The 72089-nt window shown below is 42.5% G+C and overlaps 1 protein-coding gene and 1 long non-coding RNA gene across 3 annotated transcripts; one reads left to right on the top strand and one right to left on the bottom strand.

Moving 5' to 3' along the window:
* Positions 1–3192: 3192 nt before the first annotated feature.
* On the bottom strand, positions 3193–48704 carry LOC100695682 (heterogeneous nuclear ribonucleoprotein L-like). 2 transcript variants are annotated; one of them, XM_005457619.4, is made up of 13 exons: positions 48113–48704; positions 22736–22854; positions 15453–15690; positions 14799–14884; positions 14344–14440; positions 14181–14253; positions 10057–10116; positions 9693–9928; positions 6225–6346; positions 5395–5593; positions 4716–4773; positions 4474–4572; positions 3193–3498 (listed from the first exon to the last, which is right to left on the bottom strand). In XM_005457619.4, exons 1-13 carry the CDS (start codon positions 48284–48286, stop codon positions 3443–3445), a joined length of 1617 nt encoding a protein of 538 aa, XP_005457676.1. In that variant the 5' UTR covers positions 48287–48704; the 3' UTR covers positions 3193–3442. The 2 variants fall into 2 exon arrangements, with proteins under 2 accessions (XP_005457676.1, XP_005457677.1); XM_005457620.4 differs by lacking the exon at positions 22736–22854 and having other exon boundaries at positions 48113–48230.
* Positions 48705–57490: 8786 nt separating this feature from the next.
* LOC112847202 (uncharacterized) lies at positions 57491–58735 on the top strand. The gene is made up of 3 exons (XR_003220617.1): positions 57491–57566; positions 57668–57727; positions 57807–58735. It is a non-coding gene; the product is annotated as an uncharacterized LOC112847202 (long non-coding RNA).
* The last annotated feature ends 13354 nt before the right edge of the window (positions 58736–72089 follow it).

Genomic DNA, 72089 nt, shown 5'->3' on the forward strand with positions numbered 1-72089 from the left:
GCGTCCTTCTCCCACATGCTTCTAGTCCTGTTCCAGTCCAACCTTGGTGGTGCTGTTTTCATATTGTTCCCCACTGAGAGTACACCTTGGTACGATCATTGTTCCATCACACTTGGGACTTGGTACCCAATCTCTGGTGGGGGTGATGATATTTTCCCCCTGACCTTTAGTTCTGGCTGCTCCTTGCTGTAACATTTGTTTTGTACCCCATCAATCTCTAGCCGTGAGAGCAGTTCCTTCTTCTAAATGTTGAAACACTGAGGTACTAGTTGTTTCGCCATCAATCTGGATGTGTCAAAGATTCCATCGGGCCCTCATCCTATTCATGTAACCCTTCCGCCAGAAACACTGAGCTACTAGTTGTTTCGCCGTCAACCTGTAGGTGTCATAGATTCCATCGGGCCCTCATCCTATTCATGTAACCCCTTCCGCCGGGGTTACTTGCGTAGCAGCTTCCAACAGCATGTTCAACAATATGATACAGCAGAAAGCAAAAATATTCAGTTCAACCACTAAGGGTTTACAAAATGCGTGTAAAAAAAAAAGAAAAAAAAAGCACACTGTATGCAAATTAAAAAACAAAAAACAAAACAAAGAACAAAAAGACAAAAGAATAGAAAAAGACAGAAAAAATATTTTTAAAAAACTAGAAAATTAAGTTGAACAATATTACATAGATATATAGAAAGGAGAATTATAGGAAAATACTGGACAATAGCAAACACAATATTAAGGGAATATGGGTTATGTTGAACATTATTATTAAAAATATTTCTGCACAACAAAGTTATCCTCAGTATTCTATTGATAATGGCATCATAAAGGACAATCCTGCTGATGTAGTCAAGAGCTTCAACAATTATTTTGTAAATGCTGGACCAAATCTGGCAGAAAGAATTACAGAGCCACTTTTGACTCTATCCAAAGCCCGACTGATAGGAATCCTAACTCAATGTTCCTTACAGCATGGGAGGAATAAGAAATAACTCCTGTCATAAATAAGTGTAAATACAAATCAAAAATACTAAAATTCACTTATCTAGTTCATTTTCACACTGCACAAGTTGAATTGAAAGCCTTTATTGTCATTATACATAGTATAACGAGATTTAAAACAGGTCTATAAAATTATGTTTAAAGCAATAACCAACCTACTTTCAGACAATATTCTAATACTGTTTTCTAAAAGGGATGGGAAAATACAATTCGAGGAGGGAAATAAATGTAAAACATCCCTTTATCTGTACGGTTTTAAAAAGTTGTTGCATCTTGTATTTTGAGTAGACCTGTGGAAAAGACTGAGTAAAAAGCTGAAGCAAAATCCCAGTATGACTGTTTAAAAAGAGGTACAAAAATATGTTTTTCACAAAGGACAGGGAGTATGTAGGCTTGGACCTGGTGTTGTCACCCACTATTCACACAGTGTGTGTGTGTGTGTATATAAACTTATGTGTGTACACATGTATGTATATATGAGCATGCATGTATAAATATCTGTAAATATATTTATAAAGTATATTGGGATTATAAAACCATGTAACAAATTGGAAGGATTTATGAAAGGATAGGGCATAAACAGGGAGAAAAAGGGATGATTATTAGTAGAAATATTAGTGGGATTAAATAAGCTTATGCTTCTTCCTAGTCCTTTTTCAACATGTTATTTATTGTGATTATCTTGTTTTCATCATGTTTTGTTTTGATTATGTTGTTCGTTGCTGTTATATTATTTTTAACATGTACAAAAAAAATCTGACATTTGGCTAAGTGGTAAAGTTAGCTTAATCCAGACATGTATCAAAAAATGATGTATGTATTTACATTGTGGGTTAGGTTTTTGTAAAAACTTTGTCCATTGATCTTTAAATCTTCTGCCTGCTTTGGTGTCTTTGGTTTCAAACTATGCAGAAACACAGAAACAAAATAAAAATTCACATTCAAAGCATTTTTAATGATTCTGTCTTTCTGGTTGATTTCTGTTAGTTAACATGTTTTGTTAACTCTGTTGCTATTCAGCATCCTTTCATAACACAAATACATCACAGCAAAAATATTGTTTTATTACGACAAATTATTTTGGTTTAAGCAGTGTAATTAAAGTTTGATTCAAAAAGCTTGGAAGACAGCATTAGACAACATTATCCAGGGAAAAGAAGGTATGCTATATAATCCAACAACTAAAAGTGTGAGCAGTACTCATCAACAACCATAAAGTGCATAAAGGTTCCTGGGGTTAATGTTTTACTTAGAGTGAACATAACACACAGTACTTTACAGCTGTTACACCCAGCACCTTCTTTACAAAATGTTATTTAAATTTTGATGATGGGAAGAGTAAAAACAACATCAGGGCGCTCAGAGTAATAGTAAAAGCAGACGTTTGTTTTTTTAAACTGACTTAAATTTTTAGTTGAAGTTGCTGTTTAGCTTTAAAGAACTGCCAAATGAGTTCAGCAGTGGTTTAGTGGTTTTAGAACAAACTGTAAGTTTGTTGAGGCAAAAGTTTGATGCAGGTGGGCTTTAATAATGATGTAAGCTCTCTATATTTTCTCTTTAATTACACAAATAAAATACAGTTGTTTTCATCATTTGTCTTTGGACTGAACACAGAACTAAGCACAAATGTTTCTAATTGCTTCCCATTAGATTTTTTCCAGTGTACTCCATTTTAAGCCCCTGTAAGGAATTTAACTTCTGCTCCTCACATACAAGGTCTTAAATAATCAGGCCCCATCTTATCTTAATGACCTTGTAGTACCATATCACCCCATTAGAGCACTTTGCTCTCGCACTGCAGGCCTACTTGTTGTTCCTAGAGTATTTAAAAGTAGAATGGGAGGCAGAGCCTTCAGTTTTCAGGCCCCTCTTCTGTGGAACCAGCTTCCAGTTTGGATTTGGGAGACAGACACTATCTCTACTTTTAAGATTAGGCTTAAAACTTTACTTTTTGCTAAAGCATAAAGTTAGGGCTGGATCAGGTGACCCTGAATCCTCCCTTAGTTATGCTGCCAAAGGCTAAGGCTGTTGGGGGCCTCCCATGATCCACAGCATGTCTTTATCCTGTCTTCCTTCTCTCACCCCAACCGGTCACAGCAGATGGCCCTCTCTCAGCCTGGTTCTGCCGGAGGTTTTTTCCTGTTAAAAGGGAGTTTTTCCTTCCTGCTGTCACCAAAGTGCTTGCTCATAGGGGGTCATTTGATTGTTGGGTTTTTCTCTGTATGTATTATTGTAGGGTCTACCTTACAATATAAAGCGCCTTGAGGCGACTGTTGTTGTGATTTGGCGCTATATAAATAAAATTGAATTGAATTGAATTAATTCAAACACTTAAATTACACTGAAACTATGAGATGAAATATTAACAAATGTTAACAAAAAGTAGAATTGTTTCAAGGAACAAATAAACTCTTTTCCAGTTTGTCCTGGCCATCTTGTTTCTGGGTCACAGATGGGAGGAAGTGGAGAAGCAGAGCTTCAGGGTGAAAGGGCTGGAGCTATCTGCAGGTTGGAGAAAAGATTTTGACTTTATTGTGAAAGACCACTCCTGACAGTCAGTTTAACATCACAAACATATGAGAAACTTTGTATTGTCCTGAAGTTTGAATAATGTTTATCTGTTTGATGGCGTTCTATTCTCTTTACTTTACCCAACCTATGTAAAGCCTCATATCTAATAGTGAACACAAGCTGTTGCTTATCCAATCTCATATGAGAGGCTGCATTCTGCACTGATCATGCTGAAAGAAAGGAGAACTGAACAAAACATTATAACTCATGTTAGAATGATTACGACCTTGAAACCCATTCATCTTGTCTGTTAACTTCATTCTCATTCTAGGTAACTAGTCTTAATTTGTCTTATCTATTTTTTCTAGCTTGAAGAGAAAATAATTAATTCTGTTTGTAATTATTCTATTTCAGTAATCCTTACTGCATGACTTTATTTTATTTATTTTATATATTTTATATCATATCTATCTATCTATCTATCTATCTATATACGTATATATGTATATATGTATATACATATATATATATATATATATATATATATGTTATATTTTACTATAATAAGCTGTGTCTTGTCTTCCTCTTTCCCCTTGTCCTCTGTCACACTCTGTGACACTGTGACACTGACAGTGTGTTTTTCCTAGTAACCCTAGCAATCTTCCTAGTGGTTATAGTTTTCAGTTTACCCTTTTGGATTTATGTTTCGTTTGGATTATTGGTTCCAGCCAATAAACATTCTGCTTTAAGTCCGACTCAGTTATCCTCTGCATGTCTTGGACCCTCTTCCACACTGAAGCAATATCAGAACGTGTCTTTAGTAAGTGGTTTCACAGGGACTGCCAGCAACCTTCAGCAAATACTTCAAAAGTGGGAAAATATTCTCTAGACCTGTGACTGAGGCCTTCAGAGAAGCTGCTGCTGTTAGCAGTTCTGATACAGGCCGATAATCATTTGAATACTTACTGGGTATTCGGATCTGGTGATGGTTGAGGACTATCAGAGCCTCCACAGCTTCAGTTTTACTGTCAAACTCCAACAGACCAGACAGAGTCTTTGAGCTGGCTGCTTAGAGGAAGAGGAAGATGGGGAGAAAAGACAGAAATGTTTATAACAACAAAAACCCCAGAAACATGTACACACTGAATGATATCTCCTGATACCTGGACCTGAGCAGTTATTATCGCTCTTTAATTGGTTAAACTCACGTTTGGCATCAAAAACCTTGAACTTAGAGAATGCTGAAATGTTGTATTCAGTACAGAGCTGTAGGCAAGAAAGATAGAAAAGCATTTTTAAAAGCAATTTCTGCATTTTCTTTTGTTAATATAAACACAAACTAAAACTTGACAAAAAGTGTTGGTTGTCAATGTGTCACTGCTAAAAGTACGTTGGTGATCTTAAGACCACAGGCAAAACTGAGTAACTTGAAGATTAAATCTCCCTGAACAAGGTTATAATGATGGTATACAAGGTTTATTGACATCTTAAAATGTCAAGATGTACCCTGTGTAAAAACGAAAAATTTAGAAAGTTTAATTTACTGTTTATTTTATATATCTATATATAGTCAAGTCCTCATCTATATACTGTATATATAGTAACAAGTCATCCATCTATTTATTCCATAATAATTATTTGTTGTCTCTTCTGTTACGTACACTGAGCAGAAAGAAAATACCTGGAGCCCATTTCCTTCTATGTGTGAATAAAAATGCTTCTAAACCAACAACCAACATACCACTCATTATCTTTAAATGATCCCTTCAAAGCTCAAGGCGTGCCACAGTGGAGCGCACTTGTCTACTTAGAAAGCTCACTTGGAGTGGACATTAAGTCTAGCATTTCTCCATTGAAATAATAAGTCTCATGCAGGTGTGGCCTTACCTTCTGCAACTGGTGTTGATTGAGGTTTGGTGGGGCATTGTAGAAGTGCAGCACAGTGGCGGGTGGCTGGATGATGTTCCTGGTGCTCTGTGCACTGCTGAAGCGGTTGTTCCTTGTTAGACTAAAGTCCTGGTAGCTGCAGGTGCCGTCACCCAGCTCAAAGACCTGACTGGGAATCACAGCCTGTTGCTTGGACACACTGAGACGGGTCAGATAAAGGGATGTTTGATAGACAAAGTATTGTAAGGACATGTTATCAGTGTGAGCCAAAATCCTATGCTTCAGTCTGCTTTTTAAGGCTTTTTCTACTTTCTGTACAGTATGATGTCATGGAGGGGGGATACCTCACCAATCAGAAGAGAGCTGGCTTAACATTAAAAAAGTGAACTCAAGTGGCTTGTTTCAAGTAACAGATAAAATAGATCTCCTTTAAGTTAAGGCAGAAAGTCACTGACTGAAGTAATGAAAAAAATACAATGCAGTATTTCTACAAATTTGCAAAGGCTGGAACAGCTCAACTTATTTTATAAAAAAATAGAGACTAACTGCTGTTATTTATGTAAAATACAAGTCACAACTTGTAGGAATTTTCAGTCCTTGGAGAGTTCTTGGATATCAGGTCTTAAAAAAAAATGTGTTCCTTTCCTTTGTTTAAACATGCACGTCTCCTCAGTTTTGACCTATGATCATGACATAAATATCACTACAGCCAGTGTCAGCGTCATGTACTTTTAGCTAGCAGTCAAGATATTTTATTATAGACTACATCAGACTCTCTACCACAAACCCTAAGTGTCTTCAAGTCTGAAGCATGCATATTTAGTGCTTACCAAACATTGAATTTCTTGCCAAATACTTTGATACCATTTAGGTGAGTCACAGCTCGGTCCACAGCATACTCATCACCCATCTCTACCAATGCTGTGCCTGGAATGCTTTTCATGAACTTCACCTGCAAACACAAAAGATATTTTCTTTAGCTAAAGAGCTACCATTTTGCAGCATCCTAGTTGCTGATAACTGCAGTATTTATTTATTTATTTTGCATGGGTGTCACCATTCCCTTAACCCTGCCCCTACTCTCCCTACTGCAATTTTTTAAATCATTAATATTGAGACTAAACTATATTCACTTGCTCCGAATATAAAAAGCCATGGGTCACAGGAGGGATGAGATGTTGATTAGTGCAGGCTTGAAATCGGTGCCGTTATGCGTCTCAACCAATAACCACCTTTATGGTGGGCCTAATACTGCTGCAGCACTCATATGAACTGAAACAGAAAAAAACTGGTGGGACAGAAAAATGTAGAAAGGTACAGATCTTTTGCATGAACTTTTTCATTTTTAAACTGTTCCAGGTGGCAGTGTTGATAGAACTAAAGTTATTTGTAAGCGCTTCAAAGCTGAGTTTTCTTAACACCGGAGTACTTCATGTACTTCAAGTATCACTTAAATGCATTACATGCTATTGATGCCCAAATCACCCACCCAAACAAACAGTGGATGCAGCTTGAAGGAGAAGTATAGTGAACTGGATAGCTACAAACTGCAGGCTAATTAGAGTTGTTGAAGACTTCGGTGTAAGAAATCAGTACTTCAACTTTTACTTGAGTAGTTTTTAACAGTAGTATTTGCATTTCTACTAAAGTACAGAATGTCTGTACTTTTGCCAACTCTGCAGAAGACCTTTTAAGATAGAAGCTACTCGCTTTTCTTTAAATGGCACGTCATTTGATCATTTTTTAAAAACGTAGTCCATTTCCATATTAACTGCCTTACTAATTCATACATTTACAGAGCATTACTCCTCCTTATATAGATCAGGGCTCTAGACTAACTTTTTGCCACGGTTGCACTGGTGCGCCTAACTTTTTTTCTTAGGCGCACCAGCACACAAGTTAGGCTCACCCAAATTTTTCATCCGCATCGCTTAACACTGCAGTTTTACATGTGCACTTTTTGGGGGGAAAATTGCTGTCTATACAGACATTATTGATTTGTAAATGATTAACTAACAATCTTGTGCTTGTGCTTAAAGTGCTTTGGCACTCTTTAGTAATATTGTAGACAATGCTAAACTTAATCATCACATCATATAATCTGAAAAGTATTCTGCAATTTTGCATAATTTTAAAAAGTAAGTTCTTCAGTATTGAACAGCAGAAATTAGGCTTTCTTGTCGATGACATTTAAGTAAAAACAAAAACACAGCGGCCGACAGCGCTGTAAACAACGGTAGACTGGTGGGTAATAAGTGAATGAATAACGCAGAAAACAGAGATTTGAGATGGGAAACATGTTCTTGAAGTACACAGAGAGAGAGAGAGAGAGAGAGAGAGAGAGAGAGCTGCGCATGAAGTGTGATTTTATCGTGGTGTAAGAAAAACAGCAAAAGTAAGAGTGAATTAATGATGACATTTATCAAATGTGAAGTGTAGTTTGGATCTTCTTTTGCTGGTGGTTGAGTGAATTTTGGTTGGAGAGAGATAAAACCTGCAGATCAGAATCTAGCGCAAAAAGACGTAAACACAAAGCGCGGACCCGCCGACGCATCAGAATCTGTGAGCTGTCGGCTTTCAGCCCCAACGGCGTGTCTGTGTACGGGCCGTCGGGTGAGAAAGCCGAGAAAGAGAAAGCTGATTCTGATGCGTCGGGTCCGCGCTCTGTGTTTATGTCTTTGTGTGGAATCCGTTTACCTGCTCTCATTTGCTGTTGGTTTAAATAGTTTTTAGAGCTTTAACCTGAGATTCTGGTGTTTCTGGCAAAATCCATTTATATTTAAAAGTCGATTTAGGATTTAATGAATCGATATCGCTTTATTCAAGCTACTCACCTCTCTCTATCAGCCTGCACTTTCAACTGGACCACGGCCAATCAGAGAGGTCCCACTCCTGACTATCTCTGATTGGGACACACGATAGGGGCATGATGTGTGTCAGTTGTTGACCACATGGAGACTTTCAGAGTTGCGGAGACTTTTTTTTTTTTTTTACTGGAACAGCTGGTCGCAAAAGGATTTTCTTTACTCGCACCATTGAAAAATTTGGTCGCACTCTAGAGCCCTACAGATATTATTATGACTATGATGATAAATATGATTGTAATTATAAACAGCAATGATGCAGTTGCAGTGATAGCTGTACATAGTGATACCAGCTAGAGCAGTACATGGTGTAACAGTAATAGATGGATAAACATCTGTGCATTTATAAATGACATACTAAGGAGGTGTAAAGAAATATATACCTGACGACTTAAGGACTTTCTAATACCGTACTAATGCTTAATAATGTGGCATTTTTATAAAGTGCCACCAGTACAATAAATGAACTTTATAGACAGCTAATCTGTGGCTATAAAAAATTTGAATGCATACCTTATTTCTCAGTACACCATCTGGAGGAACACCTCTTTAATTAATTAATTAATTAATACATGCATGGTTAAGGCATAAATGAGAAGTTAATACAGATTCATGATGATCCATGAGATTTTGCTTGCTTGTTTTTTCTTTTTTTATTAAGACAAGTTCGAACTGGCCCTGTGCTCACTGCCTGGCACTGTGGAACCCAACTTGCATTTGATCTCTACAGGCTAGGCAAAGGCACCCTGACTATCCATAGGTACTGGAATGAAATCCTTCACCCACTGTTGGACCCTACTCTGAAGTATAGGTCGTAGGTTCCTCTTGGTTCACAACAATGCCTGCTCTCATATGGCCAGAGTAAACAGGGAGTTCCTAAAGGATGAAGAAACTGTTACCATTGACTGGCCCAAACCCTAACGTTACCAAAATCCAACCTGGACACCTCTGGGGCATTATGTTTTGGTCCATTTGACACCCCCAGGTTGCACCTCAGACTGTTCAGAAGTTCACTGATGTCCTAGTCCAGATGTGGGAGGAGATTCCCCAGGACAACATCCATCGTCTCCTTAGGAGAATGCCCCAAGCACATGGGGGTCATACAAACTACTGAGTGCCATTTTTAGTTGCTGCAAAATGGACTAGTGTGCTGCATATTTTTTCACATTTTCATTCTGTAAGGTGGTAATTTTCATTTCCATCCATCGATGTGGCATCTTTTTGTTCTCCAGTATAGCTATCCAGAATTATTTTTTTTCCATTGAGATCTGATGTTTTCCTTTTTTGAGCAGTATAAAAATAATCTAAATCATACATACCTAGAACAGAAGTTATGATTAGGATTTATTAAAAGAAAATTATACAAAGTATTGTACAATATATGTATTTTCATATCAACGTGACCTCTAAAAGTCAGAGAGGACCCTCACACACCTTCTCGACATTTCCGTAGAGACAGAAGAGGTTGAAAATACGGCTGCAGTTCATCTTAACAGGATGGAGACCGCTCACCATGGTGACAGAGCTAGTAATGCTCTTGCCAAGGAAAGAGGAAGAGGATGTGGGGGAGGTCTTCTGGAGTAGTGGGTAACAGATCCTCTCCTGCACCTCCTCGCTGTACCTCCAATTCCGGCTTTTAGCAGGTAGAGGCAAGAGGGGCCAGTGTGGACCTGCAAAGATACACACAGATACTTAGGGGATATTATGTGGTACAGTGGACTCACAGTAATTGCAGTGAAACCAGTGGAAGTGATAACATATAGGCAGCTAGACAGGGAGGGATGAAGACAGACAGTACCACCGCCATTAGATGGATGCTCTCCCAGTATGGCGTGACGTTGTCTCCCCTTCCCCCGCTCTGTAACAAACAAACAAAGTGCTCAAATGGGGTGATACAGTATTATAAGTTCTTTAAGATAAGATGGGGCCAGATTATTCAGGAACTTGTATGTGAGGACAAGGATTTTAAATTTGATTCTAGTTCTAAGAGGGAGCCAGTGAAGAGAAGGCAGTATGAGAGAAATATGTTCTCTCTTTCTGGCACCTGTCAGTACTCTTGCTGCAGCATTTTGGATCCACTAAAGGCTTTTCAGGGAGTCTTAAGCACAGTTGGATAATAATGAATTACAGTAGTCCAGCCTAGAAGTAATAAATACATGGACTAGGATGTTTCTAATTTTAGAGATTTTGTACAAATGAAAGAAAACAGTCCTACATTTTTGTTTAATATGCACACTGAAGAACATATCCTCTGGTCAAAAACAATTTTCAAAATTCCTCAGAGTGTTACTGGAGGCCAAGGTAATGCCATCTAGAGGTTAGATAGCATACTGGTTAGATAACACACTTCTAAGGCCAAGTAGAATACCTTCAGTTTTATCTGAATTTAAAGGAAGGAAATTAGTGAATGCTGCCTGGTTTTCAGTCCTAAATATCACTTAAAGTCCAGGTACAAGCAGGATTCAGGATTCATTGCACTAATGTTAATGGTAACTTGGTTATTTTGCTGCCTCTGCTTGGTGCTGTTGAGCCAAATAGACTCAGTGTGCTAGTGTGCCAAATGGGATCCCAACCTATTTAATACCCCTAATAAGACAAACGGTAAATGTGGAGAAACTACTGCTCTTATGTTATTTTTGTAGTGGTTCATACCCCCTGAGTCTGTCACCATTTTATCTGTCCTGCCCTTTCCCCTGATTTTTTTTCTCTCTGAATGTAAAGCACAAAGTATGTACATGTATTTATAAGTTAAAGTTGTGCTTTAATCCAGCAACTTCTGTCTTCTGTCTGAGAACTGCAAGTGTGGAGAGTCAGAACAGACTGAGAAACACACAGCTGCAGATTTTCTGTGGTGTCTTTGAGGGAGAGCTGATGGGAGAGAGCATTTCCAACCCTGACAATACACCAGGACAAACTCAGCAGTGCGTGAAGAGTAGGATGAAAAGCCAGCCAGCTGAAAGATAGAGAGAGTAATCAGGCTGTTCTTTCTTTGTGAAGGACAGCTAGAAACATTTAAATTAACTAATCATTTGTCCTAAATCAGTGTCCCAAATCCAAACTCTCTATAATGTTAAAATAATTTTACCATTAAAGTGTTTTCAGTTTGGGAGAAAGTATTCGGGTACCTCCAAGTAAAAACGATGAAGGGCAGTGAAAAGTTGTATATTCGGAAATCTAAAGTAAGTATCAGCACCAGAATGTAGCTGAAAATAGATGTCAGTATTTCTTTTCTTCAGTTATTTGAAACATGGAGTATTTTAGTACTTATAGTACTGCTATGTTTATTGCATATTATTGTTATTGTTGCATATTATTGCTGTAGATGCTTATGTATAGCCGTGAGACCAGTTTTCCCGTGCTTCACTCATGTACGTTAGTTTGAAGAGGAAAAAGAACTCCACGGGACTCCGATGTGAAAAGATGTAACAAAAAGTTTATTCCACAGTTTGCCGGTCATCTTACAGGAGTGCTCAGATTTAACTTATCCTCAACAAAAATAACCTACTATGGTAGGAAAACCGTGTGGCTCTGTCCCTCCCCCCCCACTGCCGCGTATTGCTTATGCCGTATTAACCCTTTTTCTCTCTCTCCCCCCTCCCGGACTGCCTGCACTCATTTGCATAAATCCGTGATTTTAACTATAAACACAAGCCTTTAAGGCACATGTATTCACGGTACTACGTAACCAAGCCAACACAGCAATAAAATTATTTTAGTTCCACCATAAACATGCATTTACTTCTTAAATTATTAATTACACAAACAAGTTTAACAACAGCGAAATATAAATACTAAAATATATGAACTATATTAACTTGGCTCCCACAGCTTATATGCTTTACATATTTTAAGTTCATGTTCTACAGCCTTACATACACTGTAAAAAATGCTTGTCTTTGACATGAAGATATGAAGTGATATAGAAATAGAAATAAATGCAACTTGAATCTTTGCTGAAGTTCAGTATTTAAAACTGAGCTAAATTTCACTACTGAGAATTTTAAATCTAATTTATTAATACAAAAATTTTATCATTATGCATATTATATTTGCAAAGTAAGATGACACTAGTCTCATGAACATTAGCTGCTACTTACTAGCTAATCTTACAATTAACAGTCATGTTTTCATGGTCTTGTGCTCTCTCATCCTCAGATACTTGAGATACCAAAAAATCGCATACACCAAAAATCCTCAAAGGACCCGGCCTTCACGGTTTACATAGGCCGGGTTCTTTGAGGATGCAGCCCTTTAATTGGGACACACCTTATCAGTCTTTTGTCCTTTTAATGTCATCTTAGTGCATTAACATTTCCAAGCTTCTCCTGAGGTATTCCAACTGAACTGGAGTAAATTGACTCACATTGCAAACAAAATGTATTGTGCTTTGTAAGACACATTCCTGCTGTGTAAAAAGAAGATAATAATGTTCACTAGAAGGAATAAGTAAAATCTCAACATATTAATTTTACTCGAAGTGAACCATCCATCTTCTTCCGCTTATCCGGGCCGGGTCGTGGAGGCAGCAGCCTAAGCAGACAAGCCCGGACGTCCCTCTCCCCAGCCACCTCCTCCAGCTTGTCCGGTGGAACTCCAAGGCGTTCCCAGGCCAGCCGAGAGATATAATCTCTCCTGGGTCTGCCTTGGGGCCTCCTCCCGGTGGGACATGCCCAGAACACCTCACCCAGGAGGGGCCCAGGAGGCATCCTTGTCAGATGCCTGAACCACCTCAACTGGCTCCTTTCAATGTGGAGGAACAGCGGCTCTACTCTGAGCCCCTCCCAGATGGCCAAACTTCTCACCTTATCTCTAAGGGAGAGGCCAGCCACCCTTCTGAGGAAGCCCATTTCTGCCGCTTGTATCCGCGATCTTGTAGGGACGTAGATCGAGCAGTCAATTGAGAGCTTCGCTTTTACACTCAGCTCTCTCTTCTCCACGATGGAACGGTACACTGTCCGCATCCCTGCAGCCGCAGGACCAATCCGTCTGTCGATCTCCCGCTCTCTTCTCCCAACTCACTTATGAACAAGACCCCGAGATACTTAAACTCCTCCACCGAGATACTTAAACTCCTCCACCTAATCAAATTCAGCACCAGGTGGTGAGTTGGATGAGGTGGCGGGGGAGAACGCTGGACAGACCTGGTGCGCCTAAACGTATAGTGAGGGTGTGCTGGGAATGTCTGGCAGAGGTCCCAGTGTGCGAGATTTACAACGCACACCTCTGGGAGAGCTTCACCAACATTCCGAGGGAGACTGTGGACATTGAGTCCGAATGGACCATGTTCAGCAATTCCATTGCCGAAGCCGGTGCACTGAGCTGCAGCCACAAGGTGGTTGGTGCCTATCGTTCGTTAACCCCCAGACCAAATGGTGGACACCAGAGGTGAAGGGAGCCACCAGGCTAAGAAGGAGTCCTATCAGGCTTGGTTAGCCTGTGTGACTTCAGAGGCAGCTGATAGGTACCGACAGGCCAAGCGTAAAGTGGCTCGGACAGTGGCTGAAGCAAAAACTCATGTGTGGGAGGAGTTCTGAGTGGCCATGAAAAGTCCATCGCCTCAAAGTAAACTTTAAAGAATATGCTTTAAGTGCTGAAAGAAAATTCTATGGAGAACTGTTTCAGGAGAAACAAACTCAGATGTGCACATTTCTCTACATTCCCAGTAGGCCAGTAAAGGCAATTGCTCATTAAAATACTAAGATCAGTCATCTGCCAAACAAAACAAAACAAAAACTGCTGGTCAGAAACAAAACCTCTGTTCCTATGCTCTATTATCATAAACATTCATGATAATGGGAAAAAAACACTCGAAACCAGCTGCCTCACCAACACTACAACTCCACTGAGTATGACATCCAGAATATGTCATTGTGTGTATGTGTGTTTGCTTGTTTGATCAGAGATTAAAAGAGGGAAAGCTACCTCGGTGCAGGAGGAAGGGTTTGGTGTAATCCCAGCTGGTGTTGTTGTTGCAGATGACGTTCAGTCTGTTGGGCTGAAAGGGGCAACAGAGCATAGCACCTCTTTTTAGATGTCTGTGCATGTGCATGGGCATGAGTGTGTGAGTGTATGTGCATGTGTTTACCCGAGCGTATTCAATCTTGAGTGTGCAGCAGCCAGCATAGATGTCAGCTCCATTCAGAGCCAGTTTGGCCTTCTGAGCATCCTTTACTGACTCAAATGTTAACAAGCTTGTTAAGGTTGACTCATTAGGATCAGCAGAGAGAAACAAGACTACCACAGCCCTTAAGATGATGCACTGTCAGGTTTAATGAAGTGAACTTTGATCTGGCATCAACAAAACAAATTCAGTTAGCTTTAATCCTCTTCTACCCTTCTATCCTCTTCTTTGTATCCAAACGAGTCTATTAAGCTCTGAACTGGAGCTTAGAAGAATGAAAACGCATGTTGGCATTTCTCTGCTAATCTGTGATATACCCCAAACACACATGCAATAGTGTGCGTGCACACACACACACACACACACACACACACACACACACACACACACACACAAACACACACACACAGTCAGGATATTCAACCATGGCCTGGATGCCGTTGCGTTTGAAGATGACAATACGCAGGACGTTACCAACTGGGTTGCACACAGTGTACAACACATCCTGAGAAAAAGACAGAGACCACACGGTAAAAACTGCAATTTACTTACTGGTCACCAAGAAAATGGACTTCAGAAAACAGAAATGGAAAATGGGCTTTAACACTTAAAATCTTTACATTTATGAGCCAATTTTTTTACTAAATGTTAAATGGCTTACTTATTGTGACTCATTTCTAACCTTTATTTGTCTTCCCAACATGCATTGTAGTAAGCTTACATTATCTTACAAATACACAATGAGACATTAGCACTAATCTAAATTACAAAGATATTGTTGAGGATGTATACACAGATAAAGGATGTATACAAAGAGCAAAGGCACAGAGGGTTTTTGTTAATAATAGATGTCTGACAACGTAAGATAGACTTTATGTCAGAAGGCAGGGTATTCCTGAGGCAGACATTTTAAGTAATGTACAATGACTGTAATCATTGTTAACACAGGAGCAGACGTCCTTGAAGGGTAAAAAGAGACCTGGTTAAAGAGTTTTAGCTCAGATAGCAATAAGTTTCTTTTCTAACACAAGTTGAAGATATGGCAAGAGTCTTAGGTGGGGTAAAGGACTTACAGTGGTAATGGGATACAGAGGGTTCTGTATGGACAACAGGAGGACTTTGTTTCCACTGGAAGGGTCGTCTGTGTTGGTGGGTCTGGTGATTCTCTGGCTGGTAGAGAAGTTAAAAAAAGCCTGCTGCTCAGCGACGTAGACAGCATCACGGGTTCCGAATGACACACAGCGCTCAGCACTCTCCACGCTGTCAAATTCCACCAGAGCCTGACGCTTGAAAGGCATCATCATTACATAACTGCCGATAGCAGAGAAAAATGTGAAGGTTAGAGAAGGTGAGCAAGTAAAGTAAAAGTATGTACATTTTTATTTCTATAGCATCTTTCAACATAAAAATCACCAAGTGCTTCACAAGAAAATACCATAGCGTCCCAGAAGAGTTAATGAAATCCAAGTCGAAAATGATGACTACTGGCACAAGCTGCACTTTGAAGTCATTTCAGCGGGTCATGCAACTATCAACTTTTGTAACCTTGCATGTTTTCCCATTGCTGCGAAAGCAAGGATAAACTGATGTGGCTGTGCGATCATGACATTGTGAATATAGATCCAATCAAGAACACTTATTCTATACTGGAATCTCTGTCATTATTATCTGTGATTAAGGTAAATCACAAAATCTTGTGCACATGTGCCAACTGGAAGGCAGCCTGTTTCAGTTACTAGTGTTTTGTTCTCCATTCTTTAAACTTTTGTTCTTAGTTTTTTGTCTTTTACTTATTAGTAGAGTGTCAGTGTGTTTCAAATCGTTTTCTCTCAAACATGTGGGTTGAGAAAGTTTTTTTTCACCTTATAGCCACGGACTGGGGGTCAATGTAGGCATTGTGGAGGACTATAAATACCTTGGACTACGCACAGATAATAAACTGGACTGAGTTAACAACACGTGGATTGTGACCCACACCCGTTTTCACACCTTCACTCATGTGATTAGGTAGAGGATCAATAAGGGGTCCATGACCCTCTTAGGGACACTCCCAATAGGGCCTAAAAATCTGGGACTCGCCACCCATTGCTCTTAGAACTGAAGAAGCTTCTCGGATGAGAGATGAAACGTCTTTAAGAAACTTAAACAAGAAGTCCAGACGCTTTTCTTTCCAAGTTCCTTAGACTACAATAACCTGGATGACTAAGAACCTTCACAAACCGATCGATATTCCCTCTGACTACGTGCTAGCACGGTTAGCTCGTCCATCTTGTTTGCTAGCAACTGAAAGCTGAAAGTACAATGCTGTTAAAAGTGCTATTTTTATATGTAGAAACAAGCAGGATAAACAGATAAACAGCTCTCTCCCCCACCTATGTAGGAGCGGTGCTGAGCAGGATTAATGTCCACAAGGCTGCAGGTCCTGATGGCATCTCCGGGCGTGTTCTCAGAGCGTGTTCTGGGGAGCTTGCAGGAGTGCTGACAGACATATTCAACCTGTCCTTAGCCCACTCTGTGGTACCGGCCTGCTTCAAATCCACCTCCATCGTCCCGATACCCAAAAACTATAAACCATCAAGCCTCAACGACTACTGCCCAGTAGCCCTCACCCCCATTATCACAAAGTGCTTAGAGCAGCTGGTCCTAGCACACTTCAAATTCAGACCTAGGCATCAGTTCCCTCATGTGTAAATGGTTACTGGACTTCCTGACCAACCAGCCCCAACATGTCTGGCTGGATAGCCACTGCTCATCTACAATCACAATGAACCACCAGTGTACCACAAGGCTGTGTGATGAGCCCTTTCCTCTACTTCACCCACGAGTGCAGGCCTACCAATGGTTCCAACACCATCATTAAGTTTGCAGATGACACCACGGTGATTGGCCTCATCAATGACAACGATGAGGCCGCCTACAGGGAGGAGGTGGATCGTCTGGCTGAGTGGTGCGACACAAACAACCTGCTGCTCAACACCGAGAAGACCAAGGAGCTCATCGTGGACTACAGGAGGAATGCTGACCCACATCCACCCATCTACATTAAAGGGATGGCTCTGGAGTGTGTGAGCAGCTTCAAGTTCCTGGGTGTCCACATCTCCAAGGATCTCATCTGGATGACCAACTGCTCCAAGCTGGTCAAGAAGGCTCACCAGCGCCTCTTCTTCCTGAGGACTCCGAGGAAGAACCACCTGTCCTCAGACATCCTGGTGAACTTCTGTTGCTGCACCATCAAGAGCATCCTGACCAACTGTATAACAGTCTGGTATGGGAACTGCTCTGCCTCGGACCGGAAGGCGTTGCAGAGGGTTGTGAAAACTACCCAGCGCATCGCCGGAGCACCACTTCCTGCCATAAAGGACATCTACAGGAAGTGGTGTCTGAAAAGGGCTGGGAAAATCATCAAAGACCCCAGTCACCCATCACATGGACTCTTCACCCTCCTGCCCTCTGGGAGACGCTACAGGAGCCTCCGGACTAAGACCACCAGGTACCGGAACAGCTTCTTCCCTACAGCTGTCAGACTCCTGAACTCTGCCTCCTGACATCTGACGCACGTTATACTCATGGACTGAACATACACACACCCACAACCACCTACGCACACACACAATGGACAAAAACAAACAAATGGACAACTGTACCCTCATATGCACAATAATAACATGGACTGAACCACCACTCATAACCACTAGCTCTTTATATAGCCTCTGTAGAAATTATCCACATATTTCACTTATCTTAACTGCACTACTGTATCATTCTGTATAAACAATCATTCTGTACAATACGATAATTACAATTCTACAACTGTTTACAACAGTTTATAACTTGCATAGTTCATATTTCTGTATAGCTTTATATTTGATATTTCTGTATAGCTTTTTTATGTCATATTTTTGTATAGTTTTCATATTTATATCCTGTTCATAGCCTGTACATAGCTTGTATACCCACTACAGCCTGTACATACTTATAGTTATAGCGTATTCATAACATATCTTCATACTGTGTACATTGTAACATACCCATAATAGACCCATTTTTGTACCTTCATACCTATAACAGACCCGTTTCTGTAAAATATCTACATATCTATATTATTGCTAATATATATTTTGTAATATATCTATATCATGGCTAAAGCACTTCTGGATGGATGCAAACTGCATTTCGTTGCCTTGTACTTGTACATGTGCAATGACAATAAAGTTGAATTCTATTCTATTCTATTCTATTCTAAATTTCTCTGTGTTTAAATTGTCCCAAAATACAATTGAGGTTCATAAAAAGGTGAAATACCTCGGTGACTTTATTGTTGATCAAATCAATGATGATGATGACATATACAGACAACGATGTAAGCTCTATTTGCAGGCAAATACTATTGCACGCAAAATCAGCTTTTGTTCACTTACAGTTAAAGTGGCGTTGTTTAAAGCGTGTTGCACACTGCTATATAATGCCCCCTTGTGGTCATCTTAGAACTAACGTAGCATGCAGAAGCTGCATGTTGCATATACATGATGCAATGAGAATCTTTCATAGGATACCTAGAGATGGTAGTGCCAGTCAGATGCTTGTAGCTGTGGGAGTTGGGACTTTTAAAACACTTTTGAGAAATGTAATGTTCAATTTTAGAGAAAGACTGGATGGCTCTCCCACATAGCAAAATTGGTATGGCCCGGATCTGGCCCACACAATGTGCTTACACATGGCCCACATACCGCAAAGAATGATGGCCCTTTGGTGGCCCAGACCTGGTTTGCCAGAGGTGGCCCACACATGGGCCAACACAAGACCAGTTGCAGACACACTGGAGGTCCTGTGCTGGCCCATGTGTTACCTCCAGCAAACCTGATCTGGGCCACCAATGGGCCATCATTCGTTGCGGTATGTGGGCCATGTGTAAGTTATGTGCAGCCACGGGCCAGTTGCAGACACACTGCTGGCCCAGAACAGTTTCAGCTCTGGCCCCAGATGTCAGCCTAATGTGTACCTTAATCAAGCCATGTAATAACAACATGTGCCAGAACATAATAGTGCAAAAGTAACATGATGAAACTCTGTTCAGACAGTGAATGGACTGATTCTTACGTAGCGCTTTTCTACTGTCCTGGATTACTCAAAGTGCTCTATACAACATTCACCCAATCACACACTTTCTCTAAAGTGAGTGCTTCCCAACTACAGGGTGGGCCATTTATATGGATACACCGTAATAAAATGGGAATGGTTAGTGATATTAAAGTCCTGTTTGTGGCACATTAGTATATGTGAAGGGGAAAACTCCTCAAGATGGGTGGTGACCATGATGGCCATTTAGAAGTCGGCCATCTTGAATACAACTTTTGTTTTTTCAATAGGAAGAGGGCCATGTGACACATCAAACTTATTGGTAATGTCACAAGAAAAACAATGGTGTGCTTGGTTTCAACGTAACTTTATTCTTCCATGAGTTATTTACAAGTCTCTGACCACTTATAAAATGTGTTCAATGTGCTGCCCATGGTGTTGGATTGTCAATGCAACTCTCTTCTCCCACTCTTCACACACTGATAGCAACACTGCAGGAGACATGCCAGCACAGGCATCCAGTATCCGTAGTTTGAGGTGCTGCACATCTCGTATCTTCACACCATAGACAATTGCCTTCAGATGACCCCAAAGGGGGTCAGATCGGGAGACCTTGGGGGCCTTTCAACTGGCCCTCGACGACCAATCCACTTTCCAGGAAACTGTTCATCTAGGAATGCTCGGACCTGGCACCCATAATGTGGTGGTGCACCATCTTGCTGGAAAAACTCAGGGAACGTGCCAGCTTCAGTGCATAAAGAGGGAAACACATCATCATGTAGCAATTTCAAATATCCAGTGGCCTTGAGGTTTCCATTGACGAAGAATGGACCCACTATCGTTGTACCCCACATACCACACCAAACCATCACTTTTGTCGTTCCAACAGTCTTGGAGGGATCCATCCAATGTGGGTTAGTGTCAGACCAATAGCGGTGGTTTTGTTTGTTAACTTCACCATTCACATAAAAATTTGCCTCATCACTGAACAAAATCTTCTGCGTGAACTGAGGGTCCTGTTCCAATTTTTGTTTTGCCCATTCTGCAAATTCTGTGCGCCGATCTGGGTCACCCTCGTTGAGACGCTGCAGTAGCTGGAGTTTGTAAGGGTGCCATTTGTGAGTAGCTAATATCCGCCGAAGGGATGTTCGACTAATGCCACTCTCCAGTGACATGCGGCGAGTGCTACGCTGTGGGCTCTTGCTGAATGAAGCTAGGACAGCCACTGATGTTTCTTCATTAGTGACAGTTTTCTTGCATCCACATTTTGGCAAATCCAACACTGATCCAGTTTCACGAAACTTAGCAAGCAGTTTGCTAACTGTAGTATGGGAGATGGGTGGTCTCGTAGGGTGTCTTGCACTGAAATCTGCTGCAATGACCCGGTTACTGCGTTCACCAGATATCAACACAATTTCGATCCGCTCCTCACGTGTTAACCTCTTTGACATGTCAATGGCTGTGAACAAAGAGAAACTTGTAAATAACTCATGAAAGAATAAAGTTACGTTGAAACCAAGCACACCATTGTTTTTCTTGTGACATTACCAATAAGTTTGATGTGTCACATGGCCCTCTTCCTATTGAAAAAACAAAAGTTGTATCCAAGATGGCCGACTTCTAAATGGCCACCATGGTCACCACCCATCTTGAGGAGTTTTCCCCCTCACATATACTAAGGTGCCACAAACAGGACTTTAATATCACCAACCATTCCCATTTTATTACGGTGTATCCATATAAATGGCCCACCCTGTACATTCATACACATTCACACTCTCGACATGCAGATTGGAGGAGCCAGAGATTGATCCACTAACCTTCCTATCAGTAGGTGAGATGCTCTACCTCCTGAGCTACAGCCACCCAGTGGTAAACATGAGTAAACCGTCACTAGGTTTTGGATAAAGTGTACACTCACAAACCTGTCAAATCTGCATTTGAAATGTTGGCTACCATAGCAGTATAGTATTGCAACATGGCCTTTGGGTCTTCTAACTAAAATAGGAAAATAGGAACATAAATAGTGCCATCATTGCCAGACCTGGCCCACATCTGGTTGACAGACACCCTGCCATGACACCAGTCAGTCAGAAGTGCCAGCTTGATGCCGGATCCGGGCCAGACCCGTTTTCTATGAGCCTGGGCCACATAAACCAAACCACAATCGGGCCAGATATGGCATGCCATCATGTAGACAGCGCCATCTTTTCCAGTTCTGGCCCATATCTGGATGACATACCACTTACCATGCCAGAAGTCAGCAAGCAGTGGCAGCTTGACACCAGATCCGGGCCAGACCTGTCGGCTATGTGAGTAACAGTATAATTTTAGTACTCACAAGTCTGACGGTGAGTGGTTCCTGTTACTCATGCAGTCTGAGGAAGCACTGGTTGAAGTGTTTGTGTATTTAAGTAATTGTGCATTTTATGTACAAATGTATTTACAAATATTCTCCATTTTTTATAATATTTTTTTTTTATATTTTTTGTTAAGGTTTATTTGTTGTGGGTTTTTTTGTTTGTTTAACTATGGACGTAAAGTCTGTCAATAAAGACTGACTGATTGATTTAACCATACATAAGGAAATGTTCAGTGCATAGTAAGCATTGGAATAGCTAGTCACATTTGGTACCTGTAGATGAAAGAGCAGCCAGCCATGTGACTGTAATTAACTTCCCCACCAAAGCGTGTGACTGCTAGACATCCCAACTGTATGTGTCTACATAGTCTACAGCAACATTTTGATGTGTGTTTCTTGCCAAAAGAAAAACAGCCCAAATGTCAGCACCCAAGCTTAATAACAGTGCATTAGCTAGTATATCCTACTTTACTCATTCCCAGATAAATGTAAAGAAACTGTGATTCACTGGCTGCCTTCTTCCGTTTGTCAAAGTTGCTCAGATGTTTATCCATGACCATTTTTTGTCATGAACTTAAGGAATTTACTGTTTATTTGGTACCTAATATATCCCACCACTTGACAATGCTAACTTTGCACGTCAGTTTTTGTCAGGGATGTTTCCAATTTTTTATTGGTCTTTCTAGTCATTTAACACTAGGAATAAGGTATTTGTTTCATACAGTTTAGGGTTGCAGCTTGCTAAACAAGTTGTCTAGCACAAGCTGAAAATTATGTCATGCCTGTACATTGCAAGGTGTGCATTAAAAAAAAGTCGATGATGCCAAAGTCAATGTGCAATGTAATTCCAAGCTAAATAAAAGCGTGTTAATATTTTTTAAATGGCCCCAACAGTATTTAGAGTTAAACCAGAACTACCAGATGTTGCCAAACTTGTCAAGTGCCTCCACTAGGTCACCTTCCACCACAGCATCGCAAAGTCCTCGAACATGGACAACTGGAGATGGGGGGATGCGATGACTGTCATCCAAACAATCCTGTAGAGAAAATAAAAATGAACTCAGATGTTTTCTTAATTTTACTTTGCACAAAGAAAATGTTTGCTTACTAGCGTAACCGCGGTTCTTTGAAAACTGAGTTCGGTATCTCACTATGGTAAGCAAACTCTGGCATGACCAGTCACTTCAAGGACTTGCCGACAGGTGTCCCCTACATAAACATTCCTAAAAAGGTCCCATGAGGCATCTGATGGAATGTGCACACAGCTGCACAAAAGGCTGCGGTCCACCTGATTGGAGGACTGGACCTCTACCACCCAGTCTGACAACCCCTGGCGAGACATAGACTTCACTTTAAAGAAGGAGTTAAAGCCACAAAGATTTGGTTGCTTTTCCTAAACCCCTCAGTCCTGTCTAGATAATTGCTTGATGTATGGATAAGGCATAGTGAATTAAGGTGGTTCTGGCTCTCATCTGCAAATGGCAAGTAGAGAAAAGCTAATAAATGGAATGGACTGGTTCTTACATAGTGCTCTACCTGAGCACTCAAAGCACTTACAACTGTCATTCATACAAATATCTTTTTCCATATGTAGGTGTGTTCTATCTAGCACTCACACAAATCATACTCCAATATATGTATCAGAGATCAACTTGGTGTTACTATCTTGCCCAAAGACTTTTGGCATGCAGGCTGGAGTAGCCAGGGATCAAACCACCAAACATGTGATTGGGAAAACTGCAGACATTACCTCACTGACCCTTTTGGCTGATGCCAAAGCTAGCAATAGGATACTTTACTCAATATACTCTACAGGTGCAAAAGGTAGCTCTGAGTGTGCCTCTAGAACTTTGTGTAAATCTCAGGAGGGAACATAAACCTCATTAGAAGAGGAGTAGCCATAATCTTAGTCTTAATCAGTAATGCTCAGTATTGACAGCTATCAATAGTTACAGAATTGATAGCTGTCAGTGAAACTGTTTGTTGCACAGTGTCTAGCACTCTGTTGTTGTGGTAGACAGGCAGGTCTGCAACAATATATATTCTTGCGATAAAAGCTATATAATTACAGTGTTATAACAGTTATTTCTAAACTCAGTAAAAGCCCATGTTTATGGAACACCTTGACAGTTCCATCAACAAACAATGGATAGTCCTAGTGCAGGACCACTAAGGGGCTCTTATGATCTTCGTAGGGAGCAAAGTGAGAATGCCTGCTGCGGAACCATGGCTATTATAAATGTTATAAATGGGGCTGAAGAACCCCAATCCATATGATTGGTTTGTCTTAGACAGACGTGGCGGTAGTGGAGTTTCCGTGACTGATTACATCATAGTGCACTTCCCATAGTGAGACACAGAGCAAGATTTGAAAGAGAACTACCACTACCACAGAGCCATTTCATTTTTAAGGAGAAATAATTTGGTTTAAGAAATTTGAAAGAAATTTGATATTGTTCTGTGTTTGGTCAGACAGCATACACAGATTAACATATTGTACTGATGCTCACATACTGACGACTAAATCAGTGGGAATGTAACGGACTCACGGAAGCTTAAAGTATAACATCCACTTTAGTCGTGCCGAATTCCGAAGTAGATATTGTTTGTCACTGAGAATCTAGAGACTCAAAATTCAAAACAGAAAAGCAGGCTCTAATTTATTATAATAAAAATTGTCTAAATGTCCAATTTATGAAAAACACACATGGTGAGGAAATTTTGCAGTTATTATATAAGTCAAAAAGTGAACATAAATTCCCAAAAGAGGGTCTTCGCTGGAAATCAATGGAAAATGAGAAAGTGAATACAAGTTAAAGATGAATGAATTAAAATGCAAAGAAAGAAAAACTGTGCATAGGCAAGGCCAAAAAAAGATACCAATTGAGTGTCACAATCAACAAAGACGCCCAGCTCACACCAGAAAGCGCTGGAGCCATTGCATCATCTCTCTCTCCCTATATCACCAAATCAGGAAAAAAGTGTAATGATGACGACCATAATGCCCATGGTTGAAGTCATGGGCCCAGATAGAAAGCTTTGGTTCACTGACTGTGGCCTGAAAATGACAAGAGAGAAGTTACAAACATCTGCCAGACCCAAAGAGGACAGCAAGGACTTTATTGCCCAATTCCAGTATAATTTAGTGGATACAAACAGTTTGGTCAATAGTCAGCAGTGGGTGGCCAGATAACATTAACAACATTTCCCCCAACCTTACAAGGGGAACAGCAGTATATACCAAAGCCATAACTACACTGTTTGACAACTTCACCACTGCATGGCCTGTATTCAACAAGAGGATGAGACAGCTGTACATTATTAAAACTGTCTCTTGGATGGAGAGATGCCCCCAAATCACAAACTGGGAAATATCTGTGGGATTGCTTTGTGTTTAAACCTGTACAAGTACAAGACTAAGTATAAGCATATGTGTACAATGGGATGGCAAGAATGTCTAAGGTGGAAAGATTTGCCATACATGGAGAATAAAATGGCAAGAAAAATAATAATAAGAAAGCCAAGACTGAAGAAAAACTCAAAATGACACAGCTCAAAATGTACAAGTGCCAAACACAAAATACTGCAGAACAAGTGAGAGGCCAGGGGAGGAGGATAAGGTTAGAGAGAGACAGAGCTGTTTTCAGTGGAGAGCCACATGTCACTGGGCTAAGGATTGTCCTGAAAAGTAGGAAACTGAGGCTGCTTACTCGTGTGAGAAGGGGAAGGGTGACAAGACACTGCAACAAAAGTTAAAAAAGTAAAACAAGAGACACAGATGCAATAAAAACAAGACAGACATATGCGCAATGAAAACCAGATTAATGACACACGCAATCATTGTGTGCAATGAAGACCAGTGATGGGAATAACGGCGTTACAAGTAACGGCGTTACTAACGGCGTTACTTTTTTCAGTAACGAGTAATCTAACTAATTACTATTCCTATCGTTACAACGGCGTTACAGTTACTAACAAGGTAACACGGTCCGTACCTATTTTTCAACAAACAGACGGTTGAAGCTGTGTTCAGCTTACCGCATCTTATATCAGTTGCACGGAAGTAGCTGTAAGTAATCTGGACGCTACAGCTTTAAGCAGCTGCGCGCTCCCGCGGACGGTAATCACGATCAGTGTCTAGCACAACACCTGGAGCTAAGGAGGCAAAACAATCGCATGAGTGCTGCTGTTTGACTGAGGAAGAATAAAGTAGTCGTGGTAAGCCAATCACATGACCACTTAAAGACAAAGCAACAAGGTGCCAGTTTTTAAATTGTGTCGATAGGCCACGTAAAACCAGAGTCGTGATAAACAATATATACGCGGTGTTTTTTCCTCAATAGTTTCGCCACGTTAGCGCTAGCAAGCACTCTCTGCTTATGAGCAAAAAAACAAAACAAAAAAAAGTTTTAGGAGTGACGGCGAGAGAGAGAGAGAGAGAAAGAGAGAGGGAGAGAGAGAAAGAGAGAGAGCAGGAAAAGAGAGAGAGCGAGTTTTGAGATGTGAGATTTGTGACGTTTAGTGTTTGGAGTGTGTAGTTAGTGTGTAGTGTTGTGGATAGTTTTGTGTTGTGCGTCAGAACAATGAGGCGACTGCTGTCTCCAGGTAGAAACAGGAGTGATACACCTGCTGTCAGACCTGCAGGTATCAAGCTGTGATGTTCTCCTTTATAGTGGACAGAAATGATTTTTTTGGAGTGGCACAAATAATTTGTGTGGCATCTTATTGAAGAACAGCTGATTGTTCTGTAAATAGTTTGAAATGGTTATTTAAAAAAAGGGTAAAAGGTAAATGGATGCAAATAACTTTGTTGTTTGCAAAACTTGTGCATAGGATTTTAAAATTGACAATTAATATTTGCATTTGAAGTTATGAAATATGATTCATTAAACATGTTTATGGTTGTTACAGTAAAAATATAACTTTTTCTACTGTGATTTTATGTTGTTATGTTGTCTGATTTTAGATCAATTCTGGTACAGTATGACAAAATGAGAACATTACTGTAAATTCAGGCACGTGAGGTTGCGCTAAAAAGAATGATACCAAACAAGGCAAAGTAAATAGTTTTTAAAGGTAAAATGTGGAGAGAAAATCAAGAGTAGTAAAAAAATGGCCAATTATACCCTGGACCCCAGGGGGTTAAACGTTCTTTGTTTTTTTTTAAGTAACGCAATAGTTACTTTTCCAAGTAATTAATTACTTTTAGAATATTGTAACTCAGTTACTTTTTTGAAGAAGTAACTAGTAACTATAATTGAATTACTATTTCAAAGTAACTTGCCCAACACTGATGAAGACACAATTAAGACCAGCTTACACTTATAAACATGGCCATATCTCACATCACGGCTAAAAAAGCCTGACAAACACACCTGTTATCAAATGCTAAGCTCACTACTTATAAACACTTGCTACAATTTCTGCTCTGGGGTACAGGACAACAGGTTGACTTTTGGAAAAATCTGATGCTACAGAATCAGTGATCAGACAAGCAGACTGGAATCAAAAACTGAAACTTGTTATTAAAACTGTAGCAACAGGAGATATTCCAATGACTCAACAATATACAAGAGATTTACAATCCAAAGATATTGAAAGTGGATCTTTTAAACAAACATTCCTGTTGTCACCATATTGTCCAGTCAACTTGTTGGGTTGAGAGTTTATGTGTAAACTTCAATTTACAACACAATTGTCATTGTGTCAGGGAAAGATGACTTGATAATAACACGGTGAGCAAAATGTTGCAGATGGTTAAATATCATGCAGATCTGCTGCTGTAAGCGTATGAGTAGAGACTCCAACAGATTGCTGTTTCCTGTTTGTGATGAACTGGTGAGGCTTGTACAACAACACACACACATTCATCAGACTACACAGTAACAAGCTGACTACATGTAACACGACGTGTGTTTAAGGGGGTTGATGAACAGTTTTTTAAATATATTTTTTAAATATTTTATTTTATTTTTATTTATTTATTTTTTTGCACAGAGCAGTGAACAGAAAAGCAGAGGGAGCGAGAGAAAGGGGAAGACATGCGACAAAGCCCTGTTGCATATCATTCATCCCAGTGAGCTAATGAACAGTTTGAGAATAAAATGTACAGAGAGAAACAGGAAACTGAGAGAGTACAAATAGGCAGTGTATACTGGAAAAGTGTAATTCTCACTGATGAACAAAACAATTTTTACAGAACAAAAACTGAACAAGATGATAGTCAAGATATGTTGCCAAGGTTAAAACCAGTACAACCGTACAAACAATGGGAAGAAACTGACATTCCAGGGGTAAACATTGCATTGGGGTGTTTGGGAAGCATCTAACAGTAAATGATTGTGTTGTAAGAACTGTCCACCTGCTGAAAAACATTTCTCTGTATACCCAGTTTGAGCTATGCCAGTTGGCCCCTGACTCTCCAGAATTGCGTGATATTGCGTAGCACTTGTGGGCAAATAGTAAATATGATATAGGGGGAAATGAAGGGCACTCCTTCATTAGTGGTGACTCGTAAGTCTGAGTTCAGACCATGTAAGCATCACTAAAAGCTGTTAATGTCATGAACTGTGTGTGAGGCAGGAAGGATTGGACCCAAAAAGCAGACTTGGCAGGCAGGACTTAACACAAAAACACAGCTTTATGGCTGGACTGTAGAAGCAACAAAACTGAACTGGAGAATACAGGAAACTAAACCAACACAGCTGGGTATGAGGGAGATGGCGACGCAGGACAGAGGGAGACGCAGACATAAATACACATGAGGGAACAAACCACAGGAGGGAACACAGCTGAACATGAACTAATGAGAGTGGAGAAACAAAACTGAAATGCACTGAACATGGAACACAAGACTGTCACAATAAAACAGGAAACAATGAGACGCAGACTGACATGAGCTTGACAATCCGGTTGTTCAGTGATGACGTGACGAATCCTACTTCCGGGCCTAAAGTAGTCTGCGTTTAATATGGCTTTTGTGTTGTTAACATGTTTAATGTTTTGTATTTTCTTCTATTTAATCTCAAAAAGCTCCTAAAACAGTCAGTGATCACTGTTGACCTCCCTCGGCTTTTATTACTGCTAATCATTTATTTAAGCTCAGTTTTTAAAACCTTACGATGTAACTACAGCACAGCCCGTGCAGCAGTATATGAATGACTAACCTTGTATTGTGGATGGATTATCTCACTTGTTCTCCTGGCTGAAGTTTAGTCCTTTTACAGCATCCTGCCATGCGATTACATTTGTTCCTGACCACCGAGAACACTCAGGTTAACTTTTATCGAGTTGAAAAAAAGTTAGCTTGTTTATGTTATGCTAACATAGCTGTGTCGCTAGCGGTCACGTAGCACATCATTATATACCAGCTAGCCAAACTTCAGTAACCCTACAAACGTCACTGCTGTTTAGTTTTCTGTCTTCATTTATGTTGGAAGTTATAGCAGAGCTGTACGTTTGAATTTTTTTCCAAAACCCCGCAGTCAGGACATGCTATATTGTATTTAGATAGAAGCTAGCAAGCTAACTTCCTGCTAACTTCTAACGCCGTTAAATGTCATAAATTCCATTTTCATGGATGCCTGGATGTTAAACTCAATTGTTACACCTGGTAGAGCAGAACACTGATCATTTTATTAAAGATGAAAGACTTTAGACAGTTTTTCAAATCTCAGTAATGCCACAGTGATCGTTTGATATATGGACCTGCAGCGGAGTTTAGGCCCAGACACGGCCAGTGACGTCAGACTGAACAACCGGATAGAGCATGGAACACGCAATAAAAACATATGACAGACTGGGGATGGAACAAGGCAGAACATGGGAACAGAGACACCTCTAAGAGGGCAAGGAAGAAAGAAACAGCGAGGGCGAGAGGGGACAAGAGAGACCTGACGGGTGGCAGAGACATGGATAAGCATGACAGACAGGGGAGGCCTGAAGTTCCTAACCTTCCCACCATACTTGTACAAGTTTCTCAAGAAAGTAAATACTTTTCTGTGACTGATCTGGCAAGTTGATCTGAATTTAGTATAAAGGTTGGTCCCTCCAGCCCATATAGCAAAATTGGTATGGCCCGGATCTGGCCCACACAATGTGCTTACACATGGCCCACATACTGCAAAGAATGACAACCCTTTGGCGGCCCACACATGGGCCAGCACAAGGGCCAGTTGCAGACACACTGCTGGCCCTGTGCTGGCCCAGAACAGTTTCAGCTCTGGCCCCAGATATCAGCCTAATGTGTACCTTAATCAAGCCATGTAATAACAACGTATGCCAGAACATAATAGTGCAAAAGTAACATGATGAAACTCTATTCAGACAGTGAATGGACTGATTCTTATGTAGCGCTTTTCTACTCTCCCAGATTACTCAAAGTGCTCTATACAACATGCCACATTCACACACACTTTCTCTAAACTGAGTGCTTCCTAACTACATACACATTCACACTCTCGACATGCAGACTGGAGGAGCCAAGGATTGAACCACTAACCTTTCGATCAGTAGGTGACCTGCTCTACCTCCTGAACTACAGCCACCTGGTGGTAAACATGAGTAAATCGTCACTAGGTTTTGGATAAAGTGTACACTCACAAACCTGTCAAGCCTGCATTTGAAATGTTGGCTACCATAGCAGTATAGTATTGCAACATGGCATTTGGGTCTTCTAACTAAAATAGGAAAATAGGAACATAAATAGTGCCATCATTGCCAGACCTGGCCCACATCTGGTTGACAGACACCCTGCCATGACACCAGTCAGTCAGAAGTGCCAGCTTGATGCCAGATCTGGGTCAGACCCGTTTTCTATGAGCCTGGGCCACATGAACCAAACCATAATCGGGCCAGATATGGCATGCCATCACATAAACGGTGCCATCTATGCCAGTCCTGGCCCACATCTGGATGACATACCACTTACCATGCCAGACGTCAGCCAGCAGTGCTGGCTTGACACCAGATCCGGGCCAGACCTGCATGCTATGTGGGAGTCAGTTTTGCTCTGCTTTCCCTCTCTATGGGCTCCCAAATTTTTTTCTTTTTTAACAGTGCACTCAAAGAACTCAGGTTTCAAACCTCCAGAGGATTTGACATTGTTGGTATACAGGGAGTGCAGAATTATTAGGCAAATGAGTATTTTGTCCACATCATCCTCTTCATGCATGTTGTCTTACTCCAAGCTGTATAGGCTCGAAAGCCTACTACCAATTAAGCATATTAGGTGATGTGCATCTCTGTAATGAGAAGGGGTGTGGTCTAATGACATCAACACCCTATATCAGGTGTGCATAATTATTAGGCAACTTCCTTTCCTTTGGCAAAATGGGTCAAAAGAAGGACTTGACAGGCTCAGAAAAGTCAAAAATAGTGAGATATCTTGCAGAGGGATGCAGCAGTCTTAAAATTGCAAAGCTTCTGAAGCGTGATCATCGAACAATCAAGTGTTTCATTCAAAACAGTCAACAGGGTCGCAAGAAGCGTGTGGAAAAACCAAGGCGCAAAATAACTGCCCATGAACTGAGAAAAGTCAAGCGTGCAGCTGCCAAGATGCCACTTGCCACCAGTTTGGCCATATTTCAGAGCTGCAACATCACTGGAGTGCCCAAAAGCACAAGGTGTGCAATACTCAGAGACATGGCCAAGGTAAGAAAGGCTGAAAGACGACCACCACTGAACAAGACACACAAGCTGAAACGTCAAGACTGGGCCAAGAAATATCTCAAGACTGATTTTTCTAAGGTTTTATGGACTGATGAAATGAGAGTGAGTCTTGATGGGCCAGATGGATGGGCCCGTGGCTGGATTGGTAAAGGGCAGAGAGCTCCAGTCCGACTCAGACGCCAGCAAGGTGGAGGTGGAGTACTGGTTTGGGCTGGTATCATCAAAGATGAGCTTGTGGAGCCTTTTCGGGTTGAGGATGGAGTCAAGCTCAACTCCCAGTCCTACTGCCAGTTTCTGGAAGACACCTTCTTCAAGCAGTGGTACAGGAAGAAGTCTGCATCCTTCAAGAAAAACATGATTTTCATGCAGGACAATGCTCCATCACACGCGTCCAAGTACTCCACAGCGTGGCTGGCAAGAAAGGGTATAAAAGAAGAAAAACTAATGACATGGCCTCCTTGTTCACCTGATCTGAACCCCATTGAGAACCTGTGGTCCATCATCAAATGTGAGATTTACAAGGAGGGAAAACAGTACACCTCTCTGAACAGTGTCTGGGAGGCTGTGGTTGCTGCTGCACGCAATGTTGATGGTGAACAGATCAAAACACTGACAGAATCCATGGATGGCAGGCTTTTGAGTGTCCTTGCAAAGAAAGGTGGCTATATTGGTCGCTGATTTGTTTTTGTTTTGTTTTTGAATGTCAGAAATGTATATTTGTGAATGTGGAGATGTTATATTGGTGTCACTGGTAAAAATAAATAATTGAAATGGGTATATATTTGTTTTTTGTTAAGTTGCCTAATAATTATGCACAGTAATAGTCACCTGCACACACAGATATCCCCCTAAAATAGCTAAAACTAAAAACAAACTAAAAACTACTTCCAAAAACATTCAGCTTTGATATTAATGAGTTTTTTGGGTTCATTGAGAACATGGTTGTTGTTCAATAATAAAATTATTCCTCAAAAATACAACTTGCCTAATAATTCTGCACTCCCTGTATGTCAATAACTTGATCATCTGTTTTTCTTCTAAGCAAGTCTGCAAGACCGACACAAAGCGTTGGTGAAATACCTTGTTGAGAATGGTCACAAGGTGAGTCTCTTCAAATTACAATAAGTGTCAGAGAAAGTCACTGTGACAGGTAGGAGGCACGACACAGCCATGATTCACCATTCAGTGACATCTTTATTCACGGTTGCTGTACAAACCACAGATGCAGCTCTCTGCTCACAGCTCGACATCCACTTCAACAACAACACAACAATAGGCCCTAGTTCATTTATGTGCAGGGGAGGAGTGATGTGCTGATTCTACTCAGGTGCGCCAACCTCCCCCATAGCCGCGCCACAGGCCACGTCCCACCACAGTCACCTATCTGAGACATATGATCACGTCTGACAGTAAGTCCCTCTCTCTGAAAAGGATTACTGGGAATCAATCCATTCCAAAACCTCAAAAAATGACGAACCATTCATTGTGGCTACTCTACCACATTCTGTATCTCTGATCCTTCTGCAGCAAAAAACAACTAACTTGGCATTTCCAGTAGCACAGTCTAGTATGAGCAGCTTAAAAGATGCACTGTGCTACACCAAGCTGGGTTAAACACAGTAGGTGTTTTAACCTTGACATTTGAGACACTACTCCCCACAGAAGCAGATGGTAAACCACATGATTGCATAGTAGCTATATCTGAAATCCGTTCGCCTAGATCTACAGGACACACCACTGGCTAATTCTGATCAGGTGGTCATTATGAATGGTTTGGCATCATGCAATCCAGACACTGGTAAAAATCGAGTAGGATAAGTGTGCGTTGATGGGAAAACAACTAACTGTTAACTGTGTTTAAGGCCATGATGCACCTCATTATCAGACTGATGCTTACATGACACATGAGGATTTAAACTCCCGACTGGTGAATAGACACAGATTGTTCACACAATCTGTTTGGTTTTTTTTGTTTTTGGTTAAATGCTTGTGCAAAGACTGTCCATGCAGTACTTATCCTTTTGCAAAAGTTTTAACTTTCTTTTAATAAATCAGTCTTGGTGCTCAGTTTTTTTTCCACAAAAGAACACACACACACACACACACACACACACACATGTGCATAAAAAAACAACAAAGGAGTCAGGACAGGAAGCCAGATAGTGATCTTAAACCATGAGAAAAACAGACAAAAAGAGCGTTCCTATACCCCTACCCCCACCCCATGTTAACACTTATCATTTAATCTTCTCTGTGCAGCTGTTAGTCCACAGCAAACCAAGCTGCAGTAAGAAGCAGCAGAAATCACATTTGTCTCATCGCAGGTTTGTGGCATGTAGCCAGAAAAGATAAGACAAAATTAATGCATTTTTCTCTTCTGTATATCACAGCAGTGTGATATGAATCAAGATATCTGAAATTATCACAAGATTCAAGGTCAATAAGTGAAAACAAAACAAAGACATTTCTAAAGTTTGTAAGTGGTCCTGTTACTCATACTGCTAATAGAAGAAAAATGTTTTGCAGTTTAGCTTGGAAGTGCATTCTTGTCAAATATATATTGTTAGATTGGCCGTCAAAGACAAATTTGCCCTTTTAATTTCCCAAATACTTTTTAATTTGATTAACACAGCACAAAACATACATACAATGATAGTAATGTAATCGAAACAAGCTCCACTTCAGAAGAGTATTTTAGATTTGTCAGAAGAAGTCTTAGCACAGTTGAGTGTAGTTGCAAAAAAAAAAAAAACCCTGATGCCTACTGTCGGAAAATCTCACAGTACAGCTTTCTGTCTCAGGAAGAGGTTGAGCAAGCATCACACTTTTTGCAGCCTGACCTTTTTATACTGCAGGTTGAGGCGGTAAGTTTTCTGTGCAGGAAACGCGCTCAAGGTCTGACTGGCCGCAAGCTGTTTTTAAGTCACTGAGGGGATGACGTCTAGAAGGTCTGATGACAGCATCAGTGCAGCACTTTGCATGTATGGACATGCAGATCTGCTGACATAAAGTCCTTTTCATGTGATCAGACAAGCTACAGCAACAACCTCTAAAATCATTCACTTATTTCCAACATGATTAGAACATGATTAGTCCGAATCTTCTGAAGACGATTCAAAATTGAATTTCAGACAAACTTATTGCTAACCTATTGGTTTATTTTGCTGAATTCATACTGCATTAGAACTTTCTGACAAGAATTCAGCTACTTTCAGTGTTAAAGGATTTACCTTTAAACTGTAGTGCTTCACTAAAAAGACCAGAAGATTTTACTGTTAACTTTGATTGCTGATCAGTTTTACTTGTTGAACATCTTGATGCTTGCTCAATCATCCAAGTAAGGACATCCCAGAAAGTTGATTCTGTACTCCAGGACAAAGTGAAAATACTACGTCCAGATGAATAGAATCTACTTCTGTGACATCTGTTGATTCTTTTTTAAAACTTTTTAAGCTATGCCCATTTTGCCTAACATACAAAACCCAGGATAAAAATATAAATGTCTCTAATTAGCTCTTTATCATCCACTTGAGGAAAAGGTTCAGTAGGCACAATGCATATGTGTGAAATCCTCACAGCTCATTAGCCTTCAGCCCCTGCCATCAAAAACAGTTGATACAACATTAAACAAGAGGCAGGTGGTTGAATTATGGATGGTGTTGGTGGAGTAGGAGAGGTGTTACCAATGTACTCAGAAGTTTTACGTTGTGCTGGTAAGAGCACTGGAATATGTTTACCATGGTGACATTATAGTTAAGTTTGTGACAACATAAAGCTGATGACTTCCCTAATGCCGTGGAAACCATACCTTTGTTTTTTTGGTGAATGCATGTGTCTTTATTTAGTGTACGTATGTGTGAGAGAGAGTCTGAGGCTGAACATTCAGTGACATGTTGCTTTCCTGCAACAGACTGCTGCATCATTACAGTTCTATGTGACATTGTGCTTGTCGCCTCTTAAGCCTCCCCCACCTTTGCGTCCCTCTTCATCACCTTTTCTCTCTTCATTTTCCTAATTTTGTGTTCTTATTCTTCCTTTATATACCACTCAATATATTATCTTGGTCAGTTTTTAACAAAGGTAAAAAGGTCATGGTGATAGATCATTTATATTTTCCATCACACAATCAAGTACAACCTGGATTCACCACGGGAAAGATCTTTGAATATTTTATGACATATTGTTTTTATTTTATCCAATTATATATTGTTTTAACCACAAAAAAAGAGTTTAAAGTGGATTATTTTCCTCACAATCAACATTAGATCATATGTTTAAAAAATGCTCTTGCTCTTAGATCTGGTAGCATTCAGGATATGACTTTAACATTATCACCAGCATAATAATATCAAGCTTCCTGTATATGTGTTTAATTGTTAGATATATAAAGCTGTCACTCTCTGAAGTGTGGTTTAAAGTTTGAACTTTGCTGCAAATACTTGTCACGTCTCCATAATATTTTTTTACTTTTTTAACCCAGAAAAATATGAGATTAAAAGTCTTGTTTCCAAAAGTCTCCTGGCCAAGACAGATATCAGTTGAATCAACAGCATGCGACAAAGAGTGAAAATCCATAATTACTACCACATTTTTAACTAATGCATAATCATGGGAAAGAAGTGTATGATTGTTCATCTATAAAATGCTGAAATAGGAAGCAAGCAACATTTGCAGTGTCTATATAAGGAGTGCCGGTTTACTGCTTTTGTTACAGCGGATACTTCACTGTAGTCTTTGATAATATGTTGCTGAAGTGCGGTTTCTATCAGAGTACTCCAAATAGTTTACCTAGGTGCACAGCCGTCACGCTATGCCAGGCAGGAAAACTATGTTTTTTACTCCAGATAAATAAAAAAGACAAAAGTAAGAGAAAGATCTATAATATACACATGGAAGGATAATTCAGAAACTGATCAGAGGTGAGGGCAGAACAAAGGGGGAAGCAATTAACAACAGCTGAAAATGCTATATAGATGTAGCACCATTACATTGACCACTGGTTTTGGACTCTGCATTTTGAACATTAGTGTTTTGTTTATCATGTTGCTTTTGTTGGATCCAGAATTTATCTTATATGGATGAAAGAAAGGCATCCTAATTTTGCAGCTAATGCTAGTTACCTTGGTTAGAAAGGTACATTCATAAACTGTATTAGTGCAACACAGAAACACAAACATCAACTAATCAGTGCAAAGTAATGGATAACAAAACACGTTCAGTTTTAATGAACTGCCTTCATTAAAACTGTAGCATAAACATCTTGGATGGTCTGTATTACAAAGAAAATCCACAACCATAAACTATTAAAAATGCTCCAAAATACGACGACAACAGGCACACAGTGATGAAGTCTAGCAAATTTCATTCAAAACATCTGTCAACCACACCCCTAACTCAATTATCCAGGAGGATTACTTAGAAAAAAATCAGCCCACTTAGAGTTGCTATGAGGGTCAAGCTACCACTATATATTGTGTCACAGCAGGCCAGGTGGAAGAGAAGCGGCGGCCAGGAGCGGAGGCCCTGGCGGACCGATCCCCGGCTGCCAAGACTGGCAATAGGGACATGGAATGTCACCTCTCTGGTGGGGAAGGAGCCTGAGTTAGTGCGTGAGGTTGAGAAGTACCGGCTAGATATAGTCGGGCTCACCTCTACGCATGGCTTGGGCTCTGGAACTAGTCTCCTGGAGAGGGGCTGGACTCTGTCTCAGTCTGGAGTTGCCCCTGGTGAGAGGCGGCGGGCTGGGGTGGGTATTCTAATATCCCCCCGGCTTGCTGCCGGTACGTTGGGGTTTTTCCCGGTGGATGAGAGGGTTTGTTCCCTGCGCCTTAGGGTCGGGGAACGGGTCCTGACTGTCATCTGCGCTTATGCGCCGAGTGGCAGTTCAGAGTACCCAGCCTTCTTAGAGTCCCTGGGGGGGGGTGCTGGAAGGTGCCCCACCTGGAGACTCTGTTGTCCTACTGGGAGACTTCAATGCTCACGTGGGTAACGACAGCGAGACCTGGAGGGGCGTGATTGGGAGGAACGGCCTCCCTGATCTGAACCCGAGTGGTGTTTTGTTATTGGACTTCTGTGCAAATCACAGTTTGGCCATAACGAACACCTTGTTCGAACATAAGAGTGTCCATAAGTGCACGTGGCACCAGGATGCTCTAGGCCGCAGGTCGATGATCGATTTTGTAATCGTATCACCAGACCTGCGACCATATGTTCTGGACACTCGGGTAAAGAGAGGGGCTGAGCTGTCAACTGATCACCACCTGGTGGTGAGTTGGATCAGGTGGCGGGGGAGGACGCTGGACAGACCCGGTGCACCTAAACGCGTAGTGAGGGTGTGCTGGGAACGTCTAGCAGAGGCCCCAGTCCGCGAGATCTTCAACGCACACCTCCGGCAGAGCTTCAACAACATTTCGAGGGAGACTGGGGACATTGAGTCCGAATGGACCATGTTCAGCGTCTCCATTGCCGAAGCTGCTGCATTGAGCTGCGGCCGCAAGGTGGTTGGTGCCTGCCGTGGTGGTAATCCTCGAACCAAATGGTGGACACCAGAGGTGAAGGGAGCCACCAGGCTGAAGAAGGAGTCCTATCGGGCTTGGTTAGCCTGTGGGACTCCAGAGGCAGCTGACAGGTATCGACAGGCCAAGCGGAATGCGACTCGGGCAGTGGCTGAAGCAAAAACTCGGGTGTGGGAGGAGTTCGGAGAGGCCATGGAAAAAGACTTTCGGACTGCCTCGAAGAGATTCTGGCAAACCGTCAGGCGTCTCAGGAGGGGAAAGCGGTGCTCTACCTGCACTGTGTATAGTGCTGGCGGTGCGCTGCTGACGTCGACTGAGAAAATTGTCAGACGGTGGAAGGAATACTTCGAGGACCTCCTTAATCCCACTGACACGTCTTCCGAGGAGGAAGCAGAGTCTGGGGATGAGGGGAATGACCCGCCAATTTCTGGGGTCGAGGTCACTGAGGCAGTTAAACAACTCCTCGGTGGCAGAGCCCCTGGTGTTGATGAGGTCCGCCCCGAGTTCCTGAAGGCTCTGGACGTTGTAGGGCTGTCCTGGTTGACACGCCTCTACAATGTTGCGTGGAGATCAGGGGCAGTACCCCTGGACTGGCAGACCGGGGTGGTGGTCCCCATCTTTAAGAAGGGAGACCGGAGGGTGTGTTCCAACTACAGGGGGATCACACTCCTCAGCCTCCCTGGGAAAGTCTATGCCAGGGTGCTGGAAAGGAGAGTTCGTCCGTTAGTCGAACCTCGGATACAGGAGGAACAATGCGGTTTTCGTCCTGGTCGCGGAACACTGGACCAGCTCTTTATCCTCTCGAGGATACTTGAGGGTGCATGGGAGTTTGCCCAACCAGTCTACATGTGTTTTGTGGACTTGGAGAAGGCATTCGACCGTGTCCCTCGGGGTGTCCTGTGGGAGGTGTTGCGGGAGTATGGGGTGTCTGGCCCACTGCTACGGGCCATTCGATCCCTATACAACCGTTGTAAGAGTTTGGTTCGCATTGCCGGCAATAAGTCGGACTCGTTTCCGGTGGGTGATGGGCTCCGCCAGGGCTGCCCTTTATCACCGATTCTGTTCATAATTTTTATGGACAGGATTTCTAGGCGCAGCCAAGTGGCGGAGGGCTTTCACTTCGGTGGCCTCAGAATCTCATCTCTGCTTTTTGCGGATGATGTGGTTCTGATGGCTTCATCGGGTGGGGGCCTCCAGCTCGCACTGGAACGGTTCGCAGCCGAGTGTGAAGCAGCAGGAATGAGGATCAGCACCTCCAAATCTGAGGCCATGGTTCTCAGCCGGAAAAGGGTGGAGTGCCCACTCCGGGTCGGGGATGAGTTCCTGCCCCAAGTGGAGGAGTTTAAGTATCTCGGGGTCTTGTTCGCGAGTGATGGGAGAAGGGAGCCGGAGATCGACAGACGGATTGGTGCTGCGGCTGCAGTGATGCGGACGCTGCACCGGTTCGTCGTGGTGAAGAGGGAGCTGAGTGTAAAAGCGAAGCTCTCAATTTACCGGTCGATCTACGTCCCGACCCTCACCTATGGCCACGAGCTGTGGGTAGTGACCGAAAGAACGAGATCGCGGATACAAGCGGCAGAAATGAGCTTCCTCCGAAGGGTGGCTGGCCTCTCCCTTAGAGATAGGGTGAGAAGTTCGGCCATCCGGGAGGGGCTCAGAGTAGAGCCGCTGCTCCTCCACATCGAAAGGAGCCAGTTGAGGTGGTTCGGGCATCTGACAAGGATGCCCCCTGGGCGCCTCCTGGGCGAGGTGTTCCGGGCATGTCCCACCGGGAGGAGGCCCCGGGGCAGACCCAGGACGCGCTGGAGAGATTATATCTCTCGGCTGGCCTGGGAACGCCTTGGTGTTCCCCCGGATGAGCTGGAGGAGGTGGCTGGGGAGAGGGAGGTCTGGGCTTCTCTGCTTAGGCTGCTGCCCCTGCGACCCGACCTCGGATAAAGCGGATGAGGATGGATGGATGGATGGATGGCGATTCTTCTCCACAAAGTTTGTTTCTGGATTAAGAAGGAGGAAATTCTGGAGTAAGTGGGATGGAGTGGTAGAGAGTGTCCTCAGGGGGGAGAGACTAGAGATTGGAGACTTTAATGGACAGGTAGGTGAAATTGAGGTGATAAGGAGGTGTTGGGTACACCTGATGGTGTTAAAGACGTTAAGAAGTAAGTAGTAAGTTGTAAAAAGTGGAAGAAGGAAGAATGTTGCACATACTTCAGTTAGATTCTGGGTGGTAGGGAAGAGCTACCAAATCAGTTACTATATCTCACAAACAGCTTCTTCCCTTGGGCCATTGTCAACAAACACTATCCCCCCCGTATCCCACCTTACCGCTGGCCACTCATCTCACCAATCGGAGCCATGGTATGAATAACCCCTATCACTCAGACCACTCACAAATTGACTCTATTCAGATTGTCTTCTCTTTGCACTACTTCCAAGCATGTTGCAACTTGTTCTCCAATGTGTGCCTTTCTCTTATTTTTGTATATATTTCTCATTTTGTATGTATACCTCTGGATTGTATATATTTCTCCCGTTTCCTATTTATTCCTGCTGTCTTTCAGTTGGTGTGGAGCACCATGAACAATGACTCAACGACTACCATCACCCTCCCCAATCCTGACTCAACGACCTTCATCACATCTCTCACCCCCCTTTCCTTCTCCCTGAAACTCAGAATACACACTCAGGATGTGAGCCGACTGTTTCAGAAACAGAAGCCCAGTAAAGCCCCTGGACCAGACGGTGTTTCACCCTCCTGCCTCAAAACCTGTGCTGAACAGCTGGCTCCCATCTTTACCCGCATCTTCAACAGATCCCTGGAGCTGTGTGAAGTTCCCTCCTGCTTCAAACGCTCCACTATCATCCCGGTCCCCAAGAAACCCACCATTACAGGACTGAATGACTACAGACCTGTCGCCTTGACTTCTGTGGTTATGAAATCCTTTGAACGACTGGTGTTAGCCCATCTGAAGGACATTACAGGCCACCAGTTGGAACCCCTGCAGTTTGCCTACCGGGCAAACAGGTCGGTGGATGATGCAGTGAACATGGGGCTACATTACATCCTGCAACACCTCGACCACCTGGGAACTTATGCCAGGGTCCTGTTTGTGGACTTTAGTTCGGCTTGTAACACCATCGTGCCTGAACTTCTCTCCTCCAAACTCTCCCGGCTCAGCGTGTCACCAGCTACCTGACAGACAGAAAGCAACAAGTGAGGCTGGGGGAGATCACCTCTGAAACTCGGTCCCTCAGTATTGGTGCCCCTCAAGGATGTGTCCTCTCACCACTATTGTTCTCCCTCTACACTAATGACTGCACCTCCAAGAACTCGGCTGTTAAACTCCTAAAGTTTGCAGACGACACCACTGTCATTGGCCTCATCCAGGAGGGTGACGAGTCTGCATACTGGCAGGAAGTTGAGCGGCTGGTACTCTGGTGCAGTCAGCACAATCTGGAGCTGAACACGCTTAAGACTGTAGAGATGACAGTGGACTTCAGGAGACATCCCTCAATACTGCTCCTCCATCACAGTCTGGTATGGAGCAGCCACTAAACAGGACAGGCGCAGACTGCAGCGGACTGTACGGGCAGCAGAAAAGATCATCGGCGCCCCCCTGCCCTCCATCCAGGACCTGTACCTCTCAAGAACCAGGAAATGGGCAGGGAAAATCATCACAGACCCCTCACACCCGGGACAGAGACTTTTTGACCTGCTGCCCTCTGGCAGACGATATAGAAGCCTGCAGACCAGGCCCATCCGACATAGGAACAGTTTCTTTCCCCTCGCCATCTCCCTCCTAAACAATTGAACTGTCACACTGCTCCCACTGCCAGACTGCAACTGCACCTTATGTACATTCTGTGGTATTTATTTCACTTCATTTCATTTCTGTCATCCTGCATTTTATATAAGATTTAGATTGGTTATTTATGGTTGGTTTACACAGCTTTGTGTATGTTTGTGTATGCATGTGTACATGTATAGAGCCACATGTGTGTGTGTGTGTGTGTGTGTGTGTGTGTGTGTATTGTGTTGCTTACATTGTTGAGATTTACATTGCTGTGCTTGAGAGTCACCATCTACCGGAACCAAATTCCTTGTATGTGTCTGCGCATATACATGGTCAATAAACGCGATTCTGATTCTGATGATAATATTCAATAGCTATTCAGTTCAATTTAGTTCAATTCTATTCTATTCAATTCAATTCAATTTTATTTATACAGCGCCAAATCAGTTGCTTTATATTGTAAGATAGTCCCTACAATAATACATACAGAGATAAACCAACAATCATATGACCCCCTATGAGCATGCACTTTGGAGACAGTAGGAAGGAAAAAACAGGAAGAAACCTCCAGCAGAACCAGGCTCATGGAGGGGCGGCAATCTGCCATGACCGGTTGGGATGAGAGAAGGAAGACAGGACAAAAGACATGCTGTGGAAGAAAGCCAGAGATTGGGATCTAAAGACACGCCGGTGGTTTGGAAGAAGTAATTACTGAAGTTAACTTAGGAAGATCAACTGGAGAAAAAGACTCATACGTAGTGAAGAGCTAAAATTATTAACAAGATAATCGACCTCTGTGGGAGTAGCGTTCAGGTCGCTGCTCTGCTCTGTGTTGGTACAGGGCATTGAAGATGCTAACAGTGGGTGGATTATATTCTTAAACTTAGTTACAGCACTTTCAGAAAGACGTCTACTGTGATAAAGTCTACTCCCCACTGCTGTGTAATCAATTACTGTAAATGTAAATGTTATCAGGAAATGATCAGACAAGAGAGGGTTTTCAGGAAACACTGTTAAATGTTCAGTTTCTATGTCATATGTTAAAACAAGACCTAGAGTGTGATTAAAGTGGTGGGTGGGTTCTTTAACATTTTGAGAGAAGCCAATTGAGTCTAATAACAGATTAAATGCCATGTTGAGGCTGTTATTTTTAGAATCTACAAGGATTTTAAAATCACTCACAATAATTATTTTATCTGAGCTGAGCACTAAATCAGATAAAAAGTCTGAGAAATCAGAGAGAAACTCTGTGTAAGGCCCAGGTGGACGATAGATGATAACAAGTAAGACTGGTTTTTGAGTTTTCCAGCTAAGCTAAGACGAGACTAAGCATCAGGATGTCAAATGAATTAAAGGTCTGTTTTGGTCTTTGGTTGATTAATAAGCTGGTGTGGAAAACTGCTGCTCTACATTGTTAGAATGACTCGGGGGTGTTGATTCATTTAAACTAACATAATCATCCTGCTGTAACCAGGTTTCTGTAAGGCAGAGTAAATCAATTTGTTGATCAAATATTAAGTCATTGTAGCATAACCACGACAGACCCGATGACCGCACGTTCATGCTTTTGAGCATTTCACACATTTTATTCTTCTGGTTGCTGTTCACATGCTCAGCTGCAGCTCAACAGCTGCCAACCACATACACCACAACAACAACCACACACTGAGGACCCAGTACTATTTATGCAGGGCGGCACGATGAGCCCATTGCAGCTCCGGTGTGTTGGCTTCTCCTGCAGCCGCGTGCTGTTGGGGATACTGTATTTTTCTTTCTTTGCCATTTTTTATGTTTAAGTCGTTTGTTACTGGTTTTTAGTTTGGTTTTTTTGTCAGTTTGGGAGCGGACACAGTCCAGGGATGTGGTTTTGGGGGATAACGGGAGGACAGAATTTGCAGAGAGGTGTGGAAGATTTCAACTTTGCTGCCTGATCCCAACTCTGGATAGTCACGTTTTAGGGGGGTTAATAAATTTGACTAGATTTCTAGAAATGAGAGCTGCTCCATCCAAAGTGGGATGGATGCCGTCCCTTCTAACAAGACCAGGTTTCCTCCAGAAAGTTTCCCAATTATCTATAATGTATCTATTCTATTCTATTCTATTCTATTCTAGACTGGATAGCTGGATAGTGTAGTCTTACCACTACACTATCCAGCTGCTAATCTGGTCACTGGAATATTTTGGATGAAGGATGCTAGTGGCAAACTAGCTTGCGGGTCATCGGGGTAACACTACGAGAGCGTCTCTCAGTATGGGCCTGAAGAAAGCACTGACAGCTGAGGAAGGCGTTGGAGTTTATGACAGAGGAGACTTCTGCTGTCAAACTGCAGCAGAAAGCCATCCTGGACCTGGTGGAAGAAGTTAAGTCTCTCCACATCCAGAACGGCGAGAAGAATCAGTGGCTGGCCTACCTGGAGAACAGAGTGGCGGATTTGGAGCAGTACACCGAGATGATGATCCGGTCATACACACGTACGGTTGCCGCAGACAGCACGGGGGAGTCTGGAGAGGAAGATGTCAGCTCCACGGAGCATCAAGTGGTCCAAACGAGTCTAAAGGTGTTGAAGTGGACTATAACAACATCAAGGCTTGCCACCCTCTACTCCGAAAAAATGACAACGACAAACTGGCCATCATTGTGAGATTTGTTAACAGAAAACACAAAAATGTACTAATAAAACAAGGAAAGAATCTAAAAGGATCCGATGTCTTCACAAATGAACATCTGACAAAACGAAATGCTGACATTGCCAGAAAAGCACGTTCCTTGAAAAAACAGGAAAAATTCAAAATACGTGGACCACAAACTGTAAAGTATTCATAAACTCAAAGGAACACCGGAACAAGCCAAAGTGTTGGTCATCAGAAAAATTGAGGAACTGGACAAATACTGATGTTCATCTAACTAGAGGTATGAATACACATGTGACGTGACACACAACACACCATATGGCACAGTCTGAAAGATCTTCTTCTGCATCCGGCAACAAAAACAATATAATTCAATGGAATACTGCTTATGATAAACTGAAACTGAGAACATTTCAGTATACAGACTATAATGTTCTGGACTTGGAAAAGCATATAGAAAATAATTGCTTCTACAACATCAGCAACAACTGCTGCTCCTTCACTGATGAACAGTTTAGACACACCATCAACACGGAAAATAAATGATCAATAATTCATTTTAATAGCAGTCTGTATGCCAATTTCAATATTATAAAGGAATATTTAAATCAGTTGACAAAACCATTCGGAATTATTGCCATTTCTGAGACATGGATCAATGCAGAGAAAGGACTGGACTTTGGAGGGATATGAACTTCACTTTGTAAATAAAAGGCACAAAAGTGTAGGAGGAGTAGCTGTGTATGTGGATAAAAAATTATAAGGTGGTGGAAAGTATGACAACTGCTATTGATAATTTATTAAAATAAATATGAATTCAAAATTATAAGGAAAAAGAGAAAAAAATCATAATTACTTGTAAATATAGAACACCTGGCTCTAGCATTCAAGTATTTAATGACTTCGTAGAAGAAATGTTCTTAAAAATAAATCAGAAAGTTAGGTTTATCTGTGGTGATTTTAACACTGACCTGTGGAACCTGAAAAAGCAACAAACGACAGACTATGCACAGTTTGAGTTTACAGGCCAAGCAGAATTACACTTCATTGTGCAACCTTAATCAACAATATTGTCACTAACAATATCGAAAACAACATTGTGAGTGGATTATTAATTGACATCAATGATCACTTACACTTACTCACAACAACTGAGATAAAGACGTGTAAGGGCAGAAGAAACCAAGAATGCACTTAAGAATGACCCATTAAATCAGAACTGGGATAATGTATACAAAGCAAGTGATATTGACATTGCATATAGCACATTTTTAAGAATATTCATGGTGTTGTATGATAAAAACTGTCCAATAATTCAATATCGCAGAAAGCAAAAATAAAGCTTATGCTTGTTCCCACTCTTTTTTGAACATCTAAGTTATAATTTTATAATTGTTGTAATTTATAATTACTAATTGCTAATTGCTTTTTTTCCTTTTGTTTTGCTTTGTTTGTCTGTTTTTTCTCTCTTGTTGTTCTTGTTACATGAATCATTCTTTTCACACTTAGCTTCTCCTCTCTGTTATGTTTATTCGAGGGCTGTATGCAGGTCTGTTTTACACATCCTCTGGTGAGCTCTGTGTAATCTCGGGGGGGGGGAGTTATATACAAAAGAGAGTAGAGATCAAAGGTGCTTTGATGTCAGCTGATGTCTGGAGAGATGTGCCCCTTAATACATAGTCACTGCAAAAATACACTACAACAGGTGCAGCACAGCAGGTAAATGAGCTGCATTTCAGTCCTTGCTTACAGATCAGAGGAGATTTTGGCTGTAAGATACACACCACAGAGCAGTCAGAAGCCATCAGAGAGCAGATTAATTAAAAAAGAAAAAATTAAACAAAAAAAATGAGTTGGAGGGTAGTTGAAATGTGGACTAAAATTGTGTTTGTCAGCAGGAAGTGGTCTATTCCCATAAAGCTTCAAAATGACTTCATCCTTTACCTGTAAACCTAACAGGAAAAGTCAAAATTGTCTTTATATGCCCTCGCTACCTTGCTTGTCTTTTTATAAAGCGGAAGGAAGCTGCCAGTAGCAAACTCAAAATATGAACATGCAAATGCAAATAGGCAGCACGGTGGCACGGTGGTTAGCACTGTTGCCGCACAGCAAGAAGGTCCTGAGTTCAATTCCACCATCAGGCCGGGGTCTTTCTGTGTGGAGTTTGCATGTTCTCCCCGTGTTCGCGTGGGTTCCCTCCGGGTACTCCGGCTTCCTCCCACCGTCCAAAGACATGCAGTTTGAGGGGATAGGTTAATTGGATAATCCAAATTGTCACTAGGTGTGAATGTGTGAGTGAATGGTTGTCTGTCCCTGTGTGTTGGCCCTGCGACAGACTGGCGACCTGTCCAGGGTGTACCCTGCTTCTCGCCCTATGACAGCTGGGCTAGGCTCCAGCGCCCCCCGTGACCCTGGAAAGGAGAAGCCGATGGATGGATGCCAAATGCAAATATTGCTGAATGTATTGAAGAGTTAAAACATGTTCTGGGTGTTTGATGAAAAGAAGGAGGGCCATAACAGGCACAGAAGTCTATTGCATTCATTTATGGTGACTACATGCTGCTTATATCATCTGAATATAACTACTCAATCAATGTGGTTTTTTTACGGTATGAAGCCACAGCTTTGAGGTAGAACTAAATAACGGTATTTTGCCTGGCGAAAATAATTATCTGTCCAGACTAAATCTGATAAGCTGCTAAACAAATGTGTGTAATAAAAAATAGTAATAATGGAAGCCAAACTCTTATAGCTCAATATATGAGCAGGGCCCAGAAAGGAACTGACAGAAACACCAGGCGGGCAAAACACCAGCTACTGGTAGATAAAGCAGTCACTCAAGGCCACCAAAGTGACTGCTGAAGAAGCCCCCAGGGGAGGCCACTAGAGTGGTAGAATATGTACACTACAGTGCAGAATCAATATCCAAGAGCCATGAGTAAATCAGGAATAAGGCAACTACTGATCATGTATGTTATGATGCACGAGTACACTTTCTGATTGCATGCACGTTTACAAGTTAATATATAAAGATCTACATGGAGCCCAAAGGAAGGAAGAATGCGAACAAAAAGCTTTAACATATCCATTCATCCATTCATTTTCTTACACTTATTCAATTCAGTTATTCAAAGAATTATTCGTCTTTAAATTGTTTCTAACCAACCAGTCTGGCACATGGTATGGCTGGTGTGCTCATCCTGTTAAAAGGAGTTCTTCTCACTCTCCACATATGCTCATAGCATATGTGGGGTTTTTTATAATATTGTTGGTTTTTTGCCTTAGCTTCTCTACCAAAGCGAGTGGACTGTTCTGAATGAGCGCTATAAAATCACAAATGAATTAAACTGAGTTAACACGAAGCTCCGGACTGGTTAACTTCCACAACATTTTTCTGAATCACGTTAGTAATCGTCGTGACGATGATAACGGGTTACTGCCACGGATGGTGCAACTTTTCTTCACTTGTTCCAAGGTTACGCCGTTAATGTAAATGATGAATGATAATAATAAATGTAGAAACTAATTTATATTCCACGCTGACTATTTACTCTTTCGTTTCTCTTGCTGTCTATTTTAATCATTAACATAATTTTTCGGACCCTTCCAGCTGTTTGTAAATCGTATGAAACACTGTTAAATATTTACATTTTATTTAGATACAGAAGGATTAATATTGTGTGCCTCACCTTCCCTCCGCTCTTGCGGTTCTCAGTGCACCCGTTCCCCGCTGCCTCCTCACCGGCAGAATCCTCCTCCTCCTTCCCGTCCTCTAGCTCTTTTACACCGGTCTCTTGTTCCGTCCGGAGCCGCTTGGCGACCTGGTGATATCCTTCTTTTCTGTCTTCGCTCTCTTCCATCATAGAAGAGAGGAGAAAGTCACAAATTTTCGGTAAAAAGGAAGAAGAGACGTTGCACTTGCTACTCTCGCTCTCTCTCGCTGTCTCTCAGGTCAGCTCCAAAGATCGCCAAAACAGGAAGACGACGTCTTACATTGCTCACTGCATATCATGGTTTGTGTTGTCTTGCAGACACACTGATTTTCTTACAACACTGGGTGGCTTTTTGTTGTTCTTGTCTTTCTGGTTATTTTATTGAACCAAATTAGATTTACCATTTTTGTAGACTCACCTTCACATACCCAAGAGGTTGTGATGGAAAGTCTGGGTCTTTTTTAAGATTCATCTCTTTTGGCTTGCCTGCCTTAAACGCAGATTAAGCGGGTTTATGTGTCCGTCTTTTCGGTCGAACAGATGGGGGAGAGCGGTTTTCACACATGCCTCCTGCGCAGTCCTCCAAGATCCTGACTGCGTGTCGCTGGACGCGGATGACATAACCCTCATAACATGTTAAATAAATAGATGTTAATTTTTCTTAAGGTCTGAAACTTCATTATGATCAAGACTGAAATGTTAATGCTAAAGAAATCTTAAATAAACGTTAAAATAACCTACAGTGTAATAGTAATGACATCATAATACTGATTTATAGTTATCCCGTTATTATTGCTTGTTATCTATTTATAGTTGACCAGATGACCACTGTCAGGTTGAAAAATCATTGATTTATAGTTGAACAAATTAAAGCTGCTATCATTTAGACTATTCTGTAGCACCCCTTGCTCAGTCTAATATAATGTGGCCACAATTGAAAAGTCACTGATTTATAGTTGAGCGGAAATTATTAAGCATAGGCAACTGCCAAGTTGATTGGTCAGACAAGTGGCTGAATCATAGGGTAGTTCACGAGAACAGGATAACCGCAAAAAAAATTTCAAAGATAATAATAACAATAATAATAAAAATAATAATAATAATAATAATGATAATAATAATAATGCTTGAAAAGCAGAGACTGTGGTTGTAGTGGATATTTTTAACATTTTTTAATATGGTTTCACCTCAGCTGATGGTATGTTAGAACTTTGCTCTCTTTTGGCTCTAAAACCAACAACCCACATAGCAAGCAGGTCTGGCCCAGATCTGGTATCAAGCCGGCACTGCTGGTTGACTTCTGGCATGATAAGACGTATGTCATCCAGATATGGGCCAGGCCTGGCATAGATGGCACTGTTTATGCGATGGCATGCCATATCTGGCTCGATTGTGGTTTGGGTTATGTGGCCCAGGCTCATAGAAAACAGGTCTGTCCCAGATCTGGCATCAAACTGGCACTTCTGACCGACTGGTGTCATGGCAGAATGTATGTCAACCAGATGTGCACCTGGTCTGGCAATGATGCCACTGTTTGTGTGAATGCATGCCATATCTTGCCCGATTATGGTTTGGTGTATGTGGCCCAGGCCCACAGAAAACAGGTCTTCCCTGGATCCAGCATCAAGCTGGCACTTCTGACTGACCGGTGTCATGGCAGGGTGTATGTCAACCAGATGTGGGCCAGGTCTGGCAATGATGGCACTATTTATGTCCCTATTCTCCTATTTTAGTTAGAAGGTCCAAATGCCATGTTGCAATACTATACTTCTATGGTAGCCAATGTTTCAAATGCAGATTTGACAGGTTTGTGAGTGTACACTTTATCCAAAACCTAGTGACAGTTTACTCATGCTTACAACCAGGTGGCTGTAGCTCAGGCGGTAGAGCAAGTTACCTACTGATTGGAAGGTTAGTGGTTCGATCCTTAGCTCCTGCAACCTGCATGTCAAGAGTGTGAATGTAGTTAAGTTAAGAGAAAGTGTATGGTTGGGTGAATATGGCATGTTTTATAGAGCACTTTGAGTAATCCAGGACACTAGAAAAGCGCTATATAAGAATCGGTCAATTCACAAGTCGTCATGTTACTTTTGCGCCATTATGTTCCGGCACATGTTGTTATTACATGGCTTGATTAAGGTACACATAAGGCTGACATCTGGGTCAGCACAGGGCCAGCAGTGTGTCTGCAACTGGCCTTGTGCTGGCCCGTGTGTGGGCCACCTCTGGCAAACCAGATCTGGACCACCAAAGGGCCGTCATTCTTTGCGGTATGTGGGCCATGTGTAAGCACATTGTGTGGGCCAGATCGGGACCATACCAATTTTACTATGTGGGAAGAAGATGAGCACAAGTGGACCACAGACCCGTTTTTGTACATTGCACACTGCCTCCATTTGACAACAGAGCAGGCAGACGGCAAGACCCTGGAGTAGAGCAGACAGCGAATGCGCACCCTCTTCTGACCCTGCTCTGATAGGTTTTTTTTGTTTTGTTTTTTTGTGCTAATTATGCACTCAACCTTGCTGTCTCCAATATCACAGAAATGCAGCCAGTTGCTGCTTCTTTTGTGATCGCCTGCCAAAAAGTGATTTCTGGCGGTTTTATGTGTTTGTGTTATTTTAGGGCAAATATCTTTGCTTATGTTGATAAACAGTCTGCAGTCAACAGGATTTACAAAGGGGTTACATATAAAAATTTAAAAAATGAATTTTTTTGCAATGATTTTTGTGCATCTGCACTATTGTATTTACAACTGTTTAAATACCGACAATCAATGTTTTGGCAAATACGATAAATCACTTTTCGGCACAACACCAGATCCCCATCACTCTTAGCTGCTGGTGTGGCAGTTCTTATACAAGGGCCACTATGTTGATCACAGAGGCATACCTAAAGTGCTGAATGTCGTTTATTTATTCAATAAATAGATACATGGAATAATTTAAGATTTTACATTTGTTATATTTGCTGTAAATTTCTGAAAAAGCTATTATTTTCTGCATGTGTAAACACAATGTGAATTCTTGCACATATGCATGATATAAAAGAAAAGTATAAAACTACTACTTTCACATATTTAAAAAAATAAGATGGAGACAGCTCTGATGGATTTTACGGGGAAGCTTATTTAACTGTCCATATGTAATTTAAACTATTTTATAGTCACATATAGTGCCCTGGCTCCCCCAACCTCCACACACATGTACTCAGGCAGAGGCAAACACACAAATTCCCAGTTCAAATGGAATGCAGCATTAGATCATAAACTTTGCAAAACTCCATTGATCCAAAGAGCCAAGTTATCAACGGAGTAAAGCCCGCAGCCAAATGAAATAATTAATATATATTGTTGAAAAAACACAAATGGCCTGTACCACTACACTTGCTACCTGTGTCCCAATTTAGGCCCACTTCCTTCGCAGGCCTTAGGCCAGGACTTCCTTCGTAATTAAAGGGTGATTACGTCACAGTGAGGCTACGAAGGCTGTTTTAAAAGTAGGCTAAGTACTGTGGTTACTCTCGCTTATTTATTTAGCGATGCAAATTTAGCGCTACAATTAAGAACATAAACACATTAAATTTGGCGACATATCTGCAAAGTTACTTAACGTAAGGTGCAAATATACCCTCAGCAGTGGTCGCTTCGCTCACAGCTTCACCATTATTGTCACACAGATGCAGCCATTTATACCCGCTGTTGCTCCTAAACCATAAGTGTCACCACTCGGACAATATCGTGTCACAAAAACAACAACAACAAAGATGAAAAATACAGAAGAGTTAGTATTGTCCTGATGTAGTCCGAATAAGATATATTTCCAAAACAACTGAAAATCACTTTTTATAGTGTGTCTTACATAAAAAGAAATATGTTGCCAAAAAAGTCAGGAGTGGGAGCACAGCCAGAATAAATGAACAATAGATTCACGTGTCATATTGCCACGTGCAAGGTCACAAAAAGAGCAGTTTGTATCAATATCTGGTTTTGAGTCTTTTAGGGAAACCTTTGGTAGGATAACATCTGTGGAGAAGTTTAAAGGACAATTTCTTCACCTTGTTAAGTAGAAAAAAAACTGCGTGGATGCCAGACCTTCGTCCAGTTAATACGAGAGACTAGGTAATCCCAATAGAAGACTGCATTTGGGAGGGAAACTATCCTTCTGGAAAAGAGCTCTAATTTCTTTATTGCAAATTTGATAACAGAAGTAAATAAAGAAAGAAATAAAATCAAACATTCAGCGACACTAAATCGTGTCACGTTAACGTCTATTTTCACCTGTTCAGCAGGAGTGGGATGTCATATAAGACGTTTCCCATCCCGATAGCCATATATATCACAAAATAGTGTTTTTTTCTTTAAATTCTGTGAATCTTGAGCAACTCGACTTGTGTGAATTGTTTTGAGCTATCGTGTACCTGGAGTCGAGTGTTTTGACCGATGCATGAAACTATATATTTTTAGATACAAGTTGTAAGGGCTGCTATTGTCTTTGTGAGTATATATTACATGGCGTGCTGCGGAGAATACCCTGTTCTAACGTTTGAGTCTAAAGTTTATTTTGAGCACCTGAATGCTCTTTTTTGCTTCTCATCTGTAAACACTCTCCATACTCTTTCACGTGACTCTTGTGTAGGTGGTAGAAGAGGTTTGCCGTGTTTGAGTCTGTGGTGGGGACCGGTTTGCGGCAACAATAGATGTTTTCATTTCGTTATCCGATATATTTCGTCATATCACACAGCCCTAAGTGGGGCCGTCAGAGGTTTGCCGCAGTGGTCATGTCAGTGGGGGGATCCACGGATTTCTCTGTGTACTTCACATTCCTTTGCCGCCTGCTAGGTGCTCCCTCAGAATTGAAGTTTAATTTTTCGCTGTAGAAAGAATTTTACTTCCCGCGCAGAGTGTACAGCGGATGCTAATGTTTTTGTCACATTTTACAGACTCAAACTCAAAGGAATGTCTGTACTTCCAAGCTTGAAACACTGCATGGTCGTACTCAATCCCAACTTTAACTTTACCAGAGGGACACATCGTTGTGTGCCTCAACTTCACAGGGTGTTTCTGTCTTTTGTCACAAGCTCTTCTGCCATTTTTTAGTTTCTTTTTACCTTCCTTGGTTAGGCTTAGGGATTAGAGATCTGATCTAGATTATAGTATTGAAATTTTGGGACACATCATCAGTAGTGGACCTTGGATTCACTGGCTGTTTTGATCATTATCACTAGACACTCTCATCCAGGAGGCCCTGCCAGTGTTGATCAGGCCCCGGAGTGTGTCACTGGTTTATGTTAAATTGTTATTTCTCTTCTACTTTCTTCTGTTTAATTTCCACAATTTATTTTCTTCTATCAATTCACTGCAAAATGAGAAGACATACTTACCTCTTTAATATTTAAGGATCCTCACTTTTTCAAAGGGATAGAAAAGGTGATACAGAGAGAAGTAAGACAAAAGAGACAAAATAGGAGAGCTGAGAGACGATCTGGCATCCCACACCTTCCCGCCAGATCGGATTGTATGTTCTACTTCCCCACTGCCTCTCAGAAAAGGGGAAAAGAGAGGGAAGAAGAGCAGAACATTTTTTTATTCCTCTGTTAGTTTTCACTGCCATGAGGTTGACTGCACAGCCCCAGGAGGCCCTGAGACAGCTGTACCAGTCAACCAGGGTTCTGGTTCATCATCATAAAATTTCTAGTGTTAGATTTTTCTACCCTTTTGCCACCCTCTGCTGAGGTAGCCCCACCACGGGTTGATCAATCCTTGGCGTGTGTCTCACGGTTAGCTGACTGCCTTAGTTGACCAAGTGATGTCACCCCTCTTTAACCACAACCAGTGACTGGTCCTCTCAGCAGTGTTAGCGAATTCTCTTATAGCCTGCCATTGCGCCTGTCCTCTGATTCCAATCTGTCTAAGCAGATGCACACCTTCTAAAAAGTTCACCTTTTGTCTCATCAGAAGACCCCCACCCCACCCTCAATAAAGACCTTTATTTAGAAACATTTTGCATTTTGTGTTTACTTGTCTTATTTTTGTCTAAAATGTAAATTTGTTTGATGATCTGAAACATTTAAATGTGAGAAACATACAAAAAAAGGAAATCAGGAAGGTGGCAAACACTTCAAATGAAATCAAATCAAAGTTGACCAAAGTGCTTCACAGTCGATCAGAGCAATAGCATAACACAGTTAGAATAAAAAACAGTTAAAAGGAGGGCAGGAAACAATATGGGTAAACAACATAACTAGCCACAAAATAACAAACTAGTTTGAATCAAAAGCCAGACTAAAATAATACATTTTAAGACACAATTTAAAAGACTGGATGGACTCGGAGGGATGAATATAAGGAGGGAGATTATTCCTGAGTCTGGGTGCTACGATAGCAAAGGCCCAATCACCTCTGGACTTCAGACGAGACCTCGGTTGCGTTAGGAGCATTTGATTGGAAGATCTAAGTTCTCTATTAGGGATATACAAATGGAGGAGTTTGCATAGATACCTGGGAGCCAAATTATTTAGAATTTTAAAGGTAAGCAAGAGAATTTTGAAATTGATACGATAATCAACAGGGAGCCAATGTAAGTTGGCTAAAACTGGTGTGATGTGTGCATAATTTCTAGTACCAGTTAAGAGACGCGCAGCTGCGTTTTGAAATAACTGGAGCCGGTGAATAGAAGAATATGGGAGGCCCAAGTAGAGGGAATTACAGTGCACCAATTCATAAGGATTTATTTTGCGTAAAGCAATGAAAATTTCTCAGCTTCAATAATTGATGGTACCATTATATTTTTTTTTCAGTTAATGTAGGACTTAGTTAATTTTGTTTTAAAATTTTGTGGAGTGTCCTAACTCTTTTGGAAACACGACGATAAAAGTAAAAAAAATATTCATATTAAAGTGTGTTTTTAACAAGGGTTGTTAAAAAAAATCTATCACAAAACTCTCTCTCTGTTTCATTTACATGTAGGTCAGGTTACCATAGTAACAACACACCTGTGCCTCAGCATGTAAAGAGATGCACCAGATTTACAAAGGAAATATGATCACTGACTTCTGAAAATGTTACACTGATGTCAAGATCATACTCACAGTTTGAGTTTTTATGTTTAACTTGAAAACATTTCACTGATTACACAACACATAAAAAAACAAATCTTATGATGCTTCAGAGATTTGTTTTTGCCTTCAGTACTACCTTGATAACAGACAAGATAACACCAAACATACAATGTCTTCTGCTCCTATCAGTGCAGCGACACAAGCAAATTATACACATGTCATTATTAGCAATACAGCTTGACAGCAATGATTCAGAGCTGATTTTTATTTTTAAAAAGCCTTTTATGTAGTAGTGAACGTTAATACTGTTGATCACTAATGACAAGTTTCATACTTGTCACACTCACCAAAGACTAAAGAACACCTTCTACCCGTGTTCTGTCAGAACTCTCAGTGCACAAGAACACTGACACTACTTTGATCCTAGGTTAACCTGAGTGTGTATGTGCGTATGTGTGCGTGTGGGTGTGTATGTGTGAGCAGACTCCTCCCATACTGTCATTCTGTTGCTGCTATTGAGTGTCTTGTGCAATATCCTGGCAGGTGTGCAATTATCATCCTGTCGTGTTATTCAATTATACACGGGTCTACTGTATGATTCATATTCAACTCTTTATTTTCCGTTCTTACTCCATAACATTCCACTTTATTCAAAACCCACCGGTCTCGCCCTCTAACTGCTGTCAGGCCTAACTACACTAACTGGCTCTATTAATATCTACTGCGCAATGCAATTACACCACATCTCCCCTTTCTAGAATCAATGGGTAGACTACCATTGACTCACCAGACCTTAGAGAGTTATTCTGCCTCTGTGGCTGGAAGGTCTGTTCCTGTTCTTACCTGTAAGAAATACTATATAACGAAAATCTTAACTCTCATTAACCCGTTAAGTAACACAAATTCTCACATGCTATCTCGTCACATCCCTGGTGTTTCCCAACTTCTGAACATACATATTTGAAAATGACAACCTTAAGCTTTTACCCTTTTACCCTTACTGTGCAAAGAATACTATGAAAGAGGGGTATTCTTGTGAAAAACTGTCCTTTCCATGTGATCCGTCACAAGTCCAATCTGATTGGTCTCACAACTACTCTCCCAGATCTGGTTCTGGGTGTAGATGGAAGTTCTGGAGAAACTGTCTCTGGCATGTCTGTGGAGCACTGCTCCCTGGCTTCTGCAGATTCTGGCTCCCCACAATCACTCTCAGTTTGGGCTGGAGGGTGTTTCATGGGAACAAAGTGCCGACGGTTCCGCCTAATTGTCCCACGAGGTCCCTGCACGAGATATGAACGCGGTGTGGTGTGGCTGCCAATAACGGCGCCACTGGCTCTCTGGTCTGTGATCCACACTTCTTGGCCTGGAGTGAGCCTGTCGAGGTTGCGTGCGCGATGACGAAGGTTGTATGACTGTGCCTCTTTAGTCCTCTTCTCCTTCTCCCTCCGGGCGACAACCACACTATCAGGGTCAAGCAGAGATGGCAGTATTGGCACTGTGGTGCAAAGCCGTCTCCTCATCAAGAGTTGGGCTGGACTATAGCCATTCTGCAGTGGGGTGGCTCTGTAAGCGAGCAGAGCCAAGTATGGATCAGCAGCTTTCCGTAATAGGTTCTTAACAGTCTTAACTGCTCGTTTGGCTTTGCCATTGCTTTGGAGATATTTCGGGCTGCTCGTGATGTGGCGAAAGCCATATGCTTTTGCAAATGTCTCAAAAGCTGCCCCTTAAAACTGTGGCCCATTATCAGTTACCAGCTGCTCGGGGATCCTGTGACGTGCAAAAATCCCTTTGAGATGATGGATCGCATCCTCTGACTTTGAAGGTGTGAGAGGGGCAATGTCCACAAATCTTGAGGCATAATCCACAACAAGAAGGTATGTTTTCCCTCTTAGCATAAACAGATCTAGCTTTTGCCATGGCTGCACCGGATACTGTGATGGTATCAGCGGTTCAGTGCAGTTTTGTCTCTCTTGGCAACATGTCCAACAGTTAAGGACAAGCTCATTTATCTGCTGGCTTAGCCCTGGCCACCAAACCAACTGTCGTGCCCGCTCTCTACACTTAACCACTCCCTGGTGACCTTCGTATAGCCTGGTGAGCACATCATTTCTCATTGTTGCAGGTGTAGCCGGATGGGCTACTCGCCTTTCTTTTCTCTCTCGCTCTCGCTCGCTCTCTCCTGCGCTCGCTCTCGCTGCGCAACTACGTTAATTAGGAAGCCACCTGTATATTGATTACAGGGTGGTGTTTACCTATATAAAGGGAAGCCGGTTTTTCTTGTTGGATCATTCCTCCCGAGCTTCTGGTGCAACACAGCAGTAAATGCTGGCCTATCGGTTAATTTTACGATCGGATCGTGTGACTGCTACAGGTAGGCCTCCTTCTGACCTCTGATTTTTCTCAAAGTCGGTAACTAGTAGTCATATTTTTGCGGCCCGCTACATCGCGGCTGTTTCTTTTTTTTTACTCCAGTCGTGGTGGAGAGACGCGTGAGTTGCGTCCACCGTGCAGTACAGTGCCTCCAGTCTTGGGGTAAGCCGCTTATATTATAGCTGCTAGTATTTTTAAAGTAGAGAAGATTAAGGTTATCTTTGCCCTTTTTTGTTTGTAGGGTTTGATTGCTGCCGCACCCTCTCAGGGATCAACTGCCTGATTTTAAGCAAAGAGTTGAGACACCTGCCTAGCTGCTGTCTTGTCTTGCCTTGTTTTATCTTGTGTTCCGATCTGTTGGCTGTCCAATTTTGTTCCTGCTGCTTGTCTCGCCTCGCCCCTGGGGGCTTTGGGTCTCACGCTAAGCCCCTTTTGGACTATCGTTTCACTCCAGCTTTCGCGGCTGGTCGGGGCGATCCTCAACTGCATATTGGGCTGGTGTTACAAGACTGGTACTGCCTCTCCCTTTTCTCTCAGTTGTGGAGAGCTGCGCGAGACTGAGTGGGGCTACGAACAATCGGAACCAGCACCAGCTGTGGGCTGGCTCACAGAGTACAAGTACTTCCAATCTGTGCTCTGTGGTGTGTATGTGGGTGTGTTTTATTGCAGACCTCCGTTTTTCTTTTAATTTCTTTTTTAGTATATAGAGAGCCTGTTTTATGTCCCATGTTTTTACCCTTTTAATGTGTATGTCTTGTGCTTTTATTTCAGCGAACTGAGGATCTACCAGCGGCCGTGGAACCTTAGGTGGCGGGTCGTTTTCCACACTTCTTTTGTTGTACAGCACCAGGTGAATAGACTATAGTGGGTTTTTTGTGTGGTTTTCTTTTGGTCCACCGCTGCTGGTAAGTCCCAGTTGTGTGTTTATTTTTTATTGTAATTTGGGACACCGTTTTAGACATTCAGTGCGCTGTCATTGTTGTTTTGTTTTTATTTTACATTAATAAATAAAATTGTTAATATTTGAGTCGGCCTCAGTGTGCATCCCTGAACCTGTGCAAATGTTGTTTTAATTACATTTCATTTTTAAAGTTCATATTTCCTGGGGGCTAGAATTCCCCCTCAGGTGGCGTTGTCATTTTATTATTTCTTTTATAACCCCGCCGACCACTTGGTCTCACAGGTATAACCAACCTGTCCCCTTTGAGTAGCAGACCGTCATGTACGGTGAGGAATGCCCGTTCTGCCCAGTACAGTCTTAGCGCTGGTTCGCTGTTGAAATGTGTGGGCCATCCTTCCTCACACAGCTGCATCATGTGAGCAAATACGCTGTCTTTCCTCAGCTCTTCCCTCAGCTGCTCCAAGAAGTTGTTGCTAGCTGGCAGATTGTCCATTATCATGTCCGCGTAAATATTTGTGCTCTCCAACAGCTCCTTGTCTTGAAGTGTTTCTTTGGGCTTCACTGGAGATTGTGAGAGCGTGTCAGCTGTCCACAAGTGCTTGCCTGGTACATGACAAAATTAAGTAGGAATATCGCATGAGGCGCATCCTAAAGCATTGAATTCTGGGAGGGAGCGCATCTAGTGTTTGTGCCCCCAGCAGACTCAGCAGCGGCTTATGATCTGTCTGGATTTGAAAGTGTTTGCCAATAAGAAAGTTGCGGAACCGCTCACAAGCCCAGGTCAGACCTAAAGCCTCCTTTTCAACCTGAGCGTATCTCTGTTCTGTTGCAGTGAGGGAGTGTGATGTGTAGGCAACGGGTCTCCACTCCTCGTCCCATTTTTGAAGCAACACACCCCCTAAGCCATATGATGATGCATCTGCTGACACCTTGCAGTCATGGCTTGGGTCATACATGGCTAACACTGGCGGTGATGTGAGCGCATCTTTCAGCTCCTGAAACGCTCTAGCCTGGTCAATGTCCCATCTCCAGCAGTTTTTCTTAGACAGGAAGTCTCTTAGAGGTTTGTCTCTCTCTGCGAGCTGTGGGATAAACTTCCCAAGCTGGTTAACCATTCCCAGAAAGCTCCTTAACTCACTCACGCTTTGTGGCTCCTTCATCTCCCTCACAGCCTGGGTCTTGCTTGGGTCAGGGCTGATACCGCTGGCTGACAGAACATGCCCTAAAAATGTCACCCGCTGTTTCGCGATGTCACACTTGTCAATGCTCAGGGTGATGCCAGCTCTTTGGATCCTGCCCAGCACAGCGTGTAGGCAAGAGTCATGCTCCTCCTGCGTTCTGCCCCAGACCAGCAAGTCGTCCATGTGGCAAAGCACCCCTTCCATACAATCTGTGACCTCTTTGACCATCCTGTTCTGGAAATGCTCTGGTGCTGAAGCAATCCTGAAGGGCAGTCTCTTGAAGTAATAACGGCCAAACGGTGTGATGAAAGTGGTGTATTTGGCTGAATTTTTCATCAGAGGTATTTGCTAGAACCCCATGTTAGCGTCCAGCTTGCTGAATATGCTGGCTCCAGCCAATCTGCCCAGTGTTCCTCTCGACACACCGACTCATTGAGGTGTGTAAGATCAACACATATGCGCACGGCTTCTGTGTTCTTCGGTACCACCACCATGCCTGAGCACCAATCAGTTGGCTCCTCAGTCCTGCTGATCACCCCCAGTTCATCCATACGGGCCAGCTCCTGCTTAACTTTGTCCATCAGAGGCAACGGGATTCTCCGTGGCATCTTCAAGGAAAAAGGTTTAGCTCCAGGTTTCGGTTTGCACTGCATAGCTTTGGGTAGCACGTTTTGAGCGTCTCTTTAGTTATGCTTTCCAGATGGACCACAAGCTCCAGCTTGCTAATGGCAGGTCTCCCCAGCAAAGCAGTGTGCAGGTGTCTGATGACAAAGACAACCTCTAGTATTTCTTTGTCCTTTCCTGAGTGCAAGCTCGCTGACACCAACGACATCCAAACTACTCTTCCCGGGACCCAGCAGAGCCTTGGTTGGTTTGTGGAGACTGGGGGGATGGTTGTGCCTATAAAGTTGCTTAAACACTTTAAGGAATAGGACTGTCACATCGGCACCCGTATCAATTTTAAATGACACTTGTTCTTGTTCTTCTTGTTATTTATGCTTAAGTCGACAGTCCACGGCTCACCCTCACACTTTACACTACCTAGGAAAAAACCATGTTCGTCCTCTTCAACCTCATGCACAGTTTTGGGTGCCCTGCATACGCGCCTGTAATGTCCTTTTTTCCCACATGCATGGCATTTTGCTTAATTCGCTGGACAATCTTGCTTTGAATGGGATGGAGCGCCGCCACATTTATGACACGTTGCCCCTTTCTTGCCGTCTCCTCGGAACCCACGTGTTTTAGCTTGATGACTATCAGTCTGGAGAGGTTTGATTCTAGCAGGCTTAAGATTGATTTTGTGCACTCTATCTATGGACTTAGCATCGTTAGCCTCAGCTCTAGAGTCACCTCGTAAGAAAGATTGTTGTCGCTTTACCTCTTCACTTTGCCTCGCCATGTTGATAGCCTTCTGCAGGGTCATATCGGGGTCAAGCTGCATGTGTTCTGACAGCTGTTTGTCCGTGAGACCGACAATGAGCCTGTCACGTATCAGTTCATCATGTAGCACTTCATAGTTGCAATGTTCTGCTAGTGCATATAGTGCAGTCACAAAAGCATCCACGGTCTCATTTTCTCCCTGTCTGCGCATGTTGAATTTGGCATGCTCATAGATCACATTTTTCTTCACAATGGAAAAAAGCCTGGAATCCATCACGTACCCCCACATACGTTGTCCTTTGCTCAGCTGTTAAACTCAGACCACGAAGCACATCACCCGCCTCATCTCCCAGTAAATTAACGTGTTGACTTGGTTCTCCTCCGAACTCACGTTCACGTTACTGGCGAGATGGAATCTCTCAAACCTCCGTATTCATTTGGACCACTCCTGCAGCTTTGAAAAGTCAAAGGGCTCCGGTGGCAGGATGCTGAATGTCGCGCTCAGCCCCGCCGGTGCTCTCTGTGCAGTTTCATCCGCCATATTCTCCCTCTCATTTTCTGCGAGCTCCGCCAGATACAGGTTAGTTCAGTCGAGGTTATATGGATCAGTACAGGACTTCTGACACCATGTCGTGTTATTCAGTTATACGCGGGTCCACTGTATGATTCGTATCCAACTATTTATTTTCCGTTCTTACTCTGTTCACCATAACATTCCACTTTATTCAAAACCCACCAGTCTCGCCCTCTAGCTGTCGTCAGGCCTAACTACACTGACTGGCTCTATTAACATCTACTGTGCAATGCAATTACACCACATATCCTACCTGATGGTTTCACCATCCTTAATGACGAAAGCCCTTCCACCCTAACTTATTATATTATAATGCCCTTGTATACACCCCCACAATGTTTCTTTTAACTTATACATTGTGTGTATATAGAGTTTTTTTTTGTTTTGTTTTTTATTATTATTTTTTTTATATATTGTTTTTAAATGTATTCCTTTCTTGAACCTATGCGGTCTTGCTAGCTAATTTCCCTGTGCAGGCAACTGTACAATGACAATAAATGAAGTTAAGTTCTAAATATTCATCTCATCATTCATCATATTCTTCCATACAGTTTTGCTCTCAGCATCTCCAAACATCTTCACATGAGTTTTGTGACTAATCATGACAGTAATGCATTAGTAAATGCATTTGCTTAAAAATTAACAAGCAAACTCCACTACCACAGTGTCCTACCTTGACTTTGTATCTTCACCGAAACTAAATGTTTCAAGTAGGTGCTTAATATCTATATAGAAAATGTAACATACATCAGAAAATGTAACAAACACATGACCCAGGATATGGTGTGTTATTTAAATTGTCTAAAATCAACTAAAAATGCATTCTAGGATAAAAGGTTTTATCTAAAAAGTATGCACCACTGTGCAGCAATCTCCAAATAAACCTGGGCACAGGGACAGGCAGGTCAAAAATACTCTTCACAATAAGTACCAAAACACAAAAGTTGGCACCATGATTCACTAACTGTTTTCATGCAAAGATCCAGTGAAGACTGACTGCCTGCTGCTTCCTTATAAAGCAGGTCATGAGGTCATCTGGAGCAGGTGGAGAGGAGACAGAGAACACAAAAACACACAGGAAATGGCACAGCGAGTCGCACAGCGAGCACCAAGGGACCCTGACAAAAGTTGAACCTTTAAAAACAAAGTGTTCCAAAAAATTACAAACATCTGTCAATTCTAGCATGTGGAATAAAAATGAAACAAAACAATTGTGTTTTCTAGGTCTAATTTAATGATTTACACAAAAATGTGCATTTTGAATTTATAATATAGAAATGATGCTGGGGGAGTACAAGACAAAAATATACAATGCAAGATAACCACCCACACGAAATGGCATAGGGGTTTGGTTCTTTGTGGATCAGGTGGCAGTCATAGGCCGAGGTCCTAGTTGTCCAATCCCTGGCTTCCAAAATTGGCTTGCAGCGCATTGAAGGAATATGTCAGAAATACTGTAATTCACTATTATCAGGAAGTCCTAAAAACTCGCTGAGAAGCCTTCAGCTAATCCAAAATGCTGCAGCAAGAGTCCTGACAGGGACTAGAAAGAGAGAGCATATTTCTCCTGTTTTGGCTTCCCTTCATTGGCTTCCTGTTAAATCCAGAATTGAATTCAAAATCCTGCTCCTCACATACAAGGTCTTAAATAATCAGGCCCCATCTTATCTTAATGACCTTGTAGTACCATATCACCCTATTAGAGCACTTCGCTCTTGCACTGCAGGCCTACTTGTTGTTCCTAGAGTATTTAAAAGTAGAATGGGAGGCAGAGCCTTCAGTTTTCAGGCCCCTCTTCTGTGGAACCAACTTCCAGTTTGGATTCGGGAGACAGACACTATCTCTACTTTCAAGATTAGGCTTAAAACTTTCCTTTTTGCTAAAGCATATAGTTAGGGCTGGACCAGGTGACCCTGAATCCTCCCTTAGTTATGCTGCAATAGACGTAGGCTGCCGGGGATTCCCATGATGCATTGAGTTTTTCCCTTCCAGTCACCTTTCTCACTCACTATGTGCTAATAGACCTCTCTGCATCGAATCATATCTGTTATTAATCTCTGTCTCTCTTCCACAGCATGTCTTTCATCCTGTTTTCCTTCTTTCACCCCAACCGGTCGCAGCAGATGGCCGCCCCTCCCTGAGCCTGGTTCTGCCGGAGGTTTCTTCCTGTTAAAAGGGAGTTTTTCCTTCCCACTGTCGCCAAAGTGCTTGCTCATAGGGGGTCATATGATTGTTGGGTTTTTCTCTGTATTTATTATTGTGCTATCTACTGTACAATATAAAGCGCCTTGAGGCGACTTTTGTTGTGATTTGGCGCTATATAAATAAAATTGAATTGAATTGAATTGAATGTTGGAGGAAAGGGTTCATATTTCATATTCCATTACACAGAATTATATTAATCCCAAGGGAAATTAATTTATTATGATCAGCTGCTCCCACAGTCAAAAAAAACCCCATTTACTCTATAAAAAGATTAAAAATAATAATAATAAACAGATGAAGTCATAAATCCAAAAAATATACCTTTTAGAAAAAGAAAAAATTATTATCAGTCTCACTTTTTAACGTCCATCAAGACTATAAGATGCTCTTGTACTTTTCTTTACCAAAGATTATGTGCTTTCCCGTCCAATACAGTCTTGTTAAACAGTTATCTCAGAATTGCTCCAAGAACGGAGTGCACAGGGTTGTTTTGCTTTGTTTTGTCCATGACTGAGTCTAATCTAGACAGTGTTCTCTGCTCTGACACTACCTCGACAGGGTCCAAATTCAGCTCAACAGCTGAACCTGCCTTTCAATTATTTTATTTAGCTGATGAATGTTGAATGTAAATGTCTTGTTGGTACAACTCCCCCAGCAGACCACAGCACAGAGAATTGCACTAACAACCACCAACTGATAAAAGAGCTGTTACATACGTTTAATGACACCAGCCTGGCTTACTATAGAGAAGGTCCAATTTGTCCATTACGAACCATGACATGCTGTACTTAAGTAGAAGTACAGATTGTGACGGACCGAACAGTGAAGGAGAGTCAGGCACAGGTTAAAGTCCCCCCAAATTTTTTTTTATTTTTTAAATTTAACCCAACAACATAGTTGGTTAAATCATACAAAAAAAAAAAAAAAAAAAAAATCAAAATCTTGGGCCCATTAAAGAGGTCAAAATAACAGAACTCTACTCAAAGTTAACAACAAACAATACTGAGAACTCAAACAAACTGACCTAACTAAATGAGACAAAGGGGAAACTTAAATAGTGGCTGTGAAAACTGTGAAAGGAGATAAGGTTGTAAAAATGTCCCCCCTTCTGGTGAGGGTCAAAGGTTTAAAAAACAGCTGTGGAATGGTTTTGTTCTGACTGTATTTAAACCAGGGCTGGTTACAGAGACTGCTGTCAGTGCCCTGCTGAATGTCTCTCTCCCTGAAGTATGCTCAGAATTTAAAGGTGTTAACTGCTGCTCGTCGTGTCTGTAGACTTTGTTAATTACATTTCCATAACACCTGTAAGTTTTTAATTAAATGGGCTACATAGACAAGCTACACAAAACACCGCTGTGCATTGTAGGAGGAACAGAAAATGATTCTGTCCTACACAGAGGCAACACAAAGACCGTTTCTCAATATGCAGTTGTGTGTACTTGCATTCTTGTGGACTTGTTGCAGACAAAGCACTGTTCCAAAGTATGCATCAAGTATGCTCAAAAATCCTGGACGTGTTCCCGTAGATGTCCGTTTCCACACTTGATAGTTGACCAAGCGATCAAGGCTCACTAGAGCCGGCGAGAACACCTGACTCCCGGGACATCATTTTCTAATCCCCTGCAGGCTTTCGCCACTTGGTGGCGGCTAAAAATGAGATATGATTAACTTAAACAATTTCTAAATGTTAATGTTTGACTTATTTCAGTTTTTGTTCCTGAGCAAATCAGTTTGGCTGAGATTAAAGTTAAGCCTTATAACTAGATATCTTGATGGATGCTTAGTCATCCAGGTAAGGAAATCCCAAAAAGTTGATTCTGTTCATCTTGATGTAGTGTTTTTCAGTGAGAGAAACATTTCGTCACTCATCCAAGTGACAATGTTAGCACCAGTGGCTAACATTGGGCTGTGAAGTGAGTTTCTTGATCATTAACATGCAAATTGTCATTGGCCATTGATCAACAACCACTGATCAAAGATAAATGGAGCGGGGGGAATACTGGTTTGAGTGGGGAGTCAAGGAGGTCATCAACGTGAAATGTGAAAGATCACCTCTGAATCGAGGAGAAACGTTTCTCCCACTGAAAACGCTACGTCCAGATCAGGGGTCTGCAACCTTTTACACCCAAAGAGCCACTTGGACCCGGTTTCCACGCAAAAGAAAACACTGGGAGCCGCAAATACTTTGACATCTAAAATGAAGATAACACTGTCTTGATGCATTCTCAATCATCCAGGAAAGTAAATCTCCAAAAGTTGAATCTGTTCATCTGGACGTAGCGTTTTGTGGGAGAAATGTTTCTCCCACAAAACGCTACGTCCAGATGAACAGATTCAACTTTTGAAGATAACACTGTATATATTGTTTTTTACCTTTGTGTGAACGAGGTAAGGTGTGCTGCTTATGAAATCCATGAAGTGCTACAGAGAAAATTACATTTTATTTATGTAATCAACACATTTTGAACTCTTAAAGAAATATAACAAAAGCAAAGACACCCAGCTGAACTAAAATGATCCATGTAGCAAACAAAAACTGTTGTCAGCCGCCACCCTTATATCGCCTTTGGGCTGTTGGAGCCTTGACCTGACTTTTAAAAAATAATTGGTAAAAAAGCACTTTGCTGCTGAAAAATTAAAAATAGATATTTGCAAAATTCTACCTAAATATGTATTTTACCTGGTTAATGCGTGCGGCGGGGGCGTGGTCTGCAGCGCCGCTGCAGGGGAGGCGGACGCACCTGAGCGGCACCCGCAATCTCGCCTCGCCGCCTTAAGGTCTGTGCTCTCTCTGCTGTTGGTGGTGGTGGTGTATGTCGGGCTGTGAGCTGCGAAGCTACAGCCGGCTGTATGCGTACAGCAACCGTGTGTGAAAAGTGGTCAATAAAGAGATGCTGAAAAGCGCGTTCATGCAAACATCGTCGGGTCTGCCGTGGTATGTTTACAATGGGACTTCTGCTCCTGAACCTCTGCTCACAGTGTCTGCTAATTGGTGCTGTGCGAAGTCAGTTTACGCAGGACTGTAAGCTGTCTTCTGTCGTCTGTGAGGCGTGAGCGGTGTTTGTCTTTAACATAGTTCACGGTGGAGCAGCTGACATAATGTGGATCCAAAGATCCATAATTGGCCTACCTGGGGTTGAAAGTCTCGATAAATGCACGGTGTTTCGGCGGGAATACCGGCTTCCGCGAGTGTGACGCTTATATTGAGCAAGGAAAAAATAATAGAATATAATTTTATATTTATATTTCAATATCACAATAATCTTCCAATTTAGAACTACAAGTTTAAAAGAACTAACATAAATAAAATACACTTCAGCGAAATACTTCTAATTTATTTTCCCAAACCACGCGGAGCCGCACTATAAGGACTAAAGAGCCGCGGGTTGCCAACCCCTGGTCCAGATGAACAGAATAAATTTTGGGGGATTCGTTACTGGATCGTTTTATTTAATTTTAAACTCTTACTTGGAGAGCTGTCAGCATATTTTGAACTAAATATTTTGCTCGTCTTTATTCCTTGGCATGCTGATCTTATTTTTAAGAGCTGACTGTAAATTAAATCAAACATTAAAAATATTTTAATCCAGGAGGACACATTTTTATCAATGGCATATTGATATGTGGAGATCCTGAAGACTGCTCCAGAAATGATCAAATTATGTTTTGAATATTTGTTCAATTCGCATCCAAACAACAGCTTTCTATTGTAAGTTTCTATTGTAAGAGTTTCCACTAAAATAGAAATAAAAGCATTTAGTTTTAGCATTTTTTTTTCTTAAAAAATCTAACTACATCATGTGTAACTTTGTATATGATGTGTAAATTTTCATTGCAAATATTAACCATAGTTAAATTAAGTCCGAACTCTCCTGTGAATTTGAGAAGTATGAACTGGTAAGAACACAAGTATGGGCGGGTGGGTGCACGGGGGCTCAGCCCTGGCGCAGGGGGCCTCTGGTGCATCGGCCTAACTGGGGGGCTCTTCAACTGGCAGGGAGGTTGTTCCATCCTTGCAGAAGTCCACTCTGCAGGTGGGGGAGAGACATAGGTTTATTCTCCACCTCTCCTAACCTGGGTGTCTGTTGTCTTGTGTTGTCTGGAGATGATTGAATGTTGGGGTGGGTACAGTTTCCTCTGCGGTGGGGTAGGGTGGGCTTCCCCAGGTCCTGTGGGGCTTGGCGGTGCTGCTGCCGTAGGCCCCAGTCTGGATGGGCCTGGGCTCCCTTGTCTTGGTGGGTACCAGAGGACGGGGGTGCCTACTGGGGTCAGCGGGGGAGCTGGCCCTAAGGAGGGGCATCTTTTCCTCCCCATCCCTGGCTGCCTCCCTCTTCCCGCTCCACCACACCCACCCACACAGGTAGGGCCTTGGGGTGCGGGTGTGTCACCAGGGTGCAGGGGAGGCATTTCCCCCCTCTGTCCCCTTCTGGCCACCTGTGCCTCAATTTTATTCCACAACTTAGACATCCACATTATTCACACTCTCATAACACACACATACATATAGGGCCTTGAGGGTGACCACGTTAATGGCGTCCAGTGGACGGTCTGTGTTTTCAACCCTACCTCTGGCGCCGGTGCCCACCTGTCAATTTTAAATCCATGTAGACATTGAGGGTTCTCGGGAGGGGCCGCGCTAACACCTGCTGCTCTCTGGCAGCAGCACCATGCCCTCCCTTGTTTTAAATGCACTTTAGAACAACACGCAGCAACACTACACATGAGCGGGAGGACGGAGGTATGGGGTCTTCACACACCCCCGTTCTCTGCTAGCCATCGGGGTGGGGGACTGGGAGGAGGTGTTGGCTGTCCGATTGGCCTCCCTTCTGCTGCAGAGCCTGGGGCGGTCTGCTTGCCTCCACCCCGGGGGAAAGGGTCACATCTCTTGGGTCTGGGTGCCGTTTCCCCCTCTGGGTGCGAGGGTACCTGGACCCGGGGTATAGAGTATGTTTGGGGAGTATGATTGTGTGTACATGTCCATGTATGTCTATCCCTACGTTGGGTGAGTGCTGAGTGTTTGTATATGTGTGCATGAGGGTGGGAAAGCATGTTTGTGTCTGTGTGTGCCTGTTTGTCTGTGTCTATATGTCAGGTCGGGTCTTAGACTCCACCTCCCTGGGAACTCCCAGGCCCTCCAAAGTGTGGAGGCCTATCTCCCCTCACCACACTCCCTGCCGGTAACTGATGCCCTCAGGGGTTGGTGCATTGGTGGTTCTTGGTGTCCGGGGCTGGGCGCTCAGGTATGCACCAGCTCACTCCCGGTGGCTACTTGGCGGGGCCTGGTGCCTGTCGCTCAGTCAGGCCTCTTCCGGGGCAAAGGGGGCCCTCGGGCCTCCGGCCTCGGGGCCTGCAACTCGGTTCACTCTGGCACAGCTGGCTGCTGGCAGAGCCGGTGGGCACGCCGGTGCAGCCCCTCTGGCTTCTGCTCCGTAGCTACTGGGTGACCCCTCGTCTGGGGATCTCCTCAGCCCTTCCCAGGAGGGTGGCACGGATGCCCTCCGGTGGTACTCCTTGGGCTCTCGCACTCTGGGGCCTCTGGATGTCTGGAGCCTGGATCTCCTCCATGCCTGCTTCATGCCCTGGGGGACGGGGCTATGGCCCTCCACACCCTCTAGCAGAACGTTACATGGGGAAACCTTTTGTATACAAGCGCGCTGATCCACACAGGTGTGCACACGGGTGTTCACTGTTCGTAGACATAAACTACACCTTTCTCAGCTGCTACTTCAAACCAGATTGTGCGCTGTCGGTCCTGCGTGCTGCACAACAACATTCAATATTTAGTATTTACTGCTGTTCACACTTAGCTAGATTAACGTGATGGTGTTGTGTTTAGCATGTTGCTTTGTTTTTTGGGGGTTTTTTTTGCTTGTTTTCTCTTCTTTTTCTCTCAACAGGTGATCCAGGAGATTTTTTTTTCTCTTTGTCTTTGTAAGTGCCCTTTCTCACTGTCCCTTTTCCCTTCTGTTTTTCTTTTCCTTCCTCTCTTTCTTTCTCCCTTTCCTATCCCCCAGTCATGTCTATCCCATCTGTAACAACTGAAAATAAAGTAAATAATAACAACAAAGTTTGATCAAATGGACCAATACGGCAATGCCATGATGATCCATTTGGCAAAATAAATCCATTTGGTATCCTTGTTGGTCTTCAGACAACAATTCTGACGGCTAAAGAACCAAATGGGACAGGCAAAAAAAAAAAAAAAAAAAAAGAACACAAGTATGAAGTTGTGACCTTAAGTATTGAGAAAACCGCCCGAGTGAAGCAAATATCGGGAGACCTGGTTTACATAACAAGGTCAATGCAGAAGAAGAGTTATTTAATGACTTCAAGCTATTCAGGAGTGAGGTGACTGCGTTCAGGAGAAATGGAATATTTAACAGTTGCCATATCAAACCTTTGTTAGGCTGTAGCATGTAGGCAGCTAGTTAGTAATCTAGCTACATGCTAGAGCCTAACAAAAAGAGATCATAACATTTGGTCCACCTGTTGCCTCACTCCAACAAGGTCCTGAATTTGACTCCACCATCTGGCTGGGGACTTCCAGTGTTGAGTTTGCATAGTCCGTGTTTGCACCTCACCCTAGGTGGTGTGGATCTCAACCAGGCACACCTAATAAAGGAAGGTCTATATTGTTTAAAAAGTCTGAGTCTCTGATCCATTGAGTACTACCCAGTAAGCTGCTTCTCAGCACGCTGGATGTCGATCCAACATCCCAGATCACATAGCGAAACCACCGGGCTCCCCGTGGATTGTTATCGGGTATAGGCGGCGGCGCAGACGAAGGAAGAGGAAGCAAAAGCGGGGCCAAAGGTCCGGCATCATGCTGAGACTAAAAAACCAACCACACAAGCCACCTCTATCTCTCCAATGCCAGATCCCTCGTGCAAAAAACGGATGACCTGGAATTACAACTAGTGGGAAATCACTATGTTCGTGACTGCTGTGCCTTGATCATCCCCAAAACCTGGCTTCACCCGGGAATACCCGATGCTAGCGTGCAGCTAGCAGGCCACACTCTGCTCCGCTGGGACAGCACAAAGGACTCCGGTAAGAGCAGAGGGGGTGGGCTCTGTATTTACGTGCATGAAAGCTGGTGCAACAACGGGACAATTATAAACAGTCACTACTCCCCGAACCTCGAGTACATGTCAGTAAGATGCCAGCCTTTTTTTCTACCGAGAGAGCTAACAGTAGTGATCATCACGGCTGTGGACATTCCACCCGATGCCAATGTAAACACGGCACCCTCTATCCTGCTGAAAACCATTAACGAACAGCAGCGGGCCCACCCGGACGGTGTTCACATATTTGCAGGTGACTTTAACAAGGCCAACATAAAGACTGTACTCCCAAAGTTCTATCAGCATGTCAAATGTCCCACCAGAGGAGAAAACACTCTAGACCATGTTTACTCCAACATCAAGCATGCATATAGAGCCATACCCCCCACCCACCTCGGTCAGGTGGGGGAGGGGTACCCCCCCCTCAGACGCAGTGCCAGGCCACAAAGACTGTTACAACCTGGCCTGAAAATGCTCTCTCCAAACTACAGGACTGATTCACACAGACAGACTGGGACATATTTGAACACCAGGACCTAGAAACTTTCACAGGATCAGTACTGGACTACATCAAGTTCTGTACTGCAAATGTGACTGTGGACAAAAGCATTCAGGTTTTCCCAAACCAAAAACCCTGGATGACCAGCGAGGTCTGCTCACTCCTCAAAGCCTGCGATGCCGCCTTCAGGTAAGGTGACAGAGCTCTGTACAGGGCTGCTTGAGCTGACCTGAAAAGGGGAATTAAAACAGTCAAGTCAGACCACAAAAGAACACATGGGAGGTGTGGCAGGGAATACAAGACATCATAAACCACAGAGGCAGCACTGTGAAAACAGAAAACCTGAGTGTCCAGCTGGCAGAGGAAATAAACAGCTTCTTCACCCGCTTTGAAACACCACAACAGCAGCACTCATCTGCTTCGGCCCTGCTCCCATCCTCATCCTCACCTGGTTCCTGCACCGCTCCACTGACTGTAACGGAACACGATGTCAGATGTGTGCTCCTAGCAGTGAACCCTAGGAAGGCAGCCGGTCCAGACGAAGTACCTGGCAAGGTGCTAAGAGCATGTGCCCACCAGCTCACCCTCATCTTCACCAGACTCTTCAACCTCTCACTGGATCAGGCAGCCATCCCATCCTGTCTAAAATCAGCCACAATCATCCCAGTGCCGAAGAAGTCTCCTATCACCAGCCTGAATGATTACCGCCCTGTGGCCCTC

Source organism: Oreochromis niloticus, linkage group LG6 (genome assembly GCF_001858045.2).
Source record: "Oreochromis niloticus isolate F11D_XX linkage group LG6, O_niloticus_UMD_NMBU, whole genome shotgun sequence".
NCBI classification, from domain to species: Eukaryota; Metazoa; Chordata; class Actinopteri; order Cichliformes; family Cichlidae; genus Oreochromis; species Oreochromis niloticus.

Bases quoted from the DNA above. Each gene is read 5' to 3' on its own strand.
- LOC100695682 (XM_005457619.4), bottom strand. From the start codon at position 48,286: ATGATGGAAGAGAGCGAAGACAGAAAAGAAGGATATCACCAGGTCGCC. The intron at 22,855-48,112 runs GTGAGGCACACA...TTTTCTCTACAG, and splicing joins ACCGCAAGAGCGGAGGGAAG to GATTGTTTGGATGACAGTCA. The intron at 3,499-4,473 runs GTAAGTATTCAA...TCCAACCTGCAG, and splicing joins TCACCAGATCCGAATACCCA to ATAGCTCCAGCCCTTTCACC.